Below are 72,089 nucleotides of genomic sequence, written 5' to 3'. Positions count from 1 at the left end.
TTCCTGGAGAACAAGCCAGTCGAAAAACCGTTTGAAGTGTAAGAAAGCTTTGCACTGGATTTCTTTGGTCACTTTGAGTCTATAACGAACCTGCCCGAGATTGAAACCCATTTGGAAGGCAATTGGTGAAATTCGGCAAAGTTCGTTGTTGACCAAGGAAAAGACAGGCGGCCCTTATGGGAGAGATGCTTCAGCCGGCTGCCCATGTAAGTTGGGAAACCGTGGTGAGTCCCTGCATGTGTATGCGTTCTGAGGTGGCTTACCTCCAAGAGGACTGGGTGCCTCCCCAGGACTGGAGGCATGTGGAGTTCACATGTGATGCAGTGGGGTTTCCCTTGCTACAGGAAGCAGATCCTTGGAGAAACAGAATGCCAGACAGGTAACTGGGGCTGTGGGTTGGCTGCGTGTCGCACTATTGAAAAGGTCTATAGAACAGGCCCAAGAAATGGAGGCATGAGAATGCGAGCAGCAAACTTCGCTGGATTCCCTGAGGAAGGAAATGGCTTTGCTGTGGTAGGAGGCTGCAATGCACCAGAATGCCTGCAGCAAGATGCCATTGGAGATGGGATGGCAGCACTGGTGGTGTTTGAAGGAAGGAAAGGCCATGCAGGAAGAAGACAAACTCCTGAGGGAAGCACAGGTGGACGAGGCACGAGGAGTAAGCTGCGAAGCATTGAGGTGAAAGTATGAGACCTCCTGAAGACTGAAGTAAAATTGCTGCAGGGCAAGGTAGAAAAGGGAAAATATCCTATCTTGAGGTGGGGGCGAGCCTGGACCAAAAAGCCAAGGGGTGTTGTCTACCAAGCCCCCTCACTAGCCAAGTGGGGTGTTGGTCTACAGCAGTGTTGTGCCCTCTTTAGGAAACCCTTGATTGAAGTATTAAAATGCTTTTTGGGACCAGAGACATACAGTAGTGTAACGCATGAAGAACACATTTTTGAACCTTTGTTAGCAGAGGGTCTCTGTCGGGAGGGATCAGCACATCTACCCAAAGATGCATGGTTCACACATGTGTCCAGCCGTGGGCATCCAGAAAAATGAAGTGTCATAGCTTTCCATCCTAAGGAGGAGACAATGTGGATGGAAGATGGGGAGGGGAAGAGCAGCAATTCGGCAGAGTTGCGGGCTGTTTGGCTTGTGATCAGCCTGGAGCCCTCCCCTATAGATGTCTACACTGACCGCTGGGCTGTATATTGGGGCTTGATCCTGCGGCTACCAACCTGGTACCATGATAACTGGCTGGTTGGTCTCCGACCCCTTTGGAGGCCAGAATTGTGGCAAGAACTTATGGGCCTGTTGTCAAAGTAAGATAATTATGGTGTACCATGTGACAGGTCATTTGCCACTGTCATCCCCAGGAAATGATGATGGAGATAAATTGGCACAAATACATTGGTTAGAAGGAAGTCGTGCCTCTGGTGCAGCCCAAAGGCTATATCAGCGTTTGTTCCCTGCGGGGCAAAAGATAATGTAGGCTTTAGCCCATTGTCAGGGATTGCCTTTGACCTAAGAAACAGTTAGTAGAGCCCAGCTGGAGTGTGTCATGTGCTCCAAAAGGGACTTCCACTGAGTTTCTCAGAAACATGGGAAAATAGCTCAGTTGCCTGTGCTCCTCATCAGGTGGCAGATAGACTCTATTGGGCCTCTACCTGTGCCTGAAGGATATGGGTATGCGATGACTTGTGTGGACAAAGATACTGTACTTGTAGTTGCCTTTCCTACCGGTTGTGCAGACCAGGAGACAAGCGAAAGAGGCCTGGGGCTTCTCTTTGATGCCTATGGCCGACCACAGGTAATAGAGAGTGATCAGGTCACCCATTTTCCTGGACATACACTTTAAGAATGGGTTTCACTGCTGGGAATCAAATGGAAGTTTCATGTGCTGTACGATCCCTCTGCAGCAGGCATGATCGAGAGGCCCAATATTTTGTTAAAATCCGGCCCGAATTCAGATGCAAATACTGTGCAGGGATGGTCAGTGCGCTTATGGACCCTGCTATGGCGTTTGAACGAGACACCTCGAAAGGGAGCCCTGAGCCCCATAGACATGTTTGCACATATGGCCACCTCCCCTGTGCAACTGCAAGTATAAACCAGGAGGAGTCACTCAAGCCACGGTTTGGCCACCAGACTAACATCCTGCTACCAGCAGCATCTTCACTGAAGGCCCGAGACCCCAGTGAGTGAATGTGGCCTTGGACCTTTCGACCCATGGACCAACGATGGCTGGCTGTCCAGGCACCTTTTGTACAAGGCCTGGAAGCTGGTCTCCTGTGTATTTTCTACGATAACAGCAGAATGGCCTCCAATGCTCAGAGGACTATGTCCTGAATGGCCAGAAGGTAGGAGCATCTCACTGGGGAGTTTTGCGTTGTCATTATGGTCACTGCATGAAACTCCAGGAGCACTGTCTATTGACCCTTCATTAACATGTACACGGAAACATGTAAAAATATCTTATAATAGACCTTAAAGAACCTTCCTGCTACAGTCCTATCACAGGATCTCCCTCTTGCATGCGTCTTACCTGATGGACAAGGTTTGTCTGTGTGGGTGGCCTTTAAACACGTGTCTTTTCGCCCCTAAAATCTTTGCGCTTTGGGAACTTCTTCTGTCTGGAGGATTATTATAATTTCCATTATCAGGACCCCTTGTGGCTGAAGGATTTTTTAATGTTATCTGTACCGAAATCTTGGTGTGTCTTAATTTTTACTAGCTGTAAGTTGTTATTATCCTCTGTTGCTTTTGTGGAATCTGTGTACATTACTCTAGCTTTCTCAGCCAGGAACCATTGCAAAATATTGAAAGCGTATGAACTTTAAGGCGACGCTCCTGGTGGGGTGTAGTGTGTGGAAGCTGGGGTCCTATGGCCTGGATCCTCACCGAACTTAAACCGCCTGATGATGTCAGTGTCCCGTTGCTAGGCTACCACTTCCACACCTTTATGCAGTAAGCTATTACTGTGTCATGTAGAGAGTTCCGCCCAGTGCTCTGGGCACAGGCAGATATGCTAGTGCTCCACCTACTTCCTGGAGAACAAGCCAGTCGAAAAACCGTTTGAAGTGTAAGAAAGCTTTGCACTGGATTTCTTTGGTCACTTTGAGTCTATAACGAACCTGCCCGAGATTGAAACCCATTTGGAAGGCAATTGGTGAAATTCGGCAAAGTTCGTTGTTGACCAAGGAAAAGACAGGCGGCCCTTATGGGAGAGATGCTTCAGCCGGCTGCCCATGTAAGTTGGGAAACCGTGGTGAGTCCCTGCATGTGTATGCGTTCTGAGGTGGCTTACCTCCAAGAGGACTGGGTGCCTCCCCAGGACTGGAGGCATGTGGAGTTCACATGTGATGCAGTGGGGTTTCCCTTGCTACAGGAAGCAGATCCTTGGAGAAACAGAATGCCAGACAGGTAACTGGGGCTGTGGGTTGGCTGCGTGTCGCACTATTGAAAAGGTCTATAGAACAGGCCCAAGAAATGGAGGCATGAGAATGCGAGCAGCAAACTTCGCTGGATTCCCTGAGGAAGGAAATGGCTTTGCTGTGGTAGGAGGCTGCAATGCACCAGAATGCCTGCAGCAAGATGCCATTGGAGATGGGATGGCAGCACTGGTGGTGTTTGAAGGAAGGAAAGGCCATGCAGGAAGAAGACAAACTCCTGAGGGAAGCACAGGTGGACGAGGCACGAGGAGTAAGCTGCGAAGCATTGAGGTGAAAGTATGAGACCTCCTGAAGACTGAAGTAAAATTGCTGCAGGGCAAGGTAGAAAAGGGAAAATATCCTATCTTGAGGTGGGGGCGAGCCTGGACCAAAAAGCCAAGGGGTGTTGTCTACCAAGCCCCCTCACTAGCCAAGTGGGGTGTTGGTCTACAGCAGTGTTGTGCCCTCTTTAGGAAACCCTTGATTGAAGTATTAAAATGCTTTTTGGGACCAGAGACATACAGTAGTGTAACGCATGAAGAACACATTTTTGAACCTTTGTTAGCAGAGGGTCTCTGTCGGGAGGGATCAGCACATCTACCCAAAGATGCATGGTTCACACATGTGTCCAGCCGTGGGCATCCAGAAAAATGAAGTGTCATAGCTTTCCATCCTAAGGAGGAGACAATGTGGATGGAAGATGGGGAGGGGAAGAGCAGCAATTCGGCAGAGTTGCGGGCTGTTTGGCTTGTGATCAGCCTGGAGCCCTCCCCTATAGATGTCTACACTGACCGCTGGGCTGTATATTGGGGCTTGATCCTGCGGCTACCAACCTGGTACCATGATAACTGGCTGGTTGGTCTCCGACCCCTTTGGAGGCCAGAATTGTGGCAAGAACTTATGGGCCTGTTGTCAAAGTAAGATAATTATGGTGTACCATGTGACAGGTCATTTGCCACTGTCATCCCCAGGAAATGATGATGGAGATAAATTGGCACAAATACATTGGTTAGAAGGAAGTCGTGCCTCTGGTGCAGCCCAAAGGCTATATCAGCGTTTGTTCCCTGCGGGGCAAAAGATAATGTAGGCTTTAGCCCATTGTCAGGGATTGCCTTTGACCTAAGAAACAGTTAGTAGAGCCCAGCTGGAGTGTGTCATGTGCTCCAAAAGGGACTTCCACTGAGTTTCTCAGAAACATGGGAAAATAGCTCAGTTGCCTGTGCTCCTCATCAGGTGGCAGATAGACTCTATTGGGCCTCTACCTGTGCCTGAAGGATATGGGTATGCGATGACTTGTGTGGACAAAGATACTGTACTTGTAGTTGCCTTTCCTACCGGTTGTGCAGACCAGGAGACAAGCGAAAGAGGCCTGGGGCTTCTCTTTGATGCCTATGGCCGACCACAGGTAATAGAGAGTGATCAGGTCACCCATTTTCCTGGACATACACTTTAAGAATGGGTTTCACTGCTGGGAATCAAATGGAAGTTTCATGTGCTGTACGATCCCTCTGCAGCAGGCATGATCGAGAGGCCCAATATTTTGTTAAAATCCGGCCCGAATTCAGATGCAAATACTGTGCAGGGATGGTCAGTGCGCTTATGGACCCTGCTATGGCGTTTGAACGAGACACCTCGAAAGGGAGCCCTGAGCCCCATAGACATGTTTGCACATATGGCCACCTCCCCTGTGCAACTGCAAGTATAAACCAGGAGGAGTCACTCAAGCCACGGTTTGGCCACCAGACTAACATCCTGCTACCAGCAGCATCTTCACTGAAGGCCCGAGACCCCAGTGAGTGAATGTGGCCTTGGACCTTTCGACCCATGGACCAACGATGGCTGGCTGTCCAGGCACCTTTTGTACAAGGCCTGGAAGCTGGTCTCCTGTGTATTTTCTACGATAACAGCAGAATGGCCTCCAATGCTCAGAGGACTATGTCCTGAATGGCCAGAAGGTAGGAGCATCTCACTGGGGAGTTTTGCGTTGTCATTATGGTCACTGCATGAAACTCCAGGAGCACTGTCTATTGACCCTTCATTAACATGTACACGGAAACATGTAAAAATATCTTATAATAGACCTTAAAGAACCTTCCTGCTACAGTCCTATCACAGGATCTCCCTCTTGCATGCGTCTTACCTGATGGACAAGGTTTGTCTGTGTGGGTGGCCTTTAAACACGTGTCTTTTCGCCCCTAAAATCTTTGCGCTTTGGGAACTTCTTCTGTCTGGAGGATTATTATAATTTCCATTATCAGGACCCCTTGTGGCTGAAGGATTTTTTAATGTTATCTGTACCGAAATCTTGGTGTGTCTTAATTTTTACTAGCTGTAAGTTGTTATTATCCTCTGTTGCTTTTGTGGAATCTGTGTACATTACTCTAGCTTTCTCAGCCAGGAACCATTGCAAAATATTGAAAGCGTATGAACTTTAAGGCGACGCTCCTGGTGGGGTGTAGTGTGTGGAAGCTGGGGTCCTATGGCCTGGATCCTCACCGAACTTAAACCGCCTGATGATGTCAGTGTCCCGTTGCTAGGCTACCACTTCCACACCTTTATGCAGTAAGCTATTACTGTGTCATGTAGAGAGTTCCGCCCAGTGCTCTGGGCACAGGCAGATATGCTAGTGCTCCACCTACTTCCTGGAGAACAAGCCAGTCGAAAAACCGTTTGAAGTGTAAGAAAGCTTTGCACTGGATTTCTTTGGTCACTTTGAGTCTATAACGAACCTGCCCGAGATTGAAACCCATTTGGAAGGCAATTGGTGAAATTCGGCAAAGTTCGTTGTTGACCAAGGAAAAGACAGGCGGCCCTTATGGGAGAGATGCTTCAGCCGGCTGCCCATGTAAGTTGGGAAACCGTGGTGAGTCCCTGCATGTGTATGCGTTCTGAGGTGGCTTACCTCCAAGAGGACTGGGTGCCTCCCCAGGACTGGAGGCATGTGGAGTTCACATGTGATGCAGTGGGGTTTCCCTTGCTACAGGAAGCAGATCCTTGGAGAAACAGAATGCCAGACAGGTAACTGGGGCTGTGGGTTGGCTGCGTGTCGCACTATTGAAAAGGTCTATAGAACAGGCCCAAGAAATGGAGGCATGAGAATGCGAGCAGCAAACTTCGCTGGATTCCCTGAGGAAGGAAATGGCTTTGCTGTGGTAGGAGGCTGCAATGCACCAGAATGCCTGCAGCAAGATGCCATTGGAGATGGGATGGCAGCACTGGTGGTGTTTGAAGGAAGGAAAGGCCATGCAGGAAGAAGACAAACTCCTGAGGGAAGCACAGGTGGACGAGGCACGAGGAGTAAGCTGCGAAGCATTGAGGTGAAAGTATGAGACCTCCTGAAGACTGAAGTAAAATTGCTGCAGGGCAAGGTAGAAAAGGGAAAATATCCTATCTTGAGGTGGGGGCGAGCCTGGACCAAAAAGCCAAGGGGTGTTGTCTACCAAGCCCCCTCACTAGCCAAGTGGGGTGTTGGTCTACAGCAGTGTTGTGCCCTCTTTAGGAAACCCTTGATTGAAGTATTAAAATGCTTTTTGGGACCAGAGACATACAGTAGTGTAACGCATGAAGAACACATTTTTGAACCTTTCTTAGCAGAGGGTCTCTGTCGGGAGGGATCAGCACATCTACCCAAAGATGCATGGTTCACACATGTGTCCAGCCGTGGGCATCCAGAAAAATGAAGTGTCATAGCTTTCCATCCTAAGGAGGAGACAATGTGGATGGAAGATGGGGAGGGGAAGAGCAGCAATTCGGCAGAGTTGCGGGCTGTTTGGCTTGTGATCAGCCTGGAGCCCTCCCCTATAGATGTCTACACTGACCGCTGGGCTGTATATTGGGGCTTGATCCTGCGGCTACCAACCTGGTACCATGATAACTGGCTGGTTGGTCTCCGACCCCTTTGGAGGCCAGAATTGTGGCAAGAACTTATGGGCCTGTTGTCAAAGTAAGATAATTATGGTGTACCATGTGACAGGTCATTTGCCACTGTCATCCCCAGGAAATGATGATGGAGATAAATTGGCACAAATACATTGGTTAGAAGGAAGTCGTGCCTCTGGTGCAGCCCAAAGGCTATATCAGCGTTTGTTCCCTGCGGGGCAAAAGATAATGTAGGCTTTAGCCCATTGTCAGGGATTGCCTTTGACCTAAGAAACAGTTAGTAGAGCCCAGCTGGAGTGTGTCATGTGCTCCAAAAGGGACTTCCACTGAGTTTCTCAGAAACATGGGAAAATAGCTCAGTTGCCTGTGCTCCTCATCAGGTGGCAGATAGACTCTATTGGGCCTCTACCTGTGCCTGAAGGATATGGGTATGCGATGACTTGTGTGGACAAAGATACTGTACTTGTAGTTGCCTTTCCTACCGGTTGTGCAGACCAGGAGACAAGCGAAAGAGGCCTGGGGCTTCTCTTTGATGCCTATGGCCGACCACAGGTAATAGAGAGTGATCAGGTCACCCATTTTCCTGGACATACACTTTAAGAATGGGTTTCACTGCTGGGAATCAAATGGAAGTTTCATGTGCTGTACGATCCCTCTGCAGCAGGCATGATCGAGAGGCCCAATATTTTGTTAAAATCCGGCCCGAATTCAGATGCAAATACTGTGCAGGGATGGTCAGTGCGCTTATGGACCCTGCTATGGCGTTTGAACGAGACACCTCGAAAGGGAGCCCTGAGCCCCATAGACATGTTTGCACATATGGCCACCTCCCCTGTGCAACTGCAAGTATAAACCAGGAGGAGTCACTCAAGCCACGGTTTGGCCACCAGACTAACATCCTGCTACCAGCAGCATCTTCACTGAAGGCCCGAGACCCCAGTGAGTGAATGTGGCCTTGGACCTTTCGACCCATGGACCAACGATGGCTGGCTGTCCAGGCACCTTTTGTACAAGGCCTGGAAGCTGGTCTCCTGTGTATTTTCTACGATAACAGCAGAATGGCCTCCAATGCTCAGAGGACTATGTCCTGAATGGCCAGAAGGTAGGAGCATCTCACTGGGGAGTTTTGCGTTGTCATTATGGTCACTGCATGAAACTCCAGGAGCACTGTCTATTGACCCTTCATTAACATGTACACGGAAACATGTAAAAATATCTTATAATAGACCTTAAAGAACCTTCCTGCTACAGTCCTATCACAGGATCTCCCTCTTGCATGCGTCTTACCTGATGGACAAGGTTTGTCTGTGTGGGTGGCCTTTAAACACGTGTCTTTTCGCCCCTAAAATCTTTGCGCTTTGGGAACTTCTTCTGTCTGGAGGATTATTATAATTTCCATTATCAGGACCCCTTGTGGCTGAAGGATTTTTTAATGTTATCTGTACCGAAATCTTGGTGTGTCTTAATTTTTACTAGCTGTAAGTTGTTATTATCCTCTGTTGCTTTTGTGGAATCTGTGTACATTACTCTAGCTTTCTCAGCCAGGAACCATTGCAAAATATTGAAAGCGTATGAACTTTAAGGCGACGCTCCTGGTGGGGTGTAGTGTGTGGAAGCTGGGGTCCTATGGCCTGGATCCTCACCGAACTTAAACCGCCTGATGATGTCAGTGTCCCGTTGCTAGGCTACCACTTCCACACCTTTATGCAGTAAGCTATTACTGTGTCATGTAGAGAGTTCCGCCCAGTGCTCTGGGCACAGGCAGATATGCTAGTGCTCCACCTACTTCCTGGAGAACAAGCCAGTCGAAAAACCGTTTGAAGTGTAAGAAAGCTTTGCACTGGATTTCTTTGGTCACTTTGAGTCTATAACGAACCTGCCCGAGATTGAAACCCATTTGGAAGGCAATTGGTGAAATTCGGCAAAGTTCGTTGTTGACCAAGGAAAAGACAGGCGGCCCTTATGGGAGAGATGCTTCAGCCGGCTGCCCATGTAAGTTGGGAAACCGTGGTGAGTCCCTGCATGTGTATGCGTTCTGAGGTGGCTTACCTCCAAGAGGACTGGGTGCCTCCCCAGGACTGGAGGCATGTGGAGTTCACATGTGATGCAGTGGGGTTTCCCTTGCTACAGGAAGCAGATCCTTGGAGAAACAGAATGCCAGACAGGTAACTGGGACTGTGGGTTGGCTGCGTGTCGCACTATTGAAAAGGTCTATAGAACAGGCCCAAGAAATGGAGGCATGAGAATGCGAGCAGCAAACTTCGCTGGATTCCCTGAGGAAGGAAATGGCTTTGCTGTGGTAGGAGGCTGCAATGCACCAGAATGCCTGCAGCAAGATGCCATTGGAGATGGGATGGCAGCACTGGTGGTGTTTGAAGGAAGGAAAGGCCATGCAGGAAGAAGACAAACTCCTGAGGGAAGCACAGGTGGACGAGGCACGAGGAGTAAGCTGCGAAGCATTGAGGTGAAAGTATGAGACCTCCTGAAGACTGAAGTAAAATTGCTGCAGGGCAAGGTAGAAAAGGGAAAATATCCTATCTTGAGGTGGGGGCGAGCCTGGACCAAAAAGCCAAGGGGTGTTGTCTACCAAGCCCCCTCACTAGCCAAGTGGGGTGTTGGTCTACAGCAGTGTTGTGCCCTCTTTAGGAAACCCTTGATTGAAGTATTAAAATGCTTTTTGGGACCAGAGACATACAGTAGTGTAACGCATGAAGAACACATTTTTGAACCTTTGTTAGCAGAGGGTCTCTGTCGGGAGGGATCAGCACATCTACCCAAAGATGCATGGTTCACACATGTGTCCAGCCGTGGGCATCCAGAAAAATGAAGTGTCATAGCTTTCCATCCTAAGGAGGAGACAATGTGGATGGAAGATGGGGAGGGGAAGAGCAGCAATTCGGCAGAGTTGCGGGCTGTTTGGCTTGTGATCAGCCTGGAGCCCTCCCCTATAGATGTCTACACTGACCGCTGGGCTGTATATTGGGGCTTGATCCTGCGGCTACCAACCTGGTACCATGATAACTGGCTGGTTGGTCTCCGACCCCTTTGGAGGCCAGAATTGTGGCAAGAACTTATGGGCCTGTTGTCAAAGTAAGATAATTATGGTGTACCATGTGACAGGTCATTTGCCACTGTCATCCCCAGGAAATGATGATGGAGATAAATTGGCACAAATACATTGGTTAGAAGGAAGTCGTGCCTCTGGTGCAGCCCAAAGGCTATATCAGCGTTTGTTCCCTGCGGGGCAAAAGATAATGTAGGCTTTAGCCCATTGTCAGGGATTGCCTTTGACCTAAGAAACAGTTAGTAGAGCCCAGCTGGAGTGTGTCATGTGCTCCAAAAGGGACTTCCACTGAGTTTCTCAGAAACATGGGAAAATAGCTCAGTTGCCTGTGCTCCTCATCAGGTGGCAGATAGACTCTATTGGGCCTCTACCTGTGCCTGAAGGATATGGGTATGCGATGACTTGTGTGGACAAAGATACTGTACTTGTAGTTGCCTTTCCTACCGGTTGTGCAGACCAGGAGACAAGCGAAAGAGGCCTGGGGCTTCTCTTTGATGCCTATGGCCGACCACAGGTAATAGAGAGTGATCAGGTCACCCATTTTCCTGGACATACACTTTAAGAATGGGTTTCACTGCTGGGAATCAAATGGAAGTTTCATGTGCTGTACGATCCCTCTGCAGCAGGCATGATCGAGAGGCCCAATATTTTGTTAAAATCCGGCCCGAATTCAGATGCAAATACTGTGCAGGGATGGTCAGTGCGCTTATGGACCCTGCTATGGCGTTTGAACGAGACACCTCGAAAGGGAGCCCTGAGCCCCATAGACATGTTTGCACATATGGCCACCTCCCCTGTGCAACTGCAAGTATAAACCAGGAGGAGTCACTCAAGCCACGGTTTGGCCACCAGACTAACATCCTGCTACCAGCAGCATCTTCACTGAAGGCCCGAGACCCCAGTGAGTGAATGTGGCCTTGGACCTTTCGACCCATGGACCAACGATGGCTGGCTGTCCAGGCACCTTTTGTACAAGGCCTGGAAGCTGGTCTCCTGTGTATTTTCTACGATAACAGCAGAATGGCCTCCAATGCTCAGAGGACTATGTCCTGAATGGCCAGAAGGTAGGAGCATCTCACTGGGGAGTTTTGCGTTGTCATTATGGTCACTGCATGAAACTCCAGGAGCACTGTCTATTGACCCTTCATTAACATGTACACGGAAACATGTAAAAATATCTTATAATAGACCTTAAAGAACCTTCCTGCTACAGTCCTATCACAGGATCTCCCTCTTGCATGCGTCTTACCTGATGGACAAGGTTTGTCTGTGTGGGTGGCCTTTAAACACGTGTCTTTTCGCCCCTAAAATCTTTGCGCTTTGGGAACTTCTTCTGTCTGGAGGATTATTATAATTTCCATTATCAGGACCCCTTGTGGCTGAAGGATTTTTTAATGTTATCTGTACCGAAATCTTGGTGTGTCTTAATTTTTACTAGCTGTAAGTTGTTATTATCCTCTGTTGCTTTTGTGGAATCTGTGTACATTACTCTAGCTTTCTCAGCCAGGAACCATTGCAAAATATTGAAAGCGTATGAACTTTAAGGCGACGCTCCTGGTGGGGTGTAGTGTGTGGAAGCTGGGGTCCTATGGCCTGGATCCTCACCGAACTTAAACCGCCTGATGATGTCAGTGTCCCGTTGCTAGGCTACCACTTCCACACCTTTATGCAGTAAGCTATTACTGTGTCATGTAGAGAGTTCCGCCCAGTGCTCTGGGCACAGGCAGATATGCTAGTGCTCCACCTACTTCCTGGAGAACAAGCCAGTCGAAAAACCGTTTGAAGTGTAAGAAAGCTTTGCACTGGATTTCTTTGGTCACTTTGAGTCTATAACGAACCTGCCCGAGATTGAAACCCATTTGGAAGGCAATTGGTGAAATTCGGCAAAGTTCGTTGTTGACCAAGGAAAAGACAGGCGGCCCTTATGGGAGAGATGCTTCAGCCGGCTGCCCATGTAAGTTGGGAAACCGTGGTGAGTCCCTGCATGTGTATGCGTTCTGAGGTGGCTTACCTCCAAGAGGACTGGGTGCCTCCCCAGGACTGGAGGCATGTGGAGTTCACATGTGATGCAGTGGGGTTTCCCTTGCTACAGGAAGCAGATCCTTGGAGAAACAGAATGCCAGACAGGTAACTGGGACTGTGGGTTGGCTGCGTGTCGCACTATTGAAAAGGTCTATAGAACAGGCCCAAGAAATGGAGGCATGAGAATGCGAGCAGCAAACTTCGCTGGATTCCCTGAGGAAGGAAATGGCTTTGCTGTGGTAGGAGGCTGCAATGCACCAGAATGCCTGCAGCAAGATGCCATTGGAGATGGGATGGCAGCACTGGTGGTGTTTGAAGGAAGGAAAGGCCATGCAGGAAGAAGACAAACTCCTGAGGGAAGCACAGGTGGACGAGGCACGAGGAGTAAGCTGCGAAGCATTGAGGTGAAAGTATGAGACCTCCTGAAGACTGAAGTAAAATTGCTGCAGGGCAAGGTAGAAAAGGGAAAATATCCTATCTTGAGGTGGGGGCGAGCCTGGACCAAAAAGCCAAGGGGTGTTGTCTACCAAGCCCCCTCACTAGCCAAGTGGGGTGTTGGTCTACAGCAGTGTTGTGCCCTCTTTAGGAAACCCTTGATTGAAGTATTAAAATGCTTTTTGGGACCAGAGACATACAGTAGTGTAACGCATGAAGAACACATTTTTGAACCTTTGTTAGCAGAGGGTCTCTGTCGGGAGGGATCAGCACATCTACCCAAAGATGCATGGTTCACACATGTGTCCAGCCGTGGGCATCCAGAAAAATGAAGTGTCATAGCTTTCCATCCTAAGGAGGAGACAATGTGGATGGAAGATGGGGAGGGGAAGAGCAGCAATTCGGCAGAGTTGCGGGCTGTTTGGCTTGTGATCAGCCTGGAGCCCTCCCCTATAGATGTCTACACTGACCGCTGGGCTGTATATTGGGGCTTGATCCTGCGGCTACCAACCTGGTACCATGATAACTGGCTGGTTGGTCTCCGACCCCTTTGGAGGCCAGAATTGTGGCAAGAACTTATGGGCCTGTTGTCAAAGTAAGATAATTATGGTGTACCATGTGACAGGTCATTTGCCACTGTCATCCCCAGGAAATGATGATGGAGATAAATTGGCACAAATACATTGGTTAGAAGGAAGTCGTGCCTCTGGTGCAGCCCAAAGGCTATATCAGCGTTTGTTCCCTGCGGGGCAAAAGATAATGTAGGCTTTAGCCCATTGTCAGGGATTGCCTTTGACCTAAGAAACAGTTAGTAGAGCCCAGCTGGAGTGTGTCATGTGCTCCAAAAGGGACTTCCACTGAGTTTCTCAGAAACATGGGAAAATAGCTCAGTTGCCTGTGCTCCTCATCAGGTGGCAGATAGACTCTATTGGGCCTCTACCTGTGCCTGAAGGATATGGGTATGCGATGACTTGTGTGGACAAAGATACTGTACTTGTAGTTGCCTTTCCTACCGGTTGTGCAGACCAGGAGACAAGCGAAAGAGGCCTGGGGCTTCTCTTTGATGCCTATGGCCGACCACAGGTAATAGAGAGTGATCAGGTCACCCATTTTCCTGGACATACATTGGAAGAATTTTCCTAGCTATTGGGGAGACCAGCAGATGAACAAAAGAGGCCTGGAGTATCTCTTTGCTGCCTATGGCTGACCACATGTAATGACAGGACATACACAGGACATGCCACTGCTGGGAATCAAATGGAAGTTTCATGTGCTGTACGATCCCTCTGCAGCAGGCATGATCGAGAGGCCCAAGATTTTTTTAAAATCCAGCCCGTATTCAGATGCAAGTAGTGTGCGTGGATGGTCAGTGCACTTATGGACCCTCCTATGGCGTTTGAATGAGACACCTCGAAAGGGAGCCTTGAGCCCCATAGACATGTTTGCACATATTGCGGCCTTCCCTGTCCAACTGCAAGTATAAACTAAGGAAGAATCCCTGAAGCCTATGTTTTGCCACCGGAGTAACATCTTGTTGCCGGCACCAACTGCATTTTACCCTGGAGACCCCATTGAGTGGACGTGGCCTTGGACCTTTCTACATATGGACCAACGAGGTTGGCTCTCCTGGCACCTTGGAGAGAAAGCCTAGATGCTGGCCTCCTGTGTATTCCTGGAATAACAGCAGAGTGGCCGCCAATTGTCACAGGAGTATATCCTGAATGGCCAGAATGTACAAGCATCATACAGGTGAGTTTTGTTTTATCTTTATGGGCAGTGTATGCACCTCCAGTAGCACTATGTATAGACCGTTAATTAACTCCCATGTGGAACGGAGTAAAACTATGGTATAGTTGACCTGGGAACGACCCCCTTCCTGCTATGGTCCTATTACGCGACCACTCTCTTGCATGCCTCCTTTGTGATGGGCTAGATTTGCCTATTTTGGTGGCATTAAAACATGTGTCTTATCACCCTAAAGTCTTTGTGGATTGGGAACCTCCTCTTCCTTGAGAATTATTATAATTTTTGTTTTTAGAAATGCCTTCTGGCTTGAGGATTTTTATAAATTTTGTTAACTTTATCAAAATCTTGATTTATCTTAATTTTTATTATCTGCAAGTTGTTGTTATCCTCTGTTGCTATTGTGGAATCTGGTTACAGTGCTCCAGCTTTCTCTCACAAGGACCACTACAGAAGATTGAAATCATGTAGACTGTAAGGTGAGAATCCTGGAGGGGTGGAGTGTGGGGAAGTTTAGGTTCCTATGGGCAGGATCCTCACTCAAGTTAAACCACCTGATGATGTAACTGGCCTGTTGTTAATTTACTGCTTCCACACCTTTAGGCTATAAGCTATTGTTGTGCTACATAAAGCGCTTGTCCCAGTGCTCTGGGTGGAGGCAGAAAAGCTAGTACTTGACCTACCGATGGGAGAACAATCCAGTTAATAAATCCTTTCACCCCAAAGAACGTTTTCCTGTCAATTTCTTTTTTCACATTTAATCCATAGTGAATTTGCCCAGGGCTGAATCCAGTTGGCAAGACAATTGGAGAAAGTCAGCAGGGTTCATTGTTGACCTATGAAAAAGACAGACTACCTTTATGGGAGGGATGCTTCAGTAGGCTAACCCTGTGAATGGGGAGACAGTGGATCATCCCCCAGTGGGTATGTGGTCTGAGCTGGCCTGCCTCCTAGAGGACTGGCCCCGAACCCAGGACTGGAGGCAAGTGGAGGTGACACCTGAGGCATTAGGGGTAACCCTTGGTATAGTAGGCAGATCCTTTGAAAACAGAGTGCCCGTGAGGCAGCGGGTACTGTGTGTTAGCTGCTTCTCACAGAATTAAAAAGGTCAACAGAAGAGACCCAAGAAATGGTGGCATGAGAATGCTAGCTGCAAACTTCTGTGGATTCTCTCAGGAGTGAAATGGCATTGATGTGAGAGGAGGCAGCACGAGAGCACCGTCCACAAGATTCCATTGGAAATGAGATGGCTGCACTGCCAGGTGTTCTGAAGGAGGAAGATGCCATCAAGGAAAGAGACGAACTCCTGAATGAAGCATAGGTGGAGCTAGCACAAGAACGTCTGCTGTGAAGCATTGAAGTGAAGGTCAGAGACCTTCTGAAGACTGAGGTAGCATTGCTGCAAGACACAGTAGGAAAGGTACTATCCACCTATCCCATTTTGGGGTGGCTATGAGACTGGACCCAAAAGCCAAGGAGTGGTATGACACAAACACCCATACTAGCCAACTGGATGCTTACCTACAGCAGCATAGTGCCCTCTCTAGTGAACCCTTGAGTAAAGAACTCCAATGCTTTTTGGGGCCGGTAACATATACTAGTGAAAAGCAGGAAGAACAGGCTTTTGAACCATTAGTTGCAGAGAGTCCCTATTGGAAGTGAAGAACCCCTATACCCGAAGATGCATGGTCCACAGATGGTTCCAGCTGTGGGCAGCCCCGAAATAGAGGGGTATAGCTTTCATTCCTAAGACGGAGACAATGTGGATGGAAGATGGTGAGTGGAAGAGCAGCCAATGGGCAGAATTGTGGGTTGTGTGGCCTGTGATTAGCCAGGAGCCCTCCCCTACAGTTATCAGCACTGACAGCTGGGCTATCTATCTGGGCTTGACCCTGTGGCTACCAACCTGGTACCGTAATAACTGGCTGGTTGGTCACCAACGCCTTTGGGGGCAAGAATTGTGGCAAGACTTATGGGCCTGTGGTCAAACTAAAATAATTACAGTATACCATGTGACAGGTCATTTGCCACTGGCATCCCCAGGAAATGATGAAGCAGGCAAATTGGCCCAAATATGTTGGTTATAAGAAAAGCCTGCCTCTTATATAGCCCAATGGCTACATAAGCTTCCGTTGTATGTGGGACAAAAGAGAATTTGGGCTGTATCCCATCTGTGGGGCTTTCCTTTGACCTTTGAAGAAGTTAGTAGAGCCCGGCAGGAGTGTGTCATGTGCTCCAAAACTGAATTCCACAGCAACATGGGGCAATAGCTAAGGGGTCTATACTCCTCATCAGGTGGCAGATAGACTCTAGTGGGCCTCTATGTGTGTCAGAAGGATATCGGTATGTGATGACTTGTGTGGACACAGCTACTGGACTTCTGGTTGCTTTTCCTAGCCATTGGGGAGACCAGCAGATGAACAAAAGAGGCCTGGAGTATCTCTTTGCTGCCTATGGCTGACCACATGTAATGACAGTGATCAGGGCACCTATTTTAGTGGCATACACTGCAAGACCATTCTGCAACAGCTGGGAATCAAATTTAAGTTTCATATGCCATGCAATCCTACCACAGCAGGCATGATAGAGAGGCACAATGACTTGTTAAAATGTGGACTAATGTCAGATACCAATAGTCTGCATGGATGGTCAGTCCACTTATGTACTGTGCTACGGCGTATGCACAGGAGACCCCAAAAGTTAGCCCTGATCTCCGTTAACATGTTAACAGATACAGCTCCCTCCCCTATACAACTGCAAGGACTCACCAAGGAAGAGTCACTGAAGCCGAGGTTCAACCACCAGACTCACATCTTGCTGCCAGCACCAACTGCAATGAACCCCGGAGAGTCCTTTGAGTGTATGTGACCTTGAACCTTTCAACACATGGACCAACGATGGCTGGCTCTCCTGGCACCTTGGGGACAAGGCCTGGAAGCTGGCCTCCTGTGTATTCCTGGAATAACAGCAGAGTGGATGCCAATGGTCACAGTAGTATACCCTGAATGGCCTGAAGGTAGGAGCATCTTACCGGGGAGTTTTGTTTTATCATCATGGCCAGTGCTTGCACCTCCAGTAGCACTGTGTGTAGACCTTTCAGTAACCCCTAGGCAAAAAGGAGTAAAACTATGTTATACTAGACCTGGATGGGGTACCCTTCCTGCTACAGTCTTATCACAGGACCACTCTCTTGCATGCCTTCTACATGATGGGCAAGATTTGCCTATGTTGCTGGCATTAAAACATGTGTCTTATCACCCCTAAAGTGTGTGGCTTGGGAACTTCCTCTGTCTTGAGGATTATTATAATTTTTGTTATTTGGAACCTCCTTTGTCTTGAGGATTATTATAATTTTTGTTACCTGTATCAAAATCTTGCTGTATCTTAATTTTTATTATCTATAAATTGTTATTATTCTCTGTTGTTATTGTGAAATCTGGTTACAGTGCTCCAGCTTTCTGGCACAGGATCCATTGCAGGAGATTGAAAGCATGTAGATTATAAGGTGAAATCATGGAGGAGTGGAGTGTGGGGATGTTGGGGTTCCTATGGCCAGGAACCTCAGTGAACTTAAACCACCTCATGATGTAACTGGCCTGTTGCTAGGCTACCACTTCCACACCTTTATGCAATAAGCTATTATTGTGCTATGTAGAGAGCTCAGCCCAGTGCTCTGGGCAGAGGCAGAGATGCTAGTGCTCGACCTACCGATGGGAGAACCAGCTGGGTAATAAACACTTTCACCCCAAAGAACGTTTTGCTGTCAATTTCTTTGGTCACATTGAATCAATAGCGAACTTGCCCAGTGCTGAATCCCATTGGCAAGTCAATATGTGACTTGTATGAGCAATCATTTAAAAAGGTGTTGCTGTGTTTTTAATGTAGTATCCTATTATTTTTGAGGAATATATCTTTAAAAAAATGAATCAGGATAGCTTTATCTAGCTCAAGAGTCCAAAAGGAGATTTGTTTTATTTCTAAGAGACACAGGCAAATTGAAGCTCTCTAAATTACATGGGACACACATGGAAATAATTGATGAAAATAATACTGGAAGCTCAGTTAAGGCATACTGAATTGATTTTTATTTTGAAGAAGGCAACTGGCCACCTTATGGACCACATGTTCTATCTGAGATCTCATTTAGAGTCCCTCTCTGCCAGATTATCAGTGCTTCTAAAAGTGGGATACTTGTTTGATTGCTGTATTTTTAATCCATAGAATGGCCTTGTTGATTGAGTGCCTAAGCCAAGTAAATGAGCTATTTATGTTAGGTACTGTACACATTCATAAAAACAACAAATAATATTATCTTGTTAAAACCTTTCTTAAGAAATAATGATTAAATGATATCTGGTGTTTCCTTTGTGTGCATTTCTTTGCAAGATGTAGAGGGAACTGATTTGCCTCTGATGAATCTGTATTGCCTACAAATTGATGTCCATAGATTTCCTACTTTATTAATTGTCCCCGCAATTTAGCCAACAATGATTTATATGAAATATTCCTGCTTGTCGCAGTCTACAGTCAGCTAATTGATTGCTGTATGAATTATGCATCCTAAGCCAAATGCAAGGGTGCATGAAAGATACACCCAAGGTCATTTTCCACCAAAGAGAACTACAGTGACTAAATGCCTTTTTAGCACAGGCTTTATTAGTTTAATTTTGCTCCTTTCTCCATATATACATCAAATCCAGGGAAATGAGCAAGCTCTGAAGTCACACTTTTAATTAGTAAAAAGATGTAAGCACCCACAGTTCAATGTTCTGCAGACTGACAAGGGCTGTAATTGAATTAATTTAGTAGAGTTAAGGAAAGAACCAGAAATGGCACACAGGTGCTTTTTATCTGATTCCAAAAAATGCCAAATCCTATCAAATTTGCCTATTGTTTACTAAGACTCAAAAGTGACTCTGCCAAAAATAAACAGTTTGATTGGATGAAGAACACATTGAGACTAAGTACAAAGTTTTTGGCTTTTGGCAGATGATGGACAGTTTGGAAAAGTTACAATCAATTATCATGTATTCATACTAAGAGAAGTAAATGATCTATACATTCTAAAGCACATATAAAGAGTGATGCTTTCTTAAAACTTTCACAATTAAGCAATCAAGTTGGAATAAAGAAAAGATCTTGGTTTTTAAAATCTCAGGGCTTAGTTTAAACTATTGCTTATCCATTTGTTAGGTGTGTGACATTCAGCAATTTAACTCTTTTGGATCCCAGTTTCTTTATGCAAAGATGGGCATATTAAGTCTTTACTTGCACAGTTGTATAGATTGTTAGGAAGTAAAATCAGTAACCTAGCCTTAGACTGTAACTTGAAGCTTGTAAAATAGAGCATACTACCACATATAGTATTCCTTTAATGACAAATTACATTTGTAAAGAAATCTTCCAACTTGCCATTAAAATCACCCCAAAATAACCATGGGATCATATTACTATGTGACAAACACAACATAGTGTTTTTTGTTGACAAACAAACCCCCTAACACAAACATCTGGTGTTAATGCTTTCACATGCCCAGTGAACTCTACTCAGGCATTAACAACCCACAAGAAAGTACATGTTTCAGCCCAAAGTACAGATACTTGAGGCTCACCAAACCACACTCAGGCTGTGCTGGATAATATGTGTGTTATGACTTCAGATTAGGGGTATGCATATGTGGATAAAGTGAAGGTTCCTGTGACCAGGATTCTCACCTGGCCCTGGTTGGCTAGCTCACTACACATGCATGGATAATACTTTGCTGTTGACTCTATTTAAAGAGCTCCACCCAGTGCTCTGTGATGCACAGTTGCAGGAGAGCAGAGACTGGAGTGGTGGCAGTGCCAAGGACAGAGACTGAGACATCTGTGGGAGCAGAGAGGCCCAGAGGCAGAGACAGGCTTACTGCATGCAGACATGCTGAGTAGATGGGATTCTAGTGATTGACTTTCTACTGTGGGACTAAAGTTGGATATAAACCCTTTCACCCCAAGAATGTTCTATTGTCATTTTTTGATCTCATTGAATCCATAGTGAACTTGTCTGGGGCTGAAACCCATTGGAAAGACAGCATATATCACCAGAAAGGAATCAATCACAAACCCTTCAGACCAGTGCTTCACCCGTTAATGCACATAGCGATCAGCTAGGGGTTCATGTTGAAATGCTGATTCTGGTTCAGCAATTTTGATTTGGGGTCTGGGATTCTGCAGGCCTAACATGCTTTTTCATGACATGTAGCCTCTGCTCCATGGACCTTAATTTGAATTGTAAGACCAAGTGCTTTGCAAACTTATCTACACATGAGATTTTCCTGAAAAGATATTCTTAAAAATAGTGATGCCTGACTTCTTCCATACTGGGTAAATTTCTGCAGTTGAATCCCCGGCTTAGGTACTTTTTAAAAACTCCTAGAGTTATCTATATTTATAGAACCATAGATGGGAACCAGTGTTTTAGATGTAGGAGTAAGAGCTTCCATCAACTACATCAGAAGATCTTTTTAAAATCACATGTTGGTAAAGCCCAGACTGTAGAACATATAGAGCCCAGGCCTGTGTTTCAGCATGCAACAGCATGTGTAACACAAGGCAAGTGGAGTTCTCTGCACATGTTCAACATCAGGAAAAGAGCTGTCATGCTTCTCACCAGGCCCTGGGACAGGTCAACACCTCATCCCTTCCTCATAAAAACAGTGTCCCACTAAGAGCAATTCTGAAGCTCTGTGTCATATAGCATTGAAGGACCATAATATTCACAGATTTTACTTACACAGTAGAAAATGCAGATCATGATGTGAAAGTTTTGCTGCTATGGAATATATCCGTTCTACTCACAACTACCAATTATCATACCTTTAAAATTAGTACCTAGAATATGTTGTCTGCAAGTTTTCTTCTTCTTCTAAGTTCCCACAGTAGGTTTCTCTTTTTGGTTGTTATTTTCCCAACATTGTAATTTTTAATTCAATGTCTAATTTCTCTGTCTCAGTGGCACCTGTAGCAGATCAGCTGGCAGCTTCTAAGACAGTACTGATATGCCTATCCCTTGTAGTTCCTGGTTCACTAGTTCTGGGATGGGGACTGAGAAATGGCATTGGTAATAAATTCCCAGGAGATGCTTTTAGATATTGTTCATGGACCTCCTGTCTAACCTTTAGGAACTACCATCTTATTATTTCAGAAGCTTCATGGGAAGAGGTATTTGTGCTTGTATATGCTCTATTCTACCACCAGAGCCTAGTGCATAGATGGAATGAACAAAACATGAAAAAAAGAAAACTGGTGGCTAAGCCCTGTCTCATTCATAGTATAAACACTTATGGAACATTGGAAATTTTCATCCAGCCCATTAAGGATAATGTTTGCTAAAGAAACTAGAAAAATAACATTGACTTAAGGATCTCTGTTACTGTAGTGTCTGGAGTGTCTGCATACTTTCTATGAATGTTTTGGGGGGTTTTATTTCCTGTGCCATTATTTTATGGTAATGAAAACAGCAGGACATGAGCAGGTTGGCTGACTGTTCAGCCTTCCATTCAAGGTGACCTGACACAGCAGGAACAGCAGAAGTCTCTCCCATAGGGCTCTCTGCTTTGGCTCTTTCAGCTGAACCTCCTCAAGACTCAGCAGGTGCCACAAGAGAGGGAAACCAAAAGTAAAACGTATCATCACAGCCAATCATCTCCTGTTTTTGTGAAACTACTATAGGGATTATTCAATATTACCATTTCCTTAGAGCTTAAAAATATTAATGCTTTGGTTCAATGTTGTGGTTTGTAATTTTAAAATACTTTCTTAATATGTCTTTACAGTAATGTTTTAGGGCAGATTTTCTCAGACTAGCTTGTGAAGCAATAAAGAACTGTTAATGCTGCTAATTTAATGTTTTATGACTCTGTGCCATAAATTTACTTGTTATCCTTATATATCTGCTTTTGTGAAGTTCCCTGATGAGAAGGCTTAAGATCCAAACCTAGGAAAATGACATATGAATGTGAGAGCTAGAGGAAAGTCCAATGGCTTTGACCAGGTTTGAATACTCTGGAAAGAAACTGCTAGGAATACTCAAATATTCTGGATAGTGAAAAAATGAGGCAGCAAAAAGTTAAATGCTTGTCTAGGGTCTTCCAGTTAATGGGAAATTAGTAATGAAGCCCTTGTGGAAATCTGTAGTTATACAAAATTATCCAAATCAACTTGCATAGCTAAATGGCAAAGGCCCATGTGACAAGTTGAATCTGTGGGCTTGAAGGGCTATATAGATGCAGAGTATGGGCTCCATCCTTTATACTAATGCTTTTGTCAAGTTTTTATAATTAATTAAATATTAAACATATGACTTATTTTCCTCTGGTAATTTTCCTCCCAGTGAGTGTCTTGCACCTCTTGAAGGCTTGATAGAAGTACCTGAAAAAATGTGAATGACTCTAATTTCTGAAAATAAAATATGACAAAATATTTACTATTCATTTTGATTCAGATGCTCTTCCTAATTCTTAGGGGCCTCACTAGGGAAAATGGTGCTCCAAAAGCATGTGCCTGTTTCTAGCTACAGTATCAAGACAATAATGTGAAAAGGGGTGTCTGTGTGTGTGTATGTACTCAATATGTGGCATACTTTCCTTACTGTAAATTTATTAAACTTTTGCAAGATGTGAATTCTGAAAAAAAAAAGATAGATACTGAAGGTCAATAGCCAAGACATAGGAGCAACCTAAGTTTTTTCCATTGATGAAAAATGAATAAAGAAAATCTAGTACAAATAGATGATAGATAAATAGATGATATACACACTATAAACACAATGGAATATTATTCAACCATAAAGAGATGGAAATCTTGCTACTTGTGACAATACAAATGAACCTTGAGGGCATTTTGCTAAGTGAAATAAGTCAGACAGAGAAAGACAAAAGCTGTATGATTATTTATATGTGGAATCTAAAAAGCAGAAACAAATACCAAGCTTATAAATACAGACAACAGATTGGTGGTTGCCAGAGCAGGGGATGGGGGTAGGGATGAAAAAGGGTTAAGGAGGTCAAAAGGTACATGCCCCGGCCGGCGGGGAGTTCAACAAGGGCTCAAGGGGAAGTTAACCTGGATGAGAGACAAACCAGACACAAAGAAGGAGACTAAGTCGAAAGTCTGATCAAGGTCTCAAGGTTTATTCTTACAAGGTAGATTATATAGGAACTAGGAGGGGGAAACAGCCCCAGCTGAAGTGGCAAGGGTTATCTAGGTTGCTAGGATACCTAACTGAAGAATGTTCTCTGGAAAAGATCATGGGTGGGGGATTACTGAGAAGAGACAGAATGTTTTACTAAGGAGATGTTATCATGGCAGCTGCTTAATCTCTATCCCAGCGGTCTAATCGCAAACTGGGTCAATTGATCGAGTCAATTGATCTTTCGTAAATGGGGCAGGCTTGAGAAACTAGAGACCTAGGCAAAAAGGGGGAGGGAGACCATTGTTTCTATGGCCTACGGCTCCTGACAGTTACAAACTTACATTTATAAAATAAGTTATAAGGATGTAATGTACAGCACGGTGACTATAGTTAAAAATACTGTATTACATATTTAAAGTTGCTGAAAGAGTAAATCTTAAATCTACTTACCCCAAGCAAAAAATTTTTCCAACTATGTGGGGTCATGGGTGTTATCTAGCCTTATTGTGATGATCATGTTGTAATATACATAAATACTGAATTATTGTATTGTACACCTCAATTAATATAATGCTATATGTCAGTTATATCTCAACATTTAAAAGAAATCATTGTGGAGTGCAGTGAATCATCAAAAAAGTAAAAAAAGCATATGCATCTTAGTCTAGGTTTCCACTGATCTGAAGACAGTATTCACATATAGTAGACACTTGGTAACTCTTTGCCTAAAGAAAAGAAAGCCTGGAAGACCGAGAAGGAATGTCCAAAAGAGATATATTTTGCATGGTATAGTTTTAGAGTCAGACCTAGAACTGATGAGTAGAAGGTACTAGGAGACAGATTTAGTTTAATATATGAAATATTTTTCTAAAAAGTTATTATTGCTCTCATGCCAAAAGCTATTCTAAATCTGTTTATACATTACTAACTCTTATACACCTTTGTCTTTATAGAAATCAGCTTTGCACATCACAGAATTGAAGTACAATGGTGTTATGTAATGAACCTAGTTTCCCAGTAAAGAGAGAACAGAAATGGAATTTGAACTTACACAGACTGGCTCTGCAGGTTTCAGGCTTAACCATGAGGATGTACTACTTCTCTATTGCTTTGAAATGCAATGGGATTCCCTATTTGCAAGTGATTTTTTTGGTACTGAACTCATTTAGATGAAAAATGACTACTCCCTATCACATACAAGGCAGAGGATATTTCTGCCTTAGATATAGTACTAGATGACCACTGATGTCTCTTTTAACTCTTAAATTCTGTAAGCAAACAATCTGGATTTATAGCTTTCCCTCATCCATTGAAATATCGATATTATTGTGTTGCTACTCAAGTTTGCCTACATTATAAACTATGATGCAGCAAATTTTAACCTGCTTCTAGTATCCACATGTATAAACACTATAGACTGATTTCATAATAAACAAAATGATTATGGCATCTCAGGTTCTTACAAAGGCTGTAGTCTACCAAATTGTTATTTATAATAAGAGAAAGAGCTTTAGGGAAACCTGAGATCATATTTATAACTTCACATTACATTATACAAAATAACTTTGTATAATGGAGTCTAGTGATGTCAAGTATGATTTGACCAAGAATGGGGCAATTTAAAACGTGTAAGTAGAACATATTTGTCAGTTGAGATATAGCGCTATATAAACATGGATAACTGATCCTGAGGAACCAAAAAAGTATCTGGAAAACTCAATAATCACTTTAAAAAGTAATCAAGCCATGTAATTCTATCTGAGTTTCTACAGAAGAGGAAAATTGTCTGAATCAAGAGAAAGAACATAGATATTTCAATTCATCTTTGATATTACTTAATTAGGTTGGTTACCATGTTGCTATAAATATCATACAGTTTTCTACAGCCTGTTGATTATCATCATTTTGAAATGTAATCCAGGATTAGGTAAAGAAGTATGAATAACTTACAGTTTTTTCCTTTTCATATAATGCAATTTAAGAAAATAATTGCAAATGAGTTGAGGAAGTTAAACTTATTTGATGTTCTAAATTAGGAATATGAGAGTTGATGATGTGAGCATGGATGATCTTTTGTTAGTAACCCTCATTATTATTTGGGAAATCAATCCATAATCCCAAGCCAGAATGACATTCATTCTGTGAGAAACGCTACACCACTGTAGACTAATTAAAACTAAAACTATATGAAAGCAGAAATTTATAGTGAATATTTAACAAAGTGTCAAGTAGTGCTAGTGAGATGTCTTAGGGCTAATTCTGGTAGCTACAGAGTGAAATGGGGCCACATTTTCAAACCAAATGGTTCACGAAGTTTACTTAGAATTCAACTTACAAAAACTCTCATTGATTAAAGATGGCAGTGTGAGAGGTGAGAAAGTGACTTCCTCCTAAAAACACATATAATATGAGAATATAATTAATATGACTAATCCTGAAAGAGCAACAGGAAAGAGGGCTGTGCCAGAGTGCATACACCTGGAGAAAAGAATAAACTTCATGGAAGAGGATAATGTACCAAAGCCAGGGCCCAGCTCGACCCAAGCCCTTCCTCCACTCAACTCACAGGTGGGAGGAAGAGAAACAGAGTGAGGTGGGAGTGGAGGCCTGGGACTGCTGAATCCCTAACTCTGGAGATCTGCTCTGGGAGCACAAACCTACATTTCATGGTACTCTCATGATTAGGGGGTTGGAAAGCTAAGACAGGCAGAATACCTGGAGAGACTTGAGATTCCAGCTACTTGTGGAAAGCAGGGATCCATATCTGGCTGCTCTGGGACAAAAGAAAGGTGGGCAGTCTGAGAGACTTCCTAACAGCAAGAGGGCTACTAAAGGGGCAAGGATTGCAGAGAGCTTGCTGCTCAGGAGAAAGAACAGGTAGACAAAATTGTACAGGTGCACTCTGCCCAGCAGGTTGGGAACTTTCTCAATCCTCAGGTGCTCCAGCTCCCTGGCTGGCTGCACAGCGCAAAGGACCCCCCTCTGTGATACACAGCTTCTGGCGCCTTTTTTCCGGACAGCCCCACCTGGCTCACAAACTGGCAAACCCTACCCTGGTGTTAGGCCAGCCAGAGGGAAGCCCCATCTAGAACAGATACAAAGGCAAAGCATAGAGGCTTATACCTGTGAGCTTGGCCCACTGGTTCTAGCAGTGGAGGGAGGAATAGGAGCCAGGAAGCAGGAAACAGCTCTTTCCTCCTCCCAGGCACCAATACCGCCATCCCTGTGACCTCTGCCATTGCTTCAGGGGCTGAGCAGCTCCAGAGAGTAGAGCTCCTGGGCACTAGAGAGAGCCATATAAACATACAAAATGCCAAAGAAACCTGGTTCAAAGTAAAATTATGCATAAAACAGCTGAGAAAGATTCAAGTGAAATCAACCTCATGAATCTTCCTAAAAGGGATTTCAAAATAAAATCATTAACATACTCATGGAGGTACAGAAAAATATTCAAGTACTCAGGAATGAATTCTGGTCAGAGATCCAATCATTGAAGAGCACAATGGAGGGTATTAAAAGCAGATTAGATATAGTGGAGATGATAAATGAAATAGAAATTAGAGAAGATGAACACAAAGAAGCTGAGGCACAGAGAGAAAAAATGATCTCCAAGAATGAAAGAATATTGAGAGAACTGTGTGACTAATCCAAATAGAACAATATTCACATTATAGGGGTACCAGAAGAAGAGAGAGAAAAAGGGATAGAAAGTGTCTTTGATGAGGTAATTTCTGAAAACTTCCCCAGTTTGGGGAAGGAGATAGTCTGTCAGGTAATGGAGGTGCACAGATCCTGCAACACAAGGGACCCAAGGAAGACAACACCAAAACATATGGTAATTAAAATAGCAAAGGACAAGAATAAAGACAGACTATTAAAATCAGGCATAGAAAGAAATAAGATCACATACAAAGGAAAGCCCATCAGACTATTATCAGACTTCTCAGCAGAAACCTTACAGGCCAGAAGGGAGTGGCATGATGGATTTAATGCAATGAAGCAGAAGGACCTCAAACCAAGAGTAATTTATCCAGCATGATTATCATTTAAATTTGAAGGAGGGATTAAACAATTTCCAGATAATCAAAAGCTGAGAGAATTTACCTCCCACAAACCATCTCAACAGTGTATTTTGGAAGGACTGTTATAGATGGAAGTGTTCCTAAGGTTTAATAGCTGTTACCAGAGGTAATAAAACCATAGTAAAGAAAGTAGAACAGGTAATTACTAAGTAAATGCAAAATTAAATCAACTATCCCAAAGTCAATCCAGGGTACAGAATATGAAACTTAATATATAAAAAATAGAGGAAGAAGAAAAAGGAGGAGAAAAAGGAACCTTTATATTTTGTTTGTAATAGTATATTAAGTAAGTTAAGTTAGACTCTTAGATAGTAAGGAAGTTAACCTTGAACCTTTGGTAACCACAAATCTAAAGCCTGCAATGGCAATAAGTACATACCTATCGATAATCACCCTAAATGTAAATGGACTGAATGTGCCAATCAAAAGACATAGTGTCACTGAATGGATAGAAAAACAAGACCCGTCTATATGCTGCCTAAAAGAGACTCACCTCAAACCCAAAGACATGCACAGACTAAAAGTGAAGAGATGGAAAAAGATATTTCATGCAACTAATAGGGAGAAAAAAAGCAGGAGTTGTAGCATTTGTATCAGAAAAAATAAGCTCCAAAATGAAGCTACAAGACACAAAGAAGGACATTACATAATGATTAAGTGGACAATCCAACAAGAAGATATAATCATTATAAATACCTATGTGCCCAACTTAGGAGTACCTACATATGTGAAACAAATACTGACAGAATTAAATGGGGAAATAGAATGCAATGCATCATTCTAGGAGACTTCAACAGTCCACTCACTGTGATGGACAGATAAACCAGACAGAAAATAAGTAGGAACACAGAGGCATTGAACAACGCATTTGAACAGATGTACCTAACAGACATCTACAGAACTCTACACCCCAAAGCAGCAGAATACACATTATTCTCAAGTGCACATGGAACATTTTCAAGAATAGATCATATACTAGGCCACAAAAAGAGCCCCAGTAAATTAAAACAGACTGAAATTGTATCAACCAGTTTCTCAGACCACAAAGGTATGAAACTAAAAATAAATTATGCAAAGAAAATGAAAAATCCCACGAACACATGCAGGCTTCACAACATGCTCCTAAATAACCAGTGGATCAATGACCAAATAAAAACAGAGAACAAGCAATATATGGAGACAATGAAAACAATGATTCAACACTGCAAAATGTGTGGAATGAAGAAGGCTGTGCTAAGAGGAAAGTATATTGCAATACAGGCCTACCACAGGAAAGAAGAACAGTCCCATATGAACACTCTAAACCCACAATTAACGAAACTAGAAAAAGAAGAACAAATAAGGCAAACTCAGTGGAAGGAGGGACATAATAAAGATTAGAACATAAATAAATAAAATCAAGAAGAATTAAACAATAGAAAAAAATCAATGAAACCAAGAGCTGGTTCTTCAAGAAAATAAACAAATAGATAAACCTCTAGCCATACTTATCAAGAAAAAAAAAGAGTCTACACACATAAACAGAATCACAAATGAGAAAAGAAAAATCACTACAGACACCACAGAAATACAAAGAATTATTAGAGTATATGATGAAAAATTATACGCTAACAAACTGTATAACCTAGAAGAAATGGACAACTTCTAGAAAAATACAACCTTCCAAGGCTGACCCAGAAAGAAACAGAAAATCTGAACAGACCAATTACCAGCAACGAAATGTAATTGGTAATCAAAAAACTACCTAAAAACAAAACCCCTGGATCAGATCGCTTCACCACTGAATTTTATCAAACATTTAGTGAAGACTTAATACCCATTCTCCTTAAAGTTTTCCAAAAAGTTGAAGACAAGGGAATACTCCCAAACTCATTCTATGAGGCCAGCATCACTCTAATACCAAACCCAGGCAAAGAAACCACACAAAAAAAGAAAATTACAGACCAATATCCTGGGTGAACATAGATGCAAAAAATTCAATAAAATATTCACAAACCAAATTTTAAAAAACATCAAAAATATCATCTATCATGACTAAGTAGGATTTATTACAGGGATGCAAGGATGGTACAACAATTGAAAATCCATCAATGTCATCCACCACATCAACATAAAGAAAGAATAAAACCACATGTTCATCTCCATAGATATTGAAAAAGCATTTGACAAAATTCAATATCCATTCATGATAAAAACTCTCAACAAATGGTTATGGAGGGCAAGTACCTCAACATAATAAAGGCCATATATGACAAACCCACAGCCAACATTATACTTAACAGTGAGAAGCTGACTGCTTTTCCTTTAAGATTGGAACAAGACATGGATGCCCACTCTCCCCACTTCCATTCAACATAGTACCAGAGGTCCTAGCCATGGCAATCAGACAACACAAAGAAATAAGAGACATCCATATTGGCAAGGAAGAAGTTAAACTGTCCCTGTTTGCAGATGACATGATACTGTACATAAAAAACCCTAAAGAATCCATTTCAAAACTACTAGATAAAATAACTGAATTCAGCAAAATTGTGCGATATGAAATTAATACACAGAACTAGCAGAAAGAGAAATCAGGAAAACAATTCCATTCACAGTTGCATCAAAAAGAATAAAATACCTAGGAATAACCTAACCAAGGAAATGAAAGACCTATACTCTGAAAACTACAACACGCTCATGAGAGAAATTAAAGAAAATACCAATAAATGGAAACACATACCATACTCATGGATAGGAAGAATTAGTATTGTCAAAATGGCCATCCTGCCTAAAGCAATCTACAGATTCAATGAAATCCCAATCAAAATACTAACAGCACTCTTCAATGAACTGGAGCAAATCATTCTAAATTTCATATGGAATCACAGAAGACCCCAAATAGCCAAAGCAAACCTGAGAAAGAAGAATAAAGCTGGGGGGATTATGCTCCCCAACTTCAAGCTCTACTACAAAGCCACAGTAATCAACACAATTTGATATTGGCACAAGAATAGAACCATAGACCAATGGAACAGACTAGAGAGCCCAGATATAAACCCAACCATATATTGTCAATTAATATAAGGTAAAGGAGCCATGGACATGCAATGGGGATATGACAGCCTCTTCAACAACTGGTGTTGGCAAAACTGGACAGCTACATGCAAGAGAATGAAACTGGATTATTGTTTAACCCCATACACAAAAGTTAACTCAAAATGGATCAAAGACCTTAATGTAAGTCATGAAAACATAAAACTCCTAGAAGGCAACATAGGCAAAAATCTCCTGAATATAGGCATGAGCAACTTCTTCCTGAATGCATCTCCTCAAGCAATGGAAACAAAAGCAAAAATGAACACATGGGACTACATCCTGCTAAAAAGAATCTGTATGGCAAAGAACACCATCAACAGAACAGAAGGCATCCTACAGTATGGGAGAATATATTTGTAAATGACATATCCAACGAGGGGTTAACATTCAAAATATATAAAGAACTCACACGCCTCAACACCCAAATAGCAAATAACCCAATTACAAAATGGGCAGAAGATTTTGTAGAGACTGTTATCCAAAGAAGAAATTCATATGGCCAACAAACACATGAGAAGATGCTCCACATTTATCACAACAGTGATATCACAACGAGATATCACCTCACACCAGTTAGGATGGCCAGCATTGAAAAGACTAGGAACAACAAATATTGGCAAGGATGCAGAGAAAGGGGAACCCTCCTACACTGCTGGTGGGAATGTAAATTAGCTCAACCATTATGGAAACTGATATGGAGGTTTCTCAAAAAACTAAAAATAGAAATACCATTTGACCTGGAAATCCCACTCACTGGCATTTACCCAAGGAACTTCTCAGACTCAAAAAGACATATGCACCCCTATGTTTATTGCAGCACTATTTACAATAGCCAAGATTTGGAAGCAACCTAAGTGTCCATCAGTAGATGAATGGATAAAGAAGATGTGGTACATATATGCAATGGAATACTATTCAGCCATAAGAAAGAAACAAACCCTACCATTTGCAACAACATGGATGGAGCTGGAGGACATTATGCTCAGTGAAATAAGTCAGGTGGAGAAATACAAGTGCTAAATTATTTCCCTCATTTGTGGAGTATAACAACGAAGCCAAACTGAAGGAACAAAATAGCAGCCGACTCAGAGACCGCAAGAAGTGACTAGTGGTTACCAAAGGGGTAGGTTGTGGGAGGGTTGGTGGGAAGGGAGGGGGATGGGGATTGAGGGGTATTATGTTTATTGTGGGGGGTCACGGGGAAAACAGTGTAGCACAGAGAAGGCAAACAGTGCATCTGTGGCATCTTACTACACTGAGGGGCAGTGACTGCATTGGGGTATGGGTGGGGACTTGATAATATGGGTAAATGTAGTAACCACATTATTTTTTCAGGTGAATCCTTCATAAAAGTGCATATCAATAGTATCTTAATAAAAAATTAAAAAACAAAAACTCTCATTCATTTTTTTCCTACCTTTTCACTCTTATCTTTTCTAAACTCGGCAATGACCTCACAATTTTTCCACATACAGCTAATATTTGTGTTACTGTCACTTGTGAAGAAACTAAATATGAAAATAGGGATCCTAATTGAATCTGCAGGGGTCCATTAGAAAATCATTAAGAGATTCTTTATGCCAATATTAATCTTGAAATCTCATCTACTCAAGATTTGTTTAAGTACTTAAATATCAATCTGAAAAATGAAAAAATCAGTTTAGAGCCAATAATATAATAGAATCATTATTGGCTTTTGATATTTTAACAAGTACTATTTTGAAATTTATGGAAAGATGTCAGGTGGTCTTATAAAAGGAGGAAATGATATTTAACAGCTAAAAATTACCAAAATTAGATGCATAAAAATTAAGAAAAATAAGTTATCATAAGTAAATATGGCCACATCCTCCAAAATCGGTTTGTATTAATTCTTAGGAACTCTTGTAAAATGTATGCTGCAGAACACCAGTCCTTGAAGGTATTATAGTACAAATAATGTTTTTCAGTAAAATAAATTCAAAGAGCATACATATATACATGTCTTCTTTATATAAGGATATATATGAGACAAAGTTCAGAGAAAAATCTGCCAAAAATATGTTTACTACAATATTTGCAAAATTTATTTGGCCACAAACCACCCTCTTGCGTTTTTCTTTCACCATTTAGTTATTATCATTCTGTGAACTGAGATTAAGGAGATTTTTAGTTAAAATATTTAATTTTTTAATGAAGTGGGAAACAAACATGACAAGATTAATGACAATGCAGGTATATTTACTTAAAAAGCTAATGAAAATGACAAATAAGTGGTGAAAGTGGTCAGGAGGTGAGGCAGAGAGGGAGGATGGAGAGGGAATGTCCACCATGATGTCAGGGAAGAAACAAGAACATGGCTTTTGATGTCTGTATGTTAAAATTAATTATATTAAATTATAAACAAACTCTATGACAGTAGATAATTAAAACAAATTCACATTGAAAATGTAAGGTATACTTAAGAATGATTAGAAAACACAAATAGAATCACAACCTTTGAAGAAATTGTATTAGTGATAAAAAATTATCTCACAAAGAAAATTGATGTAGATGATTTCAAGAAACACCTACTAACACTCACAGGTGAGTTAATTTTAATTGCAATCTAATTCTTCCACAGAATGGAAAAGCATAGAATATTCCACCTCCAATTTCACAGAGTTAACATATCTGCAAAACATACAAAAATATGCAAAGACAATGTGAAAAGGAGAAGACAGTGGGAAATCATATATATACACACACATATGCATGTATATATATTTATAATATATATAATATATAAATATATGTATTTAAAATTTTCACAGACTAAATCCAACAATGTTTTAAAAAACCAAGTGGGTTTGATTCTGGGAATTCAAATCTGATTTAGCATTTGAAAATAAATCAGCATAATTGACCACATTAATTGATTAAAGGGAATATTAATATCTCAATAAATGCAGAACAATGTTTGATAAATCTCAACACACATTCATGATTAAAGCTCTTTACAAATAGGAATAAAAACAAGCTTGTTAAATCTGATAGGAATATCTTAAAAAAGGGAGATTTAAAAATAAAGCAATATTATTCTTTATAATAAACACTATTAGCTTTCTTTTTGATACTGGGAATGAGAAAAGAATTTCCACAATAACCATTTCCATTCTACCTCTTACTGGATGTCTTAACCAGACATTAGGCAAGAAAAGGAAGTAAAATGATTGTACAGAAAGAAACAAACAGAATTCACAGACTGCTATACTTACAGAAAATTAGGAAGATTTAGATTAAAATTATTAATATGTGACTTTAGCAAAGCTGCTCTACTGAAAATATAGGAAAATTATATTTTATATATTAGTCTTAAGCAGAATATGTAATTTTAAATGATCCTCTTTAGAACAGCTTCAGAAATATCATATTCTTAAAAATAAAGTCAAATATTTTAAGTTATGCAAGATGACTATGTGGAAGTATATTGAGAACTGAAAGAACTAAGTATGCACCCTGTTACTGGATAGAATGATCTAAATTCTTCCCAAAGAATGAGGTGTTCATAGGACAGTTTCATAGGTGTGAGTAAAAGTAGGCCTCCTATGTGCAAGAGCTCCTGAGCAAAGTGTAGAGTTGTCTCAGCCACTGATACAGTAGTAAACAGGTATAAATCATGTGTGTGATTGCAAATCCACATTGCCTCATGATCTACTTGATTCCATTGCTGCATGGAAAGAATACTGGACTAAGAAAAATGTACAGATCTTTTGTAAGGGAGTAAATCCAGAACTGTTGAAATTATTTAGAAAGTCAATATACCTAACTAAAAGTTCAGGTCTATGTCTATGTATAGCTCCAGGAGTAAAGGGATTCCCTTCCCTAAACAAATTCCCCTATGCCAGTGAAACAGAAGGAGGACAAAGGGGAAGGGCAGGTTAAAGGAAAACATTTTTACTGCTCACAGCTTGCTCAATTTCACTAGCCAGGCCTGGTTCCATCTGTTCCTTCCCCTGCTGCTCAAACTTGCCTCCCTACCCACCCCTTCTGGAAGGAACTTTATGGGCAGGGCTGTGGTGACTGACTGGCACCAGACCAGTTAGGTACCAGGAATGGAGGGGAGGAGGGAATGTAAATGAACTAAGGCCCGGTGGGAGATTCTGGATATTCTGAGTAAAACTTCCATTTACCCCACAGTATGTCTCAGTGTTTCCAGTAGTATTCTGATTGTTGTGACATCAAAAATGTCCTATGATAGTAGAAAGAAAAAAAACATGCTAGTTTAACTATTTGGAAAGCTCTGATTTAACTAAATGTCAATTCCACTTTGTCAGCATAACCAAATATTAAAACCAAACTGCTTTACAGCAGACTCACAGACTCCAAGAAGGGACTAGCGGTTACCAAAGGGAAGGGGATGGGGAGGGGGGCAGGGAGAAGGGGATTAAGGGGCACTGTAATTTGCAATCACAATATAGCTAGGTCACGGGGAAGTCACTACAGTGTGGGGAGGACAAGTAATGACTCTATAGCATCTTACTATACTGATAGACAGTGACTGCAATGGGTTGGGGGGTGGGGACTTGATAATATGGGAGAATGTTGAAACCACATTGTTCATGTGAAAGCTTCTTAAGATTGTATGTATATCAATGATACTCTAATTAAACAAAAACCAAACAGACTGCTTTATTATTAGTTTTAGCTGAAGCTCCAGGATTTCAGATCACCAACAACTTGAAAAAAACTTTGAAAACTGTATTTTTATATTCTAAATGCTCACCCACATCAGGGCATAAAGGACTGGAAGGTCTAAGGAAAGAAGACACTTTTTGGAGAGTACTGCTCTTATCTTCTGATTCCCAACACACCTCCATTAGGAATTAGTGAGCGCATTTTTCTTAAATAAAATACAAGAGAAGGGACCTCAAGGGTCGACTTTAGGAGCTCAGTAAAGGTCCCTGGGAGCTTAGAAGGTGCAATAGGCTGTTATCTGACTTAGGTCTCTGAAGTCTGGTGGACAGAGGCTATTCTCCGCTAGCTGCTCTAAGAGGAGAGCACAGTTAATGTATTGCATTTTGTAGAGGACCCAACAGAGTTTATGAGAGTGTTGATGCCAAGAGAATTTCTCAAAAACCAAATCTGGGACACATGTGAGAGCAAGAATCAGTGATGACCCTTTTCAGAGGGACTCCCTGGAAGAATGTGGTGACCAACATAAGATTGATGGATCAGCTTGTTGCCAGAAACTGCAAAAGAAGATACCAGTGTTAGGTCAGAGAGAAGACCTGTGTTTGCTTGTGTCAGGGAAGACAGGTGAGAGAGACCCCAAGATGGGGGTGTGAAGTATCTATAAAGAATGTCTAAAATGTCGTTCATGAGCAAAATCTTTAAATTTCTTCATAGCCTAGAGAGTGTTAATACCAGCTTATGAGAGTGTCAGGGATTCTTCCTTATTTTGATATCAAACCTGGAGGAACTAGTGGCTGCCTAGTGCATAGGGAGGAAAAATCACTGTGCTAGACTAGGACCTGGAGGAGAAGCAGACACTCTAACAGAGCCAGCCAGCTCAGAATCAGCTGGAGCTGACAGAGGGATGAAGCCTTAACTTGGTTTGGACTATTAGAAATCTTGGAATGAGACTGTTTTGTAGCTTGAAATGATTTGAGAACTGTTCATTTGCTAGGAGGAAGCAGAAGAATAATAATTACTACTCTTATTTTCATCCAAAGGAGGGAGAATTATCTATTGGGATATTTAATTTTAAGTGTCAACTTAGCTAGGCGATGGTGCCTGGTTCTAGATGTTGCTGTGAAGGTATTGATTAGACATAATTAACATTTAAATCATTAACTTTGGATAAAGCAAATTCCCCTCCATAACGTGAGTGAACCCCATCTAATAAGTTAAAGCCTTTAGGAACAAAAGTTTCCTCAAAAAGGAATTTGGCCTCAATGCTCTAACATAGAAATTCTTCCTGAATTTTGAGCCTACCTGGAATGCCCTGAGGATTTCATTCACCAGCGCCTTACCTGAATTGCAGCCTACTGGCTTGCCCAAGTTTTAAACTTGCCAGTCCCCACATATAGGACTTATATTCCACACAAATATATACAAATACACAAACATACATATATATATGTATATACATATGTATTCTCATTTACATGCAGAAGGGATTTAAACAGATAGTGGAAGGGAAAAATTAAGTTGCTTTATAACTGTACATTTCATCTTGGTTAATATTTCTATTTTAATATATATTTACCCCAGTGAATGCTTTTGAGTGTGTTGATACATTTAGGAATCTAGGAGCCATTATTTTTTGTCTGAAATGTAATCTGTTTGTTTCTCCCAGCAGCCTCCTGTTCTATTTCTGAAATGAGTCCTGCTAAACTTCTACCTGGGTATTCTAACACTCACATGAGTATTGATTCCTTCAGAGGTCATCTGACACCAGATTCTTTAGAGCCATCTATCTCCTAGTTCAGTATATGCTGGCGCATAAGAAATAATCTTAACAGTTACTTACTATATAGATTCTTGGTTTTAGTTCACTGGTGTGCATGTGTGTATATGTCTGTGTGCATGTTTTTTCTCCCAGATAAAACTGAATTTTGAACTGCCTCCCAGGGGTGATATGAAGCATAACTAACTTTGATGAAATACGCATTACAACAGTGATCATTCTGTAGGCTTATATGCTCAAACATTTTTTTACAGCCTGGTTGCCAAAAGGATAATTAAGCATGCAAATCTCAGATACATTCAAAGGCAATTGAATATTAAACTAGGTTAAGTATTCCATAATTTGAAGTTATTATAGCCAAAGGTCTTTGCTCCCCATGACTTCAAGAAATAGAAGTTAGAGTACACTTTTACAAACAGTTGAGCTTCTGCCTCCAGTGCTATTTGCAATAGAACATAATCACAATGCATCCTGATTTCTGCCTCTGAACTCTGTCTCTGGGAGGGAATGATTTAATATTCTTCCTTCACGGGGCCTGTTCAGTGCCAGGTTCAGGGTAGCATAAATAACAGCTTTCTGATTGGCTGTTCATGATCATAATGGATGTTCTCAGATGGGAACAAGCACATACTCCTAGAGACAAAAGAAATCTTAAAAACTCCACAGAGTTTAGTCTCTGACTTTAGAAGGCTCTCCAGATGGCAGCTATTTACTTTATGAAAAGTCTGCACAAGTAGAGTCTCACTACTGTCCCTGGTAGCCTAAACAGAATGGTGTTGACACCTGCAGTTCTGGGCACTCTGAAATGAACAAAACAGAATCTCTGATCTCATGAAGTTACACTCTAGTGAAACATTAATGAATAAAGCAAGAAAGAGCCTTCGAGATCTTTCCATCTTCTCTTGACTCCTTCATTTCATATTTCATAGGTCAGAAAACCTGCACTTGGAAAAGTTAAATATTTGTTCAAGATCTCAAAATTGGAATTTCTATTTTCAATTGTTCTTTATAGTAAATAGAAATGCATTTAATTCTGTATGGACTTTATACCTGTGACCTTACATAATTCATTTATTATTTATAGTAGGTTTTTTGCAGATTCATTAGAATTTATATGATAATGTCCTATGAAAATAAAGGTAGTTTTACCTCTTTCTTCCCAATAGGTGCTGTTTATTTTTTTCATTGCTGTATTGTCTGGCTAAAGCCTCCAGTACAATGTTGAATAGAGGTGGCAAAACAGATCTCTTGTCTTATTCCTGATTTTAGGGAAAAGGACTTCAGTCTTTCAGCCAAGTCTTTGGTATTATGAAAGCTTTTTTGGTAGACATCCTGTATCAGACTGATAGTTCTTTTATATTCCTAATTTCTGTAGAGTTTTTACATAATGTTTGAATGTTACACTTTATCAAACTCATTTTCTGCACCGAATTTCTCCCATTTTTAATGTTAATGTGGTAATATAACATAGTTTTTGAATATTAAACTAACCTAGCATTCCTGAGATAAACCCTCTTGTTCCTGATATGTGATGATTTGTATACTCTAGCCCTGGTTGAGGATTTAATATCTAACATCCCCTGGGATTAATTGATTGGCCCAGTCCCATCTCAAGGTATTCTGATGGCATTCTCTACTGACGTCCTCAGTACTTCCGATGTCTTCAGTTCCTCTAAGGGTGGGGAATTCTTCGGCTTTTGATGTATAGTCCCCTCTGAGTCTCTCTCATTTGATTTTATTGCCCAAGAAGCAGACAAGTCTTTTTCTTGACTTTAATGTGAATAACATTGCTGGTCTGCCAACTCTCAACTCAAGTTTCCCACCATGGAAAACAAAATTCTAATGCTTTGCAGACTGACACTCAGAGAATGGAGGCAAGAAAATGTGTCTAATTGGAGAAAATTAAATTGGTCTATTATCTACTTTGTCTATAGACAGTTGTTTTTTTCCCACAGTACTCCAGGGCCAGAAGACTTTCTTTCTTCTTCCTTATAAATTTAACAAAGTTCTCTCCTTATACCATCCATCATGCCAAAATAATCCCATAACCAGAGTATTCATTTCTTGCTGGGAGTTTGATATCAATCTTTCCATAAATTTCTCTATTTTTTTTTTTTACTAGAGTAACATTGATGTACACTTTTATGAAGGTTTCACGTAATCAACATTGTGGTTACTACGTTCACGCATATTATCAAGTACGCCCCACACTTCACTGCGGTCATTTACTAACAGAATAGTAAGATGACACAGTCACTACTTGTCTTCTCCATGCCATACTGTCTTTCCCATGACCCCACATACATCATGTGTGACAATTACAATGCCCTTCAATCCCCTTCTCCTTCCCTCCTTCCCTGCTCTCCCCCACCCTCCCTTTTGGTAACTGTTAGTATGTTCTTGGAGTCTGTAAGTCTGCGACTGTTTAGTTTCTTCAGTTTTGCTTTATTGTTATACTCCACAAGTGAGTGAAATCATTTGGTATTTGTCTTTCTCCACCTTGCTTATTTCACTGAACATAATACCACCTAGCTCCATCCATGTTGTTGCAAATGCTAGGATTTGTTTTCTTCTTATGGCTGAATAGTATTCCACTGTGCATATGTACCACCTCTTCTTTATCCATTCATCTGCTGACGGACACTTAGGTTGCTTCCATATCCTGGCTATTGTAAATAGGGCTGTAATAAATATAGGGGTGCATATGTCTTTTTGAATCTGAGAACTTGTTTTCTTTGGGTATATTCCTAGGAGTTGAATTCCCAGGTCAAATGGTATTTCTATTTTTAGTTTTTGAGGAACCTCCATATTGTTTTCAGCAAAGGTTGAACTAATTTATGTTCCCACCAGCAGTGTAGGAGGGTTCCCCTTTCTCTGCACCCATACCAGTATTAGTTGTTCCTAATCTTTTCGATGTTGGCCATCCTAACTGGTGTGAGGTGATATCTCATTGTGGTTTTAATTTGCATTTTTCTGATAATTAGTGTGGAGGTTCTCTTTATGTGTCTATTGGCCATCTGAATTTCTTCTTTGGAGAACTGTCTGTTCATATCCTCCACCCATTTTTTAATCAGGTTATTTATTTTTTGGGTGTTGAGGCTTGTGACCTACCTCTTTATATATTTGCATGTTAATCCCTTATTGGATATGTTGTTTACAAATATATTCTCCCATACTATAGCAGAACTTTTTGTTCTGCTGATGGTGTCCTTTGTTGTACAGAAGCTTTTTAGTTTCAGGTAGTCCCATTCATTCATTTTTACTTTTATTTCCCTTGAATGAGGAGAAGTGTTCAGGAAAAAGTTTATGTTCAAGACATTTTTGCCTGTGTTTTCTTCTAAGTGTTTTATGGTTTCATGACTTACATTCAGCTCTTTGTTCATTTCAAATTTACTTTTGTGTATGGGGATATATAATAATAATACAGTTTCATTGTCTTACATGAAGCTGTCCAGTTTAGCTAACACCAGTTGTTGAAGAGGCTGTCATTTCCCCATTGTATACAAAGGCTCCTTTATTGTATGTGTGGGTTTATATCTGGGCTCTCCATTCTGTTCTGTTGATCTGTGGGTCTGTTCTCATGCTGATACCAAAATGCTTTGATTACTGTAGCTTTGTAGTAGAGCTTGAAGTTGGGGAGCATATCCCCTGAGCTCTATTTTTCCTTCTTAGCGTTGCTTTGGCTATGTGGAGTCTTTTGTGGTTCCATATGAATTTTAGAACTATTTGTTCTAGTTCGTTGAAGAATACTATTGGTATTTTGATAGGGATCGCATTGAATCTGTAGAATGTTTTTGGCAGGATGGCTGTCTTGACAATATTATTTCTTCCTATCCATGAATATGGGATGTATTTCCATTTATTGGTATCTTCTTTATTTTTTCTCATTAGTGTCTTGTAATTTTCAGAGTATAGGTCTTTAACTTTCTTGGTTAGGTTTATTCCTAGGTATTTTATTCTTTTTGATACAATAGTAAATGGAATTTTTTCCTGATTTCTCTTTCTGCTAGCTCATCATTAGTATATAGGAATGTGACAGATTTCTGTGTATCAATTTTGTATCCTGCAACTTTGCCAAATTCAGTTATTAGTTCCAGTGGTTTTGGGGTGAATTCTCTAGGGTTTTCTATGTACAATATCATGTCATCTGCAGACAGTGACATGGAAGAATTTAACTTCTTCCTTACCAACTTGGCTGCCTTTTATTTCTTTGTGTTGTCTGATTGTCATTACTAGGAGCTCCAGCACTATGTTGAATAAAAGTGGGGAGAGTGGACATTCTTGTCTTGTTCCCAATCTTAAAGAAAAAGCTTTCAGCTTTTTGCTGTTAAGTGTGATGTTGGCTATGGGTTTGTCATATATGGCCTTTATTATGTTGAGTTACTTGCCCTCTATACCCATTTTGTTGAGAGTTTTTATCATGAATGGATGTTGAATTTTTTGAAATGCTTTTTCAGCATCTGCTACGATACCCATGTGATTTTTGTCCATTTTGTTGATGTGGTGTATGATGTTGATGGATTTTTGAATATTTTATCATCCTTGCATCTCTGGAATAAATCCTACTTTATCATGATGGATGATATTTTTGATGTATTTTTGAATTCAGTTTGCTAATATTTTGTTGAGTATTTTTGGCTCTATGTTCATCAGGGATATTGGTCTGTAATTTTATTTTTTTGTGGTGTCTTTGCCTGGTTTTAATATTAGAGTGATCCTGCCTCATAGGATAGGTTTGGAAGTATTCCCTCTTCTTCTACTTTTTGAAAAACTTTAAAGAGGATGGATATTAGGTCTTCACTAAATGTTTGATAAAGTTCAACAGTGAAACCATCTGGTCAAGGGGTTTTGTTCTTAGGTAGTTTTATGATTTACCAATTCAATTTCATAGCTGGTAATTGGGCTGTTCAGATTTTCTGTTTCTTTCTGGCTCAGCCTTGGAAGGTTATATTTTTCTAGACAGTTGTCCATTTCTTCTAGGTTATCCAGTTTGTTAGCTTATAATTTTTCATAGTATTTCCTAATAATTCTTTGTATTTCTATGGTGTCTGTAGTAATTTTTCCTTTCTCATTTCTGATTCTGTTTATATGTGTAGACTCTCTTTTTTTCTTGATAAGTCTGGCTAGGGGTTTATCTATTGTTTATTTTCTCAAAGAACCAGCTCCTGCTTTCATTGATTCTTTCTATTGTTTTATTCTTCTCAATTTTATTTATTTCTGCTCTAATCTTTTTTATGTCCCTCCTTCTACTGACTTTGGGCCTCATTTGTTCTTCTTTTTCTAGTTTCATTAGTTGTGTCTTTATACTGATCATATAGATTGTTCTTCTTTCCTGAGGTAAGCCTGTATTGCAATATACTTCCCTCTTAGCAAGGCCTTCACTGCATCCCAGATTTTGTATTATTGAGTTATTGTTTTCATTTGTCTCCATATGTTGCTTGATCTTTATTTTTATTTGTTCATTGATTCATTGATTATTTAGCAGCACATTGTTAAGCCTCTATGTGTTTGCTTTTTTGTTTTCGTTGCATAATTTATTACTAGCTTCACACCTTTTCAGTCTGAGAAGCTGGTTGGTACTATTTCAATCCTTCTGAATTTACTGAGGCTCTTTTTGTGGCCGAGTATATGATCTATTCTTGAAAATGTTCCATGTGCACTCAAGAAGAATGTGTATGCTGCTGCTTTTGGGTGGAATGTTCTGTAGATATCTCTTTGGTCCATCTGTTGTAATGTGTTGTTCAGTGCCTGTCTCTCCTTATTTTCTGTCTAGTTGTTCTGTCTTTTGGTGAATGGTGTATTGAGCTCTCTTACAATGAATGCATTGCATTCTATTTCCCCCTTTAATTCTGTTAGTATTTGTTTCACATAGTTAAGTGCTCCTATGTTGAGTGCATAGATATTCATAATGGTTATATCCTCGTTTTGGAATGACTCCTTCATCATTATTTAATGTCCTTCTTTGTCTCTTGTTACTTTTACTTTCTTTGTTTTGAAGTCCTTTTTGTCTGATACAAGTACGGCAACTTCCGCTTGTTTCTCCCTATTACTTGCATGAAATATCTTTTTCCATCCCTTCACTTTAAGTCTGCATATGTCTTTGGGTTTGAAGTGAGTCTCTTGTAGGCAGCATACAGATGAGTCTTGTTTTTTCATCCATTCAGTGACTCTATGTCTTTTGGTTGGTGCATTCAGTCCATTTATATTTAGGGTGATTATTGATAGGTATGTACTTTTGCTATTGCAGGCTTTAGATACATGGTTACCAAAAATTCAAGGGCTGCTTCTTTACTATCTAATAGTCTAACTTAATTCACTTAGTGCACCGTTTCAAACACTATCTAAAGGTTCTTTTTTAATCCCCTCCTTTTTTTTCCTCCACCATTCTTTATATATTAGGTGTCCTATTCTATAGTCTTTGTGTATCCCTTGACTGATTTTGGGGGTAGTTGATATAATTTTGCATTATCTTACTAATTAATTGGTCTACTTCCTTTACTGTGTTTTTGTTTTCTTTTGTGACAGCTATTTAGCCTTAAGAGCACTTCCATCTATATCAGTCCCTCCAAAGTACACTGTAGAAACAATTGAGGGAGTTAAATTCACTCAACTTTTGCTTATCTGGAAATTGTTTAATCCCTCCTGAAAATTTAAATGATAATCTTTCTGGGTAGAATGTTCTTGGTTTGAGGCCCATCTATTTTATTGCATTGAATATATCATGCCACACCCTTCTGGCCTGTATTGTTTCTACTGAGAAATCTGATCATAGCCTGATGCGTTTTCCTTGTAGGTGATCTTTTTTCTCTTTCTGGCTGCTTTTAATAGTTTGTCCTTATTCTTGATCTTTGCCATTTTAATTATTACATGTCTTGGTGTTGTCTTCCTTGGGTCTCTTGTGTTGGGAGATCTGTGCACCTCCATGGCCTGAGAGATTATCTCCTTCCCCACATTGGGAAATTTTTCAGCAACTACCTCCTCAAAGACACTTCCTATCCCTTTTTCTCTATCTTCTTCTTCTGGTGCCACTATAATGTGAATATTGTTCCACTTGGATTGGTCACACATTTCTCTTAATATTCTTTCATTCCTAGAGATCCTTTTTTCTCTCTGTGCCTCAGCTACCCTGTAATCCTGGTCTGCAATTTCTATTTCACTTAATGTCTCCCTTTCTCCTTTACCTCATCTAATCTACTTTTAAATCTCTCCATCTTATGTTTCATTTTGAATAGCATATTGTTCAAAGTTTCTATCTCTTTCTTGAGTTCCTCCCTGAGGTCTTGAATATTTTTCTGATGCGCATGTTTGTGATTTTTATTTTGAAATCTTTCTCAGGGAGATTGGTGATTTGACTTTCACTTGGCCCTCTTTCTACTGTTTGTGGGCTTTTGGTTTATACCAGGTTATTTTGACATTTCATATTTGTAATGAATAATATGCTATAATAACTTTGTATAGGTCATACTGTCTAGTGCCCAGAAGCTCTAATCTCTGGAGCTGCTCAGCACCTGACATGATGGCAGGGGTTGAAGGTGAATGGCACTGCTGCCTGCTAGGAGGAAAGATCTCTTTCCTGCTTCCTGGCTGCAGTGCCTGCTTCCACTGCCAGGACCAGTGTTCCAAGTGCTCAGGAAGCAGTCTCTATGCTATGTTCCTGTAGCTGCCCTAGGTAGGCAACTACCCTTTGGCTGGCCTCGTGCAATGGTGGTAGCTGCAAGTTTGCAAAACAGTGCCAGCTTGGAGGAAGGAGTGACAGGCTATGTATGACAATGCAGGGCCTTGGGGCTGCATTTCCATCAGGGTGATGGAGTGCCTGAAGCTCCCAAAGTTTCCTACCTGTTCAACTGAGTACCCTGGGAGAATTTCATCCACCTGACCTTTCTCCTGAACTGCAAGCTCTGTGCAGTCTTTGCCCCTTTAGCAGCCCTCTTGCTGTTTGGAAGTCTTTCAGAGTATCCACCTTTATTTTGTCCCAGAGTGGCCTGTTGTGCGTACTTGTTCTCCACAAGGAGCTGGAATCTCAGTCTCTCTGAGTATTCAGCCTGTCTTAGCTTTCCAACACCACTAATCTCCAGCACCATGTAATGTAGGTTTGTGCTCCTGGAGCAGATCTCCAGGGCTAGGTGTTCAGTGGTCTTAGGCCTCTACCTCCTCCCTACTCCGTTTCTCTTCCTCCTGCCAGTGAGCTGGGGTGGAGGAAGGGCTTGGGTCCTGCTTGATCATGGCTTTGCTATTTTACCCTTTTCCATGAGATCTTCTCTTTTCCCCAGATGTAGGCCATCTGTCTCATTCTTTCCTATCACTCTTTCAACATTAGTTGTATTTGCTCTATTTTCATATTATATGTGGTTTTGGGAGGAGATATCTATCTCACTTCTCAAGCCACCATCTTTAATCCTCAAATTTTGTCTATTCTTAAACAAAGATATCTATCCATCTTTGTATCTATCTACCCATCCATACTTCTATTTATATTTGCATATATTTGTACTTCTTTGAAATCTGAAATGACATGGTAAATACACTGTTTGGCAAACTGTGTTTTTTTTAATGTAAAAATACACTTTGATTATCTTTCCAAGTGATCCCACAGTTTGTTATTATTTTTAAGCCTCTCCAAAATTTCTACTGCCCTGTCAAAAAGAGCCTGTATACTTCAATATTTATTTAGCAAATGCTTTTGCTTGTGTCAATTGTTTGTTCCTTTCTATTGTCAAGCATACTCAATTGTATGAATGAATCATGATTTTGTTTATCCATTCACCAGTTGGAAGACTTCTGGGTTCTTTGCATATTTCCGCTAATAGGAATAAAGTTGCTGTGAACACTCATATACATGTCTGTTTTGGTGGATGTATATTTATGTTTCACTTAGAGAATTGCTTGGAGCATAAGTAGTTGTATAGTAAGTTATCTTAATTTTATAATAAATTGTTAACCACTTCACCAAAGCAGTTATGCTATCGTATGCCAGTAAGAGGTCCAGTTACTCCACATTTTCAGCAGTACTTGGTATTATCAGTCTCTTAAATTGTACCTATTTTAGTGGGTGTATAGTATTGTGTTGTTGTGATTTTCATTTTCATTTTCCTGATAACTCATTGTCTTGTGATCATAAACTGTGAATGTATATTGTTTAAAACTTTATCTGAGGATCATTGGGATTCTTCTGGGTTTTTCTTTCAAAGATTTTGGTTTGCTTCTGCCAGTTAGGTTGGGGCCCTATTGATTTAAACCACTTTTAATTTTTCATTTGGGGCTTCTCAGATGCAACAAATAATGTGAATTCAAGCCATAAAATGATGTGAGAAGATAATCTTATGGAAGATGTTTTTACTCTCTTATTAGTACCAATGTCAAGTCAAGCAGGTTTTCTTTCCATCTCTTCCTGTGAGGTAAATTGATTTCTTGTTCACAAGCAATCCATTCAGACTTGTTATGTACCCCACTTTTCAAAAGTCCTAGATATCAAATGCTTTCCCCAGTATCTATTTGACCATCAAAACAAAAACTCAGGTTAATTAGTACTTAACTTTGTGCTTCAGTGTAGAAGTTTTGTCTGACACTTGTGTATCTCTTGAGTTCTATTTTCAGTCTTCTTAGAAATTCTTCTTCCGATAATGTTTTAAAACCAGGTTATTCATTTAAAAGCAAATTTTTAGAAAAAATGGTTTAAACAATATAATCATTCAGGATATTTGATCCAACATATAGCCATAAATGGGAATCTCTTTCTAATATTGAGACCTATTGATATCCTTTATTATAATTTTTACATATTCCTTTAAATATATAATTTCTGTACCTTAACTTGGTAAAAGCCCATTAGCTGCCAAGAGGGAATAAGGAATAAATTTCCAAAAATGTACAATTTCGAGAACTTTCAGAACCAAAGGACTAATTTACATGAAAAGCTGTAGATAAAGTAGTTGAAAAGTCCATTCATAAAACTTTTATTCCACTTACATGAACTTAATACACGTTCTTAACAATTATGCTTGGATTGTTCATGAAAATTTCATAAGACATTAAACAAAGCTAGCCATCATCAAGTTATTTCCCTGTTAACTATTTTTATACAGCACATGCATGTTAGGCAAGTATCAAAAAAAGTCACAAAAGCCAAAAAAAAACCTAAAAAAAAGTTTAAATACATGGGTTTTTTGTTTTGCTGCTGTGCTTGATATACATGAAGTTAAATTAACTGATATCAAGCAATTCATTTTTACTGCATCTTTACTTGTACATTTGTTCTTAGGTTGCCTAAAACATTTAAATACAAATAAACTGAGTGTAGCAAAAAAAAGTAATGAAAGCAAACAGCAGGTAACTTTACAAATAATGGAATGTGAACCGTTTCTGCCCTTATCCAGAGTAAACTGGGTCACAACTAAAGGAACCCTTCTGCAGCTGCAGTCAAAGGTGTGCACACTGTGACTGAGTATTCCACAGATATATATGGTTCAACATGTAATATCCATGGGATAATCCATTTCTACTACAGCCTTCTAAGTGCTCCAAACCTTAAGTACCCACAGTAACTACACCTGTGACTGGAACCAAGTATCCCTTTTATTCCCCACTGGGACAAACCAATATGTGTAGGCAGTTTTCTTTGCTTAGACATGGAAGCAGTTTTAACACTGGCCCTTGTGAAGCCACAATGTACCAAAAGTACTATGCCAAACATTTATAACTTGTATAAAAAATTCCACATCCCCATATTGGCCACCTCAAGATGAAAACAGATAACTCCCTAAATGTTAACTGGCTCTACTCCCCTAATATTAAACATAAAAACCACATGGGAAATATAGAAATTCGTATCCGATGTCCACAATGTCAAGTTGTCTCTCCGGTAGTAGTCTCCTTTCATTTTCAAATAGAAGACTTTGCTTTCTGCTTGTGAAGCAGTCTTTTGCCAAAGCATTTCAACTGTTTTCTTGCTATCAATAGTGAGTCTTTCTTTTATTAATTATATATTTTTACATAGGAACACTATTGACATTTTTGTAAATTAGTGATTATCTTGATTTTATATATAAAGAGTTCTATAATCTTAAGATACTTTTTATTTTTCCCTCATCCTTTCAAGTACTTCATTTCTCTTTTCTTTGTATCATCTAGTCACATTGGATAGAGCTTACAGAATATAGTGAAGTGGTGAGTTTGGTGGGAATTGTTCTAATATCATGAGACATCTTGCCGCCATTACCATTTATTTCTACTTTGAAAGTTTAAAATTATGGTATGATATTTGAAAGGAAAGGAGCGACACATAGCAGCAATTCACCGGAGAGTTCCGCTTTATTAGGGAAAGGTGCTGGGTTATATAGGAAGGGGCATAAATTGATTGAGGGGTTACTTCTACGGGGCTGGTGGCTGTTGGCTAGGTGCTGGGATTGGGAGGGGGGCAGGGGGTGATTGGGCTTCAGGTGGTGCCGGCGGGAACCGAGGACCCCGAAGAGAAGCCGGGAGTTTGCCATCTTACTGTTGGGGGCCCTTCATTCCCCCCTTTCTCCTCTATGGGGTTGTGGACGTTGCTTTCTCTCTGACTGCTTCCTGCTGAACGGGGGTGGAGAAGGGAGTGAGGGCTTTGAGGATTGGGAGGAAAGGGTTGATAGGACGCCTTACAGTAAGGACGAGTAGATGTGGACTTCTTCAGGTTGGAAATCAATGAAGGTTCCCTGTAACCATAGGTCGAGAACCTGTTGATTCCAATGGTGCCAAGAGGATATGGGTGTCAGGAGCCAGGCATCTGCGGCCATTGTTTCCAGGAACAGTTTCCAGTGGAGAGAGGGGTCCATCTCAGCATGTGGTGAGGAGGTCACGTGAGGGTGAGGGATCTTCTGTGGCCAGAAGCTGGTAGTTCCTGAGTAAAAGCTGGTTGAAAGCTTGATTAGAGATTTTTCTGACTTGGGATTTGATGAACTTTATTATACAGGGTAAGAAGAGACAGGCGAGAAGAATGATTATTATGGGGCCTGCAAAGGGCCAGAGCCAGGTGAGGAAGGGGTTTGTTAGTATTGAAGAGAATGGGTTGGAATTGGAAGCAGAGTGGAGACTGGAGGCAAGGTCGGTGAGTTTGGTGATGTCAGTTTCTACAATGCTGGATTCATTGATGTAATAGCAGCACTCTGCCCAGAGGAAGATGCAGGTGCCGCCCTTCTCGGCTGTAAGCAAATCTAGGGCCCGCCGGTTTTGAAGGGTGACCTTAGCTAGCGAAGTGACTTGTCTTTGGAGAGAGGCTAGGGAATCGGCAGTGGATGTCAGGGCTCCCTCAAGTTTGGCGTTGAGATCTCTAACTGCCCATAGAGAGTGACCCAAGGCTTCTCCTGAAAACCCTGCCCCAATGGCTGAGGTGATCAAAGAGCTACTGACCATGATGGGAAGGAAAGAGGCTCTTTTTGTGCGCGAGGGCAAGGGAGGTTGGAGCTCAAGAAATTCTGCCATGCTGTAAAGTGTAAGCTGTGGGATTAGGGTGACGAGAATGCAGGGTGTATCGGAGTTGAGAGGCAGTGAGTTGAAAAGACTTCCATTACACTAAAAGAAGTGTCCCGGTTGCGTAAAAGTCTTAGAGCCGGAGGTAGGGGTGTAGATAGAGAGGCAGTGAAGTGCGCTGGAGTGGGGTGGAGTTGGGCATACACAGTGGTGGATGGTGAGATTATCTGCGTATTCTGGTTCCCATAGGGGTATGCCTGCCAGAGGGCAGAGGGGTTGTCTTTCTGCATGGAAGGAGTAGTTGGAAATATTAAGGGGCACGGCAGCCAGCAGTGGGCGCTGTAGTGATGCGCACAAGAAAACAATTGGCGGTGTTAAGGGTGTGGTTGAGAAAGATGGTGGTGTCCTGAATGAGCTGTAACGAAGAGTAAGAGAAATTGGAAGAGGGGCAGGGATAAGAAGATGAAGAGGTGCTGTCAAGAGTTTGGATAATGACTTTTTCGGAATGTCTGCTATCTGATGCAACTTGAGAGATCTGGGAATGAGAGGGAACATACTTTCGAGAGATATGAAGGATACCGTGGGGGGTCGAGGACCCCCCGTAGTAAGCTGAGGCTGTGACTCTGGCAGCCCATCAAAAGTCCCAGGGATCTGGGATTGATAAGGAGAATGAGCCATTGGGATATTTCATGAAACGGTTGGAGGAGTAATACTGTGGGTACTGGAAGTTACTCATGTAGTGAATGGTGCAAGACCAGGAGGGACATCTCCTGTAGGTGTCTGGCTATCACCTGCAATAGGCTTGTTTTTGGTCATAGAGGAAGCAGAGGTAGGAAGAATAAGGGTAACTGCTAGTGAACACTTGGGTGGAGGGAGGAAAGTGGAGGTATAAAGGCTCGGAGCAGCCTTTCAGAGGGCAGTCTGGTGTGGCAATGAGGGCAGTAACTTTTCTTTGATGCTGTGTGTAAGTCTGTCTGACTTTGAATCGCCATACAAAGGAGGCTGGGGTGGCGGGGAAGACAATAAGAATGAGGAAAAAAGCAAGATAGCAGTAAAGGAGGAAAAAGTCATGATTTGGGTATGGATGGCAAAGGGGGTGAACGGGATTTTGGAGGAAAGAGGACAGTAAGGTCAGGAGTCTGGAGGGAGGGAGAGTCTATAAACTTATGTAGGTTAAGAGATCTTTTAGGTGATGTGGGGACAGAATGGTAAGGGGCGCCCTGAATGTCAGTTTATGAGCTGCCTTCTGCAAGAGCTGTCTAGCGGCTAATGCTCGTAGGCAGGGGGCCCATCTCCAAACTGTGGGGTCTAATTGCTTGGAGAGATAAGCTACTGGGGCAAAGGATGGGCCATAATATTGGCCTAGGACTCTTAGAGCTTGACTGGACTTCTCATGAATGTATAATGAGAAGAGCTTCAACAAATCAGGAAGATGGAGAGCTGGGGCTTCTACGAACTGTGGGGTCTAATTGCTTGGAGAGATAAGCTACTGGGGCAAAGGATGGGCCATAATATTGGCCTAGGACTCTTAGAGCTTGACTGGACTTCTCATGAATGTATAATGAGAAGGGCTTCGACAAATCAGGAAGATGGAGAGCTGGGGCTTCTACAAGGGCTTGACAGAGCTTAATGAAGGAGTGTTGGGGTGATGAGGATAATGGTTTTTTAGGGTGGGGGTTCTTGCTGAGGTCGTATAGGGGTCTTGCCAACAGGGAGCACGGAGAAGTTAGGGATCTACATTCTAAAATATCTAGCCAGGCTTAGAAAGGGCCTAGGAAGGAAAGGATTTCTGTCTTGGTTTTGGGAATGGGCAGGTCAGAGAGGAGCCATTTTCTGTCTAAGGTAATGGACTTTCTTTGTTGAGATAGAAGGAATCTGAGGTAAGTGACAGGAGGGGAAGAGATTTGAGCTTTGACGGGGGATACTTGGTAACTTCTGGAAGCTAGAAGGTTAAGTAGGGAGGCAATGTCAAGTTGAGACTGTTCCCACGAGAGACTGCAGAGTAGAAGATTGTCCATGTATTATAATAAGGTGGACTTGGAGTGATCATGATGAAACTGTTTGAGGTCCTGAGCTGGGACCTGTCTAAAAATATGGGGACTATCTCGGAAGCTTTCTGGCTAAACTGTCCAGGTGAGTTGTTCAGAATGTCTTGTGTATGGGTCCGTCCAGGTGAAGATGAAAAAATCTTGTGAGCAGGGGTCTAGAGGGAGAGAAAAATGGGTCCTTGAGATCTAGGACTGAGAAGTGGGATGCCGAGGCAGGGATCTGAGATAAAAGGCTGTATGGATTTGGAACTAAGGGATGGATAGGGACAATGGCTATGTTGATGAGGCGAAGGTCTTGGACAAGGCGGAAAGATCCGTTGGTTTTTTTAACAGCTAATATGGGGGTATTAAATGGGGAGTGAGTGGGTCTGAGGTAATTTTTGTTTAAGAGATCTTGAATGATGGGTTGGAGGCCTATGAGGGCTGAAGTGGTTAGGGGGTATTGGGCCTGACAGATATACTGAGAGGGGTCACATAATTTGATAGAGGCAGGGGGACATAGGGCCACGGAGGGGCTTGTAATGTCCCAAACTTTGGGATTTACAGGGTGTATGAGGGCGGAACCGGAGCTTTCATTGGGTAGAGGGGGGTCGTCGGCTATGAGGGCCATCAGAAAGGGAGTACTGGGGGCTGTGGGATTGGATATAGTTATGGAAACGTGGAGGAGGGAAAGGATGTCTCTTCCTAGTAAAGGGATGGGACACTGGGGCATAACCAGGAAGGAGTGGGAGAAAGGTATGGGATTGTCTAGGATTGTGCATAAAAGGGTGGGGGTTTAATGGGAAAATCTGTTTACCTTTTACCCCGACTATAGGAGTAATGGCTGGTGTGGTAGGGCCCCTGTATTCTCGCAAGACTGAGAAGGTGGCTCCTGTGTCTAGGAGGAAGGAGATGGGGTGACCGTCTACTGTTAAAGTAACCCTGGGCTCCTGTTTGGTGATGAAAATGGTTGGGCGAGAAGTCCCCGGGCCCCATCAATCTTCTTCTGCCAGCCCCACTACAGCGGGCTTAGGATGGGGGTTGTTCGTCCAGCCTCCCCTTCGGGTGGTTGGGCAATTAGACTCCCAGTGGCCTTTTTTGTGGCATCTGGGGCATGGGGTGGTAGGAGATCTTGGGGAGGGGCACGCCCTTGACCAATGTCCCTCTTTTCTGCACTTGAAACAAGCTCCTGGGGGGGCTTGTTTGTAGAGGGACACCCAGGTTGTGGTTTTATCAGCTGGGCCAACATCTGGAAATTGGCCTGATCAGCCTTTTGTTTATGGCGGTCTTTCTCTTCTTCCCGGTTATGGAAGACTTTAAAGGCCACTGTTAGGATCTCAGTCTGTTGGGTAGCAGGGCCCTGTTCTAACTTTTTGAGTTTAGCTTTAATGGTGGGGTAGTTTTGAGCTAGGAAGTATGTCATAAGGACATGTCTTCCTTCAGGTGTTTCTGGGTCCAGGCTAGTATACTGTAATAGGGCTTGAGTGAGTCTGTCTAAGAACTCGGAGGGGATTTCATCTCTCTTTTGAATTATGTCTTGGAGCTTTTGAAAATTGACTACTTTACAAGCTGCCTTTTTCAGACCTGCTATTAAGCAGGAGCCAAAAATATCTTGCGAGCGGAGACCTACAGCTGTGTTATAATTCCAGTGTGGGTCTTGTTCGGGGACAGCAGTGGGGCTAGGGGGATAGGTGGGGTCAGTCCTGTGGGTTTCGGTAGCGTGCATTTGGGCGAAGTCCCAAACTCGTCTATTCTCTTCAGGGAGGAGAGTACTGGCAAGGAGCATGAAAATGTCATGATGCGTGAGGCTGTAAGACTGGAGGGTCTATTGAAACTCCCTGATGTATGTCGTGGGATCAGTGGAAAAGGAACTTAGGCATTTCTCTAGTTGGGCTAAATCTCTTAAATGCCTTTGGATCCTGCTACCTCCAGGAGGGGGGCAATAATTTTGGGAGGTTCTTGGGACTAAGTCTGAGGGGGACTGAAGGGTTCTGGCTCAGTCTGTGGGGGAGTGACGTGGTCTAGCTGCACCTATTCAAGCAGGTCCTGAAGTGCAAAAGGGGGGCAAAGAAAATAAAGAAAGATAGAATCAGACCCACGTGTTGCTAGCCTGCAGCCCAGCTGCTTGCCTCTGCTGCTTTAGTTAGGCTTGAACTCATGACTGAGGTTAAGAGTCCCATGCTCTACTAACTGAGCTACAGCAGGGCTCCAGTTAATTGCTTATGAAATGCATAAACAGAATGTTCTTTGTTCTCCATTCCTGCCACATCAGCAAGTGGGGGAAGGGCATAGTTAGAAGCAGGGGCAGTGTTTTTACACATCTTCAAGGTCTCCCTATTTTCAGAGTGAGGAGTCTTGGCAAGGTATGTTTTTGTGGACAGATAACTTCTAAGGACTGCACCGGTTTTTCTCTAGCTTGTGCTTTCCCATGCTGTGTTCAGACATGGGGGAAGGTGCTTTCCCATTCTCCCTACAAACATGTGAGAAGACAAAGGCGGTCCCTAACAGGGGAGAAACAGGTGATGAGGGCAAAGACGGAGGAGGCCCCTGGGACCTAGTTAAAGGGGGGGGCTGAATGGCTCAGGCTTAATCTGCGGGGGATGAAGGCAGAAGAGGTGAGATGGGGGAGGAGATAGTGGGGGAGGAAGGGAGAACTGCTGTTGTAGGAGAAGAAGGGGAAGGGAGTGAACGGGAGGCTTCTGCAGAGGCGGTGGCTTGCAGGCTAGGCGAACTTGGGAGGGGGCGGGGAGAGGAGGAGGCGGAAAGCTTCGATATAGGGAATCTCCTTCCATTTTTTCAGGCGCTGGCAGTAGTTAAAAAGATCGCAAGTGATGTTAGGATCAAGAGTTCCCCCTGCAGGCCATTGGTTGTTATTGTCTAGGGGGTATGTCTGCCAATCTTGGGAGCAATATTTACGGAGAAGTTTTGGTTTTATATCAGGCGTCAGGGAGAGGGTAGCCAGATGCTTAAGCAGGCATTCAAGAGGTGAACTTTCAGGGAGAGATGAGGAGGCTCCCATGGCTAAAGGACAGAGAAGGAGACAAACAGGGGAAGATGAACGGAGATCCTCGGACTGGAAGCAGACCGCAAGGAGACAAAGGGCGTCCCTGATGATCCTTGGTGGTCTGCGGAAACTCGTATATGAGTCGGAATTTCTTAGGAAGTGTGGGTCGTCACCCAGACTTCCCTAAGAAGGCAGAGTGCCGGAGTCTCGAGGTACCTAGCACTAGGAGTTTTTGGCGGACGGAGCAGAAGGAGGAGAAGGGGGAAAGGGAGCATTCTCATCCACAAAGGAGTCACCTCGTTTATGGCTATTGAAGGGGGGTGCCTGAGAGTCTGCCACAGCCGTGAAGACCTGAGGCAGGGATTTATGGCTGTCAGAGGAGGGGCCTGAGGGTCTGCAGCAGCCATTAAGGCCTGAGGCGGGGATTTATGGCTTTCGGAGGAGGGGCCTGAGGGTCCGCCGCAGCCGTGAAGGCCTGAGGCGGGGAGAGTTTCCTCCTCATCCCCGAGCGTCAGGGCCTTGCCGGACGACCACGGTCAATGGCACTGCGATAGCTCGGGGAAGAGTGGCCCACTCCGGGGGGAAAACTTACCTAAAGGCCAGGGAGGAGTGGTGAGTGTGATGAGCTAGTGCCGGAAAAGGAGGACGAGGGCAAGCTGCTGCTGGTGTCGGGGGGAAGTCGGGGCCCAGTTGGGGTGTCCCGTCTCCCGGGTTTCAGCACCAATGAAAGGAAAGGAGCGACACATAGCAGCAATTCACCGGAGAGTTCCGCTTTATTAGGGAAAGGTGCTGGGTTATATAGGAAGGGGCATGAATTGATTGAGGGGTCACTTCTACGGGGCTGGTGGCTGTTGGCTAGGTGCTGGGATTGGGAGGGGGGCAGGGGTTGATTGCGCTTCAGGTGGCACCAGTGGGAACCGAGGACCCCGAAGAGAAGCCAGAAGTTTGCCATCTACTGGTGGGGGCCCTTCAATATTATAATTTGATAAACACAGTTTTAACTTCAAATGAGTTTCTATTTTATTTTTTCCTTTGACTTAGTAATGCTGATTTCCTGTATTTGCTTGTATTAAAATATTCTATTATTAAAACATAATTTGGGCAAGTTCAATTCTATTAAGGCCCTATTTTATGTTTTCTAAAATAATTCATCAGCTCATAAAAATTTATATTGTTATATCTTTATCCTTTCTACTGTTACTACTTTATTGCAAGATTATTTTTATAATAATAATCTTAAATGTTTCTTCTATCTCTACCAAATTTTACTATCACATGATTCAGTTGTGGAATTATCATCACTTTGAGGCCTTAAACTTTTAAAGGTGAAATTTTCTGAACCCAACACAAAAGCAGGGAGCATAGGGAATGGGTAAGGGCAAGAAAGTGGCAAGTTGCTCAATGGTTGCTACTCTGTTTATGTTTTTACATTTATTTTACTTGTCAAAGAATCAAGCTTTGTGTTTGGTTGAAAAATGAATCTGTTAGAATGACTAGTTTATTTTTCTCAAACAGACTTCTATTAAGAAATTCAAGACAAAATATTTTAACTCTTTCTCTCAAGAAAGTAAATTTATACCACACCTACAGCAGAGAGTTATAAATAAAATGAATTAATAGATAACAAGGTAATCAACACAGTATTAGCGTGAACATTATAACAGGAGTGATACATTCGTTTCCTAGGCCTTCCATGGCAAATCATTACCATCCTAGTGGCTTAAAATAACAGTAATTTATTCTCTTACAATTCTGGAGGTCAGAAGTCTAAAATTAAAGTGTCAGCAAGGCTATGATCCATGCAAAAAGTCCAAAAGAATCTTTCCCTGCCTCTTCCAGGTTCTGTTAAGGATAATAGTCGTAAATTTAGGTCCCATGAAGATAATCTAGGATGATCTTATCACAGAATATTCAATTTAATTACATCTATAAAGACCTTTATCCAAGTAAGATCACATACGCAGGTTCTGGATGTTAGGACATGGACATATCTTTCAGGGGGACCATTCAAACCACTACAAGTGATAAAATTAAACTTCTATAATCATTATATACAAGCTAATACAATTTATTGTGACAAGGAAAATCAAGCTTTATGATACTTATAGCCCCTAGGTTAAGGTTCTATACACAAGTTCAGCAATAAATTATTTATAGTTAAAATGCAGAATATCAAGACATTGCTCTTATAATAAGCTAATCTAGACAGGCAGTCAATCTTATGATGATAACATATAGAATATATGGAGGTATAACTTAAATAGGATATTCTTTCTTCTTTTTCCTATATACTCCTTTTCTTTGTGATTGCTTTTGGTTTCATGTGTCTTTACTATAACTGGTTTATTATACTTAATAATAAAAAATAATGAATATCCTAGTCTTTCTATGCTAATATGGAACTGGGGTAACAATTTCTTTTCTACCCCAGGTTTTTTATTGAATAAAATTGTGTCCTATGGTTTCAATTAATATTTTAAGAAGCTTAAGCAAAATTGATGTTTTACATTTTTTTTTCCACATAGGTTCATTTTTGGTAATTTAAATTCCATTAGAGAGCTCCTCTATTTCATCTACATATTCAAGATTATTTGCAAAAAAAAAACCTAGCAAAGTAGTACTTATGATGCTTTTGTTTTCCTGTGTAGTAATGGATATTTCCCTATTATCACTGTTATTGTGAGGTATTTGTACAGTTTTCCTCTTTTTGTTTATGTTTTGAATTGGTTAGCCAATGATGTATCGAATTCATTACTTTCCACAAAAAAAATTTCGTAACAATGTTATTTTTTTCTTTACAATTTATTTCTGTTTTTGTCTTAGTTTTAGTCTTTTGAGTTTGTTTTTTTTATTTTAATTAATTTATACTTAGATATCTACATGTGGCTAGTGGCTACTGTTTCTGAAAGTGCAGCTTATATGAAAGCAATATTGCTATGGCATTGATGGCTGAATTATGAGGACCTTCATGGGGTAAAGCATTAAAAAGAAATCCATGGTGTTGGATGGAAAAATAGTGGTTTTTTTGTTAAAGATTGTTAGTGCCTAGGAGGTATCATGAAAATTATGCAATGTTTTGTTTCTTGATCTGTATACTGTTATACAAATATGTTTACTTTATAAAATTCCCTTTAACTGTGTCTTACAACTTGCATAGTTTTCAATAAAAATTATGTTTAAAAAGAAAGAACATACCATGACTAAGGGGGATTTTTCAGGCATGTAAGATATTAGTAATACATCATATGATTTTGACAGTTGGCATTTAACAAAATGTAAGACTCATCTTTGACAAAAATATATAATACAATAGTAACTGATCTTTTCTTTCATAATATGTACCTCATTTCAAAAGCCACTGTTTTCTAAGAGGGCAGTATAAAAGACATTCCCACTAAATGAACAAAAAAAAGTCAAATTTACCTATAATCTGTACTACTATGCAATAGTAAACTGAAGATATTAGCTAATATAATTAGACCAAAAGTATTCAGAAATTGGAATTGTATTAGAATAGTCAAAAATCTCTATTGAATATCTGGAAAAGTCCCAAGAGTCAAAGGAAAACCATTGCAAATAGTGAATTTAATTAAATGTCAACAAAGAAACATAACACCCCAAAATTAGAAAGTTTGCGTATATAAATAAGTTAGTTAAAAACTGTAGAAGAAGAGAAGATTCCATTTAAAATAGGAAAAAATGAAATAAGAGTAAATATATAAAAGTAGTCTTGAACAAATGGCCATATTGACAAAACTCCAAAACTGTCTCCATATGTTTGTTGTGTTGTAAAACTGGGAAACCAGGCACACATATATTCTATAGCTACAGAGAAGAATTTGGCAACATCTAGTAAAAATTCACAGGCCTTTTTACCCTTTGGCCCAGCAATCACACTTACAGAAAACTATCCCCAAGGAACTGGCAAACACAGTAAATGACCTATGAGTATATGTCACATCTTTTCATAATCCTCCAAAGCAGCTTGTTTAACAAAGCTAGAATTTTTCTTTTCTGAGAGCTTGTACCAAGTATATTATCTCAATCTGCCAATGTAAATCTTTAAACAATTTGAAAAGCTCATCAACTGAAATCTGTCCATATAATATCACTGTCTATAAGGTATAGACTGCTCTGTCCAAGTCCAGATCTGTAATTGTACCTGCAGGAGTATTTGACTTGGTTCTTTATGAAAACAGCAAAAAACATTCATTAGAAATGACTGGCAATTAATAAGGGAAGTAAAATCAATTTACCCTTATGTGATGCCCAAAAATTGTAAATGTTCTATTTTCTTTACTAACTTTAATTTCCTTATCCTTAAGGAAATGGTCGACACTCAGCTAACTTTCAGCTAAACTCTCTACTCCTGTGTGCCCAGTAATCCTCATCTTTTTTTTTTTCATTTTAACATCTGCTGATTTAACTTCATGTGAGATGATGTGCCTGTACTAGGCGGCTGTTACTTGGACACTGTTTCTTTGTGTCAGAGGCCTTATGACTATTTTAGATAGTCTCTGTGTGAATGCTCAAAGTCCACTTAAAAATCCCCAGGGTTTTCCTATAAAGATTTGCTGTCTCCAGTGCTCTGAAAATGCCCAGGGCTAATAATTAATGTGACAAGTTGTTATTTTATGTTTCAACTGAAGTGCCAGGATACAATAGATTAGAAATTCTAAAGGAAGGTGCTCAACCAGAGAGTTGAGAAATCCAGAGAATGAGTTTCTCATCTCTTGCAACCCATCACCTGCTTTCGGAGAATAAAAGAAAACTGGAGAGTAGAAAAGGAAGGAAAAAACTTGAGAAGAGGTTTCTTGTGTTGTAGGGTGGTCAGCATGAACAAATGAAAATACAGGACACCCAGTTACATTTGAATTTCAGGTAAACAACAAAATTTTTTGGTATACTAAATGTACTAAAAATTTTTTGGTATACTAAAAATGTATTTGTTTGTTACCAAAATTCAAGTGCAACTGGTATCCTAGATTTTATCTGGTAATCCTACTTGAGAGAAAGCACACCCTGTGCTGTACTTTCTGCCACCTACCCATCCAAGGGAAGCGGTTCCACCGACTTCATTTCAGGTCTAAAAAAAAGGAGCCTCTGCGGGGCCAAATGGAAAACTTGTCAGAATGGCAGACACAGTGGAGTGGTGACATCTGCCCAGGAAATCTAGAGGCAAGAGAAACCAGCCAGCTGCTTTGGCAGCACAGTAGTCTTTTTGAAGTCTGTCTCCATTCCCAGAACTTACCAAGGTAAAGGACGGGTGACTATTTCTGTGAATCTGATGTAGGCCAGATGGAGAGAAACTAAGACCAGAGCAGTTTAGATTTTTATTCAAGAGCATCACGTGGGAGGTCCAACGGTACTCCAACAGGGTGAGCCTCCTGAGTGTCCTCTGATTTGCTTTCTGTGCTGCTCTAAGACAAGGGACTGTGGAGAGTTTATTCTACTTCCTTTTTGATGGGGAAATTAGAGAAAATCCCTGATGTGGGCTCAAGCCCCAAAGTGTTCTGTTTCCCCGGTTACTCACTTCTGTCAGATTCCTTCCTTGACCAGTCTCTAGCCAGGCCCCTCTGTGTCCTCTTCTCCACTAGGTCTCAACCTTGGCCTGTAAAGACTAGAAACAACTGAAATAATTTCTAACAGCTCGAGGCTGTATCCCTAGGATGACCCCAGCCCTGCTTAAAGTGCCTCCTGAGAAAACTCAAGGCTGCTGAGAGAATTACTGCATGTTGTAGTTAATACCTGAAGTCAGGGCCCCTGTCTCCTGGTCTCTGTGGAAGGGGAGGAGACTACCTTTGATAAGCACCAGTTAGCAAAACCAGATAGGTCTCCCATGGAGCAAACTTCTCCTAGCTTTTTGTGGTTTTTCACTTCCCTACTCATCTGTGTCTCTGCTCACCCCCTTCCTATTCCCTCATCCTCCCTGCAGAACACCCAGCCACCTCTGCACAATTGAAGTTGAGATGAATTTATGCTGCACTCTTTTCCCTTCTGCAATAGTATATATCACTGATAGAATCTGTCCTACCACTTTAACTGGTGTCTGACTTTGTTTATCTTTGACAACTTCTTAATGCCATACTATATTTTTGTCTTTTTGCATCAGAACAGAATATAATTTTATATTTTGACCTAGCCTGTTGCAAACAGTGTTAATGGAAAACTTCTGGGGGAATGTTGTTAAGTTTATAAAGGAAAAAATAATTACCTTACAAAGAAGTTTAACTATTAAATAAAATCTCAACTCTGTTTTTAAATTGGTAAACTTTTCAGGGGACTTTAATGTGCTAATGTACTTTGTGAATCAAATTCCAAAGGGAAGATTTGAAATGCAGCGTTTTTTTAAACATATTTGACCATAGAACCTTTTGTTTTTAGAAAGCCAATCCAAGAACATTCTGAACTAATGTTCCAAGCAAAGTACTTCTTTTGAAAATTCTGACATAAACATTTCAAATTAACCATCTACTAATTAAAATTAGAGTTTCTTAGTCCTGTGAGCTATGGAAACATCATATAATGGCCAGTTTCCTCAAAGTGTGGACATTTTGCCATCTTATCAGAAAAATTTATATTACTGGCCCATGCTTCAGATCTGCTGAATTTATGCTATTAGGAACTCTACTGAGAGGTGGGTCTTAGAGTCTGAATTTTGACAGTGTCCAGTGTTGGATCTACACAGGTGAGGAATTGTATCTTTGGTGTGGGTAAAATTGTAACATTTCCAGAATATCTCGCCTGGCTTTAGTATATCTGCATATCAATAGGTGTTCAGAGGTGGAAAGAAGTATGGCTTTAGTTCATTTGCATCTTTCCTCAGGGGTGGAGAAGTTATCTCGGTATCAGTGGGTAATTACCTGGGCAACAGAGGGCTTATCTGTACCTGAGAGGTGACGGGGAGGGCTGGTGTGGTTGCTGCTGGAGCAGAGAAAAAACACGGACTGCAGTTTGTGAGAAATAAATGGGTTTTAAACTTTATTTCTCCCTTGGACTGATTTTAGTTTTTAGAGGTATTTTGCCCTGGAATTTCCTTCCCTGGACTTATATTTGACTACCCTGTCAGAATCCATTGCTCAAATCATTCCCAAAAGTGTGCAGTTTCTTTGGGGTCTCTCTTTTTCTTTCCAAGCAAAAAGCTAAAGAAAGAAGAAACAGAGCTCCTTAGTGTCTTTCGACATGAAGAGAAAAACAAAAAATGTTCAGTGATTACTTTTTCCCACTCACTGGGAGGTGCTAACTTTCCACTGTGCTCTTAAAGAAAATAGATTCCTTCCTCCCAAGTGATATTTCCAGGGGTGTTTGCTTGCTTTGTGTTACCTGAAAATTAAATATAGTGACTCCCTTCTAGCCACTCCTAGAAATCTGTAACAATTACAAACTGGCTCTATAAGGAGTAGAAGTTAAAAAAAACCTTATTTCTAATAGAATATTTATAAAAAATCTTATTTGATCATGCTTTTGAAATTTAAATTTAAGTTGATTTGATTCAATATCTCTAGATTTATAGAGAGATCAAGGTGGGTGGGGTGAGGGGATGATGAAATAGGGAAGAGGATGGAGACAAACTTCCAATTAGCCGTTTTAATTTTTAAAATCTAAAATAAATATTTTGGTTCCCACAACCTTTCCAAGTAAGATGAAGTATTTTCTCTTTTACTATCTTCTTTTGTTTTTGTGAAGCTCCTCAAGTTTAATTTTCTCCCCAATATAGAAAGTGAGATATGTATTGTTAACTATTCATATTGTAATAAAACCTCCTTAAATGTCTTTTGAAATTGCTTATTTCTATATTTTGCAAAATGTTCTACTTCCCATCAGGAATTATAGCCTGTCCGAGAAAAGGACTCCTAAGGTTCTAGAACAGAAGCACTTAAGGGCTGAACCTGAAAGAGCAGTCAGTTTGAGAATAGTTTTATGTGTAGCTTCAGGATTTGAAATAGATGAAAAAGGAAGAAAAACATAAACTGAGTGGAGACACACCATTTTCTTTATGGAAAGAACCTAATCATGGCCAAGGATTCAGTGGTTCTCAGACTTGAGTGTACATCAGAATCACCTGGAAAGCCTGTTACCGCAGAGGCTGTGGTCTGCTCCACAGTCTCAGATCCCACAGGCATGGGGTGAGACCTGAGGCAGGACATTTCTAACAGGTTCTCAGGTTATGCTGATGTCAGGTGTCCAGGGACCACACACACTGCTTTCAAATGCACAGGTGCCTTCTATCTTTACTAAGTGAAGAAAGTGAAGGGCCCCCACCAGTAAGATGGCAAACTTCCGGCTTCTCTTCGGGGTCCTCAGTTCCCACCGGCACCACTGAAGCCCAATCACCTCTCGCCCCCCTCCCAATCCCAGCACCTAGCCAATAGCCACCAGCCCCTTAGAAGTAACACCACAATCACCCCATGCCCCTTCCTATATAACCCAGCACCTTTCCCTAATAATTGCTGCTGTGTGTCACTCCTTTCCTTTCATTGGTGCTGAAACCTGGGAGATGGGACACCCCAACTGGGCCCCGTCTTCCCCCTGACACCAGCAGCAGCTTGCCCTCGTCCTTTTTTTCCGGCGCTGGCTCATTACACTCACCACTCCTCTCTGGCCCTTAGGTAAGTTTTCCCCTGGAGTGGGCCACTCTTCCCCGAGCTATCGCAGTGCCATTGACCATCATCGTCCGGCAAGGCCCTGACGCTCGGGGACGAGGAGGGAACTCTCTCCGCCTCAGGCCTTCATGGCTGTGGCGGACCCTCAGGCCCCCTCCAACAGCCATAAGTTGCCGCCTCCGGCCTTCACAGCTGCTGCAGACCCTCAGGCCCCCCTCCAACAGCCATAAGTTGCCGCCTCCGGCCTTCACAGCTGCTGCAGACCCTCAGGCCCCCCTCCAACAGCCATAAATTGCTGCCTCCGGCCTTCACAGCTGCAACAGGCCCTCAGGCCCCTCCTCCAACAGCCATAAACGAGGTGACTCCTTTGTGTAAGAGAACGCTCCCTTTTCCCCCTTCGTCCTGTTCTGTCTGCCGAAATCCTTTCCGTCCGCCGAAAATTCCTAGTACTAGGTACCTTGTGACTCCAGCACTCTGCCTTCTTAGTGAAGTCTGGGTGACGACCCACACTTCCTAAGAAATTCTGACTCATAGACGAGTTTCCGCAGACCACCAAGGATAATCGGGGACGCCCTTTGTCTCCTTGCGGTCTGCCTCCAGTACGAGGATCTCCATTCATCTTCCCCTGTTTGTCTCCTTCTCTGTCCTTCAACCATGGGAGCCTCCTCATCCCTCCCTGAAAGTTCACCTCTTGAATGCCTGCTCAAGTATCTAGCCACCCTCTCCCTGACACCTGATACAAAACCAAAACTTCTCCATAAATACTGCTCCCAAGATTGGCCGACATACCCCCTAGACAATAACAACCAATGGCCTGCAGGGGGAACTCTTGATCCTAACATCACTCACAATCTCTTTAACTACTGCCAGCGCCTGAAAAAATGGAAGGAGATTCCCTATATCGAAGCTTTCTGCCTCCTCCTCCCCTCAACCCTCCAAGTTCTCCTAGCCTGCAAGCCGCCGCCCCGCAGAAGCCTCCCGTCACTCCCTTCCCCTTCTTCTCCTACAACAGCCCTTCTCTCTTCCTCCCCCACCATCTCCTCCCCCATCTCACCTCCTCCACCTTTGTCCCCCACAGATTAAGCCTAAGCCTTTCAGCCCCCCTTTAACTAATTCCCAGGGGCCTCCTCCATCTTTGCCCTCATCACCTGTTTCTCCCCTGTTGGGGACCACCTTTGTCTTCTCACATGTTTGTAGGCAGAATGGGAAAGCACCTTCCCCCATGTCTGAATGCAGCATAAGAAAGCAAAAGCTTAAGAACAACCAGTGCAGTCCTTGGAAGTTATCTGTCCACAAAAACATATCTTGTCCTCAAAGACGATCCAAGACTCCTCACTCTGAAAATAGAGAGACCTTGAAGATGTGTAGAAACACCACCCCTGTTTTTAGCTATGCCCTTCCCGCACTTGCCGATGTAGCAGGAATAGAGAACAAAGAACATTCTGTTTACGCATTCCATAAGCAACTAACTGGAGCCCTGCTGTAGCTCAGTCAGTAGAGCATGGGACTTTTAACCTCAGAGTCGTGAGTTCAAGCCCAACTGGAGCAGCAGAGGCAAGCAGCTGGGCTGCTGGCTGGCGATGTGTGGGAGTGTGAGCCCTCCCAGTTCTTCCTATCTTTCTTTATTTTCTTCACGCCCCTTCCGCACTTCAGGACCTGCTCAACTAGGTGCGGCTAGACCGCGTCACTCCCCCACAGACTGAGCCAGAACCCTTCAGTCCCCCTCAGACTCAGTTCCGAGGGCCTCCCAAAATTATCGCCCCCCTCCAGGATGTAACTTAGACAGACTCACTCAAGCCCTATTATAGTATACCAGCCTTGACCCAGAAACGCCTGATGGAAGACATGTCCTTACAACATACTTCCTAGCTCAAAGCTACCCCGACATTAAAGCGAAACTCAAAAAGTTAGAACAGGGCCCTGCTACCCCACAGACTGAGATCCTAACAGTGGCCTTTAAAGTCTTCCATAACCGGGCGGAGGAGAAAGAATGCCGTAAAAAAAAGGCTGATCAAGCCAACTTCCAAATGTTGGCCCAGCTGATAAAACCACAACCTGGGTGCCCTTCTACAAACAAGCGCTCCCCAGGAGTTTGTTTCAAGTGCAGACAAGAACGACATTCATCAAGGGCGTGCCCCTCCCCCAGATCTCCTACCACCCCATGCCCCAGATGCCACAAAAAGGGCCACTGGGGGTCTGGTTGCCCAACCACCCGAAGGGGAGGCTGGACGAACAACCCCCATCCTAAGCCCGCCGTAGTGGGGCTGGCAGAGGAAGATTGACAGGGCCCAGGGGCTTCTCGCCTGACCATTTCCATCACCAAACAGGAGCCCAGGGTTACTTTAATAGTAGATGGTTGCCCCATCTCCTTCCTCCTAGATACAGGAGCCACCTTCTTGGTCTTGAGAGAATATGGGGGCCCTACCATGCCTGCCATTACTCCTGTAGTCGGGGTAGGAAGTAAACAGATTTTCCCATTAACCTCCCCTCTTTTATGTACAATCCAAGACAATCCCATACCTTTCTCCCACTCCTTCCTGGTTATGCCCCAGTGTCCCATCCCTTTACTAGGATGGAACATCCTTTCTCTCCTCCACGTTTCCATAACTATATCCACTCCCACAGCTCCCAGTACTCCCTTTCTGATGGCCCTCACAGCTGACGACCCCCCTCTACGCAATGAAAGCTCCAGTTTCGCCCTCATACACCCTGTAAATCCCAAAGTTTGGGACATTACAAGCCCCTCCGTAGCTCTATGTCCTCCTGCCTCTCAAATTACGTGACCCCTCTCAGTATATCTGTCAGGCCTAATACCCCCTAACCACTTCAGCCCTCATAGGCCTCCAACCCATCATCTAAGATCTCTTAAACAAAAATTACCTCAGACCCACTCACTCCCCGTTTAATACCCCTATATTAGCTGTTAAAAAAACCAACGATCTTTCCGCCTCATCCAAGACCTTCGCCTCATCAACATGGCCGTTGTCCCTATCCATTCCTTAGTTCCAAATCCATACACCCTTTTATCGCAGATCCCTGCGTCGGCATCCCACTTCTCAGTCCTAGATCTCAAGGACGCATTTTTTTCTATCCCTCTAGACCCCTCCTCCCAAGATTTCTTTGCCTTCACCTGGACAGACCCATACAGAAGACATTCCGAACAACTCACTTGGACAGTTTTGTCACAAGGCTTCTGAGATAGTCCCCATATTTTTGGACAGGTCCTAGCTCAAGACCTCAAACAGTTTCATCATGATCACTCTGGGTCCACCTTATTACAATACATAGACGATCTTTTACTCTGCAGTCCCTCGTGAGAACAGTCTCAACTTGACACTGCCTCTCTACTTAACCTTCTAGCTTCCAGAGGTTACCAGGTATCCCCTGTCAAAGCTCAAATGTCTTCCCCTCCTGTCACTTACCTCAGATTCCTTCTATCTCAACAAAGAAAGTCCATTACCTTAGACAGAAAACGACTCCTCTCTGACCTGCCCATTCCCAAAACCAAGACAGAAATCCTTTCCTTTCTAGGCCTGGCTGAGTATTTTAGAGCATGGATCCCTAAATTCTCCCTGTTGGCAAGACTCCTATATGACCACAGCAAGGGCCCCCCTGAAGAACCATTATCCTCCTTACCCCGACACTCCTTCATTAAGCTCCATCAAGCCCCTGTGGAAGCACCAGCTCTCCATCTTCCTGATTTGTCAAAGCCCTTCTCATTATACATTCATGAGAGGTCCAGTCAAGCTCTAGGAGTCCTAGGCCAATATTATGGCCCATCCTTTCCCCAGTAGCTTATCTCTCCAAGCAATTAGACCCCACAGTTCGGGGATGGGCCCCCTGCTTATGGGCATTAGCTGCTGGACAGCTCTTGCAGAAGGAAGCTCATAAACTGACATTCAGGGTGCCCCTTACAATTCTGTCTCCACATCACCTAAAAGATCTCTTAACCTACAAAAGTTGACAGACTCTCCCTCCCTCCAGACTCCTGACCTTACTGTCCTCTTTCCTCCAAAATCCCATTCACCCCCTTTGCCATCCATACCCGAATCATAACTTTTTCCTCCTTTACTGCTCTCTCGCTTTTTTCCCTCATTCCTATTGTCTTCCCCGCCACCCCAGCCTCCTTTGTAGGGTGATTCAAAGTCAGACAGACTTACACACAGCATCAAAGAAAAGTTACTGCCCTCATTGCCACATCAGACTGCCTTCTGAAAAGCTGCTCTGAGCCTTTATACCTCCACTTTCCTCCCTCCACCCAAGTGTTCACTAGCAGCTACCCTTATTCTCCCTACCTCTGCTTCCTCTATGACCAAAAACAAGCCTATTGCAGGCGATGGCCAGACATGTACGGGAGATGTCCCTACTGGTCTTGTGCCATTCACTACATGAGTAACTCCCGGTACCCACAGTATTACTCCTCCAACCGTTTCATGAAATATCCCAATGGCTCATTCTCCTTATCAATCCCAGATCCCTGGGACTCTCGATGGGCTGCCGGAGTCACAGCCTCAGTTTACTACGGGGGTCCTCAACCCCCCACAGTACCCTTCATATCTCTCGAAAGTATGTTCCCTCTCATTCTCAGATCTCTCAAGTTGCATCAGATATCAGACATTCCGAAAAAGTCATTATCCAAACTCTTGACGGCGCCTCTTCATCTTCTTATCCCCGCCCCTCTTCCAATTTCTCCTTCTCTTCGTTACAGCTCATTCAGGACACCACCATCTTTCTCAACCACACCCTTAACACTGCCAATTGTTTCTTGTGCAGATCACTACAGCACCCACTGCTGGCCGCCATGCCCCTTAATATTTCCAACTACTCCTTCCATGCAGAAAGACAACCCCTCTACCCCCTGGCAGACATACCCCTATGAGAACCAGAATACGCAGATAATCTCACCATCCACCACTGTGTAGGCCCAACTCCACCCGCCTCCAGCGCACTTCACTGCCTCCCAACTCCAGCACACCCTACATTCTCGTCACCCTAATCCCACAGCTTACACTTTACAGCATGGCAGAATTCCTTGAGCTCCAACTTCCCTTGCTCTTGCACACAAAAAGGGCTGCTTTCCTTCCCATCATGGTCAGTATCTCTTTGACCACCTCAGCCATTGAGGCAAGATTTTCTGTGAGAGCCTTGAGTCACTCTCTATGGGCAATTAAAGATCTCAACGCCAAACTTGAGGGAGCCCTGACATCCACTGCCAATTCCCTGGCCTCTCTCCAAAGACAGGTCACTTCACTAGCTAATGTCACCCTTCAAAACCGGTGGGCCTTAAATCTGCTTACAGCTGAGAAGGGCAGCACCTGCGTCTTCCTTCGAGAAGAGTGCTGCTATTACATCAACGAATCCAGCATTGTAGAAACTGACATTACCAAACTCACCGACCTTGCCTCCAGTCTCCATTCTTTTTCCAATCCCAACCTATTCTTGTCAATACTAACAACCCCTTCCTCACCTGGCTCTGGCCCATTGCAGGCCCCATAATAATCATTCTTCTTGCCTGTCTCTTCTTACCCTGTATAATAAAGTTCATCAAATCCCAAGTCGGAAAAAATCTCTAATCAAACTTTCAACCAGCTTTTACTTAGGAACTATCAGTTTCTGGCCACAGAAGATCCCTCACCCTCACGTAACCTCCTCACCACACACTGAGATGGACCCCTCTCTACTGGTAACTGTTCCTAGAAACAATGGCCACAGACGCCTGGCTCCTGGCACCCGTATCCTCTTAGCACCATTGGAATCAACAGGTCCTCGACCTATGGTTACAGGGAACCTTCATTGATTTCCAACCTGAAGAAGTCCACATTTACTCGTCCTTACTGTGGGGAGTCCTATCAACCCTTTCCTCCCGATCCTCAAGCCCTCACTCCCTTCTCTGCCCCTGTTCAGCAAGAAGCAGTCAGAGAGAAAGCAACGTCCGCAACCCCATAGAGGAAAAAGAGGGGAATGAAGGGCCCCCACCAGTAAGATGGCGAACTTCGAGCTTCTCTTCGGGATCCTCAGTTCCCGCCAGCGCCACCTGAAGCCCCAATCACCTCTCGCCCCCCTCCCAATCCCAGCACCTAGCCAATAGCCACCAGCCCCGTAGAAGTAACACCACAATCACCCCATGCCCCTTCCTATATAACCCAGCACCGTTCCCTAATAAAGCGGATTTCTCCGGTGAATTGCTCCTATGTGTCGCTCCTTTCCTTTCAGAAAGGACAGCCTATATTATGAACAGGAAGCTAAAACAAAGAAGATAGGTGAGGTAAGTAGCAGAGGTTCTTCAAAAGTTGCTTTAAAACATAATTTTAATGAATTGGTAACATGTTTTCTAATACTAAGTAACTATATATTAATAAAGAATATGAAGTAAGTGTTGGAAAATCTGTGGGATGTTAAACAAAAATACCTACTTGAATTTTATTCCATATAAGTATAAGGCAAAACTTTTGTAAGGAATAATTTTTGGAGGATATGTCCCATAAATTTTATGGGCTACAACTCTAAGCTCAAGATTACTAACAACAAACATCACCAGACTATTTAAAAAAATTTTTTTATTACAAGATAATACATATTCTTGCTAAAATCCCTCCAAAATACAATATAAAATGATAAAACCCCCCTTTTCCCCCTTAACTCAAACCCTATACTCTTTTCTAGTGATAACTAAGTTAGCAGTTTTCTGTAAGAAAGGGCCTAACCTTGTTGACTCTTCAGTTTATGATCAATGTGTCATAACTTTTCATGTTGTATGTAGGTCTAAGCAGTATTCTCCCTCCTATATTTGAATTATTCATCTTTGAATTTGAAAAATCCATCTATAACTTTCAAACTAAAAAAGAGTTAAATTCTGAACATCAAGGTATAATGAAAGACCTTACAGGATCATTTAAATACATCATTAACTGGCTAATACGACAAGAAATTCCAATCAACCTTTATCAGTTGCATCTCTCTTCAATGACCCTTCAACCCACTTTCCTTTAAACTACTTTGAGCTGTAGAACTACTTTGCAAATTCTCCCGAGGAATGTAAATGACTTGCATTTTCAGTCACCGCCTGACAATTTTCATTCACTATTTAACAGGCAATTATCTGACCATCCAGAGTTACAAATAACTCTCCAGGAGAATGGAGTGTCCTTTGAGTTCAGTGAAGAGGTGCGAATCCATATGCCAATGAAGTCTTCTGCATTAGTTCTGTTCTTCTGTTTTCTCCTTCAAGTCATTTCACCTAACTTTCTCTCCTGATCTTCTAAGGGTGACAAATCTATTAATAGTACATCTCCCCAAAATAGTACATCTCCATTAAATATTAAAAATTTAATAGTGAATCATAAATTTTTGAGAATTGTATAAATGCTTTGTATCTCTCAGTTATCACTTAATAAAATTATATATGCTGCACCTTATACCATGGAATAAAAATCTTCTATTCTAAAGGATAATATTTTAAGGGTATAAATTTATTTCTTGAAGTTTAATTCATTTAACCAAATATTTACTATGCACTTTTACTTTTCTAGGTCTGTTTTAGAAGCAAGCAGCCTACAAAGGTATATAAGATGGGGACTTTAAATACATACAATAAAAAGGAAAGTGCAAATACTCATAGTCACAGTGTAGCTGATATCACAATTGTTGCAATAAAAATCTAAGAGAGATTTGGACAATGTATATGGTAGAAGAGAGGCAGTACCAGAAAGAAATAATTTCTGAGCAGCTTTGTCAATCCATTTAACTATGGTCAGACACCACTAAATCTGCACATTTAGTTTATTCTTTTAATTGAAAGTTTTTCTGATACTGGAGAAAGGATGGAAGAGGAAAAACATGTGAAGTAATCAGTAACTTCATTCATATTCAGTTAAATACATTTCTGTTGCTGGGCAGCTTCATTGGGGAGGTCTCTCCCTGCACTCTAGGTGAAGCACTAGGAGAAATCTCAACTCCATGGGGGAGGGTTCTTGACTCTGAACACAAAAGAATTCTTGAGCAGGTCTAAGAGGTGAAGATGAGGAAGAAATTAATTGAAGTGAGAGTGGCAGTGAATGAGAGCAGCTGTGCAGGCAGCAGAGAACAAGGAATAACAAAGACAAAAGAATGAAATCGCAAAGTAATTAAAACGCAGCTGGGAAAACGCAGAGACAAAATGCAGTAAGTTGAGCAATGAGACTTTATTTTAAAAGTACACATTCAAAGAAAGGGGAGTGTGGGCAACCTCAGTGAAGTGACTTACTTAAGGGCTTAGGAATCTCTCTTAAGGCTTTCTGGAATGGGGCAAACACAGGCAGGGCTAGGAAGGGATGGGCATATGCTTGATATGTGGTCTCTCTCCAATGAGAAGCATCATGTCACCATCCACAGTCAGTCCTCTAGATAATTCTATAAGATAAACTTAATACAAATAATTTGCTGATCCTTTTCTTCTCCAAGATAATGGTTTACCTTAAGCATGGGGAACATACCATTGAAAGACTGCTTGCCCTGCCCAAAGATAGGGTGGGTTATTGTCTGATTACCAAAAAGTATGTTAGGAATCTTATGTCCTAACTCCCTGGTTTTTAAAATGGAATCTTAGCGTTAAGATGGAATCTCTTCTGTTCTTATTATTGAAAGGAAAGGAGCGACACACAACAGCAATTCACCGGAGAGTTCCGCTTTATTAGGGAAAGGTGCTGGGTTATATAGGA

This window comes from Manis javanica, chromosome 7 (assembly GCF_040802235.1).
Source record: "Manis javanica isolate MJ-LG chromosome 7, MJ_LKY, whole genome shotgun sequence".
Lineage (NCBI taxonomy): Eukaryota > Metazoa > Chordata > Mammalia > Pholidota > Manidae > Manis > Manis javanica.
The sequence above is the reverse complement of the archived record's forward strand: the minus strand, read 5'-3'. Positions refer to the sequence as shown.